The sequence below is a fragment of the Cavia porcellus genome, unplaced genomic scaffold, assembly GCF_034190915.1.
Source record: "Cavia porcellus strain 051 isolate PalLab524CR breed Dunkin Hartley unplaced genomic scaffold, mCavPor4.1 scaffold_13, whole genome shotgun sequence".
Classification (NCBI taxonomy): Eukaryota; Metazoa; Chordata; class Mammalia; order Rodentia; family Caviidae; genus Cavia; species Cavia porcellus.
In genome coordinates, this window is record NW_026947496.1 from 8,982,394 (window position 1) to 9,038,015 (window position 55,622).

The 55,622-nt window shown below is 48.1% G+C and overlaps 1 protein-coding gene and 2 pseudogenes across 1 annotated transcript; 2 read left to right on the forward strand and 1 right to left on the reverse strand.

The window, feature by feature from the left end:
* The first annotated feature begins 14,054 nt into the window (after positions 1 to 14,054).
* LOC134478466 (serpin B9-like) lies at positions 14,055 to 27,811 on the forward strand (annotated as a pseudogene).
* A 5,120-nt stretch (positions 27,812 to 32,931) lies between these two features.
* LOC134478467 (serpin B9-like) lies at positions 32,932 to 43,384 on the reverse strand. Its single transcript, XM_063259801.1, has 6 exons — positions 43,211 to 43,384; positions 39,844 to 39,981; positions 39,362 to 39,479; positions 38,422 to 38,564; positions 35,870 to 36,025; positions 32,932 to 34,512 (listed from the first exon to the last, which is right to left on the reverse strand). Exons 1-6 carry the CDS (start codon positions 43,376 to 43,378, stop codon positions 34,108 to 34,110), a joined length of 1,128 nt encoding a protein of 375 aa, XP_063115871.1. The 5' UTR covers positions 43,379 to 43,384; the 3' UTR covers positions 32,932 to 34,107.
* LOC134478582 (HIG1 domain family member 1A, mitochondrial-like) lies at positions 36,110 to 36,686 on the forward strand (annotated as a pseudogene).
* Positions 43,385 to 55,622: the final 12,238 nt, after the last annotated feature.

The window sequence follows — 55,622 nt, forward strand, 5'->3', positions numbered from 1 at the left end:
AACCTACAAAGTGAGTGTGTTGTGGTCTATCTAGAAATATACAGAAAATAGTGCTGTTATTTTTGGTGAAGGCAATTTTGCATAGTTTATTTCAATCTAAATGAAATGTGAATTTTTAAAAAAGGAACCTCCGGCTGTGTTGGAAAAGCTGCTTTTTCCGGGGCTCTGAAGTCCACACCACAGCGGAGGCAGCTGAGGACACGGGGTGCTGACCCCTCTGCTCCAGAGCAACGGAGCGGCCAGCCCTGCAGGTCAGACAGTCCTGTTAACTGGCAAAATTACGGCCTTGGTTTGGACTTCCCAGGTTTTCATCTCCAGTGTGCCCACCTCTTCCTGCTCCCCACAAATCTGTAAAACTCCAATAAATGCGGTTATCGGGAAGCGTTCCTATCTTACTCCCACAGAGGCTTTGCTCCTGAGAGAGTTTTGTCCTGCCTGGACTCCCCAGGAGCTGAATTGTTTGTCTCTTTAAGAATCTACTGCACACTCATATTAGGATGCTCGGGGCCTGATCAGTTGACAGCTTTTCAGTGATGCCTTCTTACCCACAAGAGCAAGCGCCCTCTCCCTCTCTGTGAGCCTTTCCCAGCAGCTCTCACTCCGCAGACCGCACCCCTTTTCCATCTTCCCCAGATGCACCTTTGCTGCCTTCTCTGTGCGGCTTTTCCAGTTCATTGGTGGACACCAGCAGCCTGGAAAGAAGCCGCTGGGCCACCCCACCTAGGAACAGCACGTTGGTCCCAGCTGATCTCTCCCAGGGGCAGCGTGCCCTCCTCTGACAGGAGGAGCGGGCATCTCAGCCCCGAAGGAGCCTAGGTGTCTCTGATTTTGGTTTCAGCGTAATACTTTCTTGCAGGAATGATTTTGAAAGTATTGCTTCCCTTCATTTTATCAAAGAGTTTCAGCATGAGTGACATTAGTTCTGCTCCAAGTTTCTTGTAGAATTCAACAGGGCTTTTCTTTGTTGGTAAGTTTTTAATAATGTTTTCAGTTTCATTGACTGATGTCAGGTTATTTAGCATTTTTATATCCTCGATTACGTTTTGGCAATCCTTCTGCGTCTAGGAATCGGTTCATTTCTTCTGTTTTTTCCATCTTATTTGCATCCAGGTTCTCCGAGTAGGGACTGATGATCTTCATCAGTGTCCAGCACCAGTGGCTGGGAGGGAAATCAAGGTGCCTGTCCCTGTTGTCTTCTGGTCTCACAATTGTCAAAAAACGTTTTTTCTCATGTACTTCATAAAATAATCCTTAGGAAGGAAGTTGTTGTTGTTGTTGTGGGTTTGTTTCGGGTTTTTTATTTTTCTGAGCAAGGATCTGGCTAAGTAGCCAGGCTGGACTCAAACTCCTGCTGATGCTCCTGCCCCACCTCCTGAGTGCTGGGGTTGCAGGCATGCACCTCTACACTCAGCTTAGTTGAGTAGTGCATCTGGCAGAGGTGCTGCTTTTGCCTGTGTGCAAAGATCAGAGAAGGACAGGAAACGGGGCAGACAAAGGTGTGGGCCCTGCTGCCCACTTAAGATTCCAGGGGAGTGATGGGAAGGGCCAGAGAGGCTCAGCATGCAGCTGATGTAAAGCCCTGCATCTCCTGTGGGAAGGAATCCACCAGAAACTGAAGAAAACCCACTGCAAAATTTATTTCAAAAAGCAGAGATTTGGAGCTGGGGATTTAGCTCAGTGGCGTAAGCACTTGCCTGGCAAGCATGAGGTCGTGAGTTTGATCCCCTGTACCAAAGAGAGAGAGACAGAGACAGAGAGAGAGAGAGACAGAGAGAGAGAGAGAGAGAGAGACAGAGAGAGAGAGAGAGACAGAGAGAGAGACAGAGAGAGAGACAGAGAGAGAGAGACAGAGAGAGAGAGAGAGAGACAGAGAGAGAGAGAGAGACAGAGAGAGAGAGACAGAGAGAGAGAGACAGAGAGAGAGAGACAGAGAGAGAGAGACAGAGAGAGAGAGACAGAGAGAGAGACAGAGAGAGAGAGACAGAGAGAGATTTGGCTAAAGCACTAAAAAGTAAATAAGGCTGTGAAAGCAGCAACGGTAATGCCCGCTCCATCTCCTGTGTAATCAGGACCAGTGCCAAAGGCAGATGTCTGTTAGTACCTGGATCAGTCAACAGTTTGTTAGGTTTCAATCATACACCTGCTGTGGATGCTTCCTGTGCTGCGCACAAGCTTCCTTTCACTCCCTAAATGTAAGATATTTTGTAATGCTGCACAGGAAATTTTGAGACTCTACAGTAAGTGATTTTTTTCTTTTCTTTGAAGATTCACAAAACACTTATTCAATCGCGTAGCTGTCAGCCGCTCCGCCCTTTAGACCATACACATTCCATTACAATGAGTTGTGCACTTTTTTTTTTTTTTTTTTGTCTTTTTCGTTTTTACCGGTACCAGGGATCGAACTCACGACTGCCTGCTTGCAAGGCAGGTGCTTATGCCGCTGAGCTAAATCCCCAGCCCCCGAGTTGTGCACTTTTGCACATTTTTAAAATGTTATTAACTGTTGAGGAATTTTATTTGAATACTGAACCCATATATGTATGTTAAAAATTTGTGTTAAAAAGAAAGTTAGAGTCCCCGGGAATTTTCAAGACTGTACAAATAAGGCAATTAATTTTTCAGTAGCAATTTTCGGTGGCAGACTCTGTGCTTTATCAATTTGTTGTTGAAAGAATAGATTTTTTTAAACTGCAGTGTTGGTTCATTCCTTCATAGTGCTAGAGTTGAGAACTGAGGCTTCAATGCATGTCTTAAATATTATCATATATGTGATATGCCCAGACGGCATATGACTTTAAGCAGAGTACAGCTACTGTTGTAAAGCTAGTGTGAAGAAGAAGGAGAAGAAGAAGAAGAAGAGGAAGAGGAAGAAGATGAAGAGGAGGATGAGGCGGAAGGGAAAGAGGAAGAAATGTGATTAACAGACGCATACACACACAAATACAGGCATACACACACATAAATGCACACACATACTGGAATACACACGCACACACATACACATACACACAACCATATACACATTCACAGATAAACATGTGCATACATGCATACACGCATACACACATACACAAACACATACACACACATGCATACATATACGCACATACACATACACACATACACGCACACACACACATGCATACACATACACATAGCATACACACACATGCACACACGCACATACACACACACGCACCCAAAAATGCCTACACAAACGCATACACGCACACCAGCATACACATACACAGGCATACACGCATACACATGCACAAACAGGCATACACGCATACACATAAATGAACATATGCATGCACACATACACAGGAATACATGCACACATTCACACATACACACACACATACGCACACCCACATACACACAAATGTGCAGACACGTATACATGTATACACATACATACGTGCATACACACATACACAAGCATACTCACGTGCTTACACGCATACACACATACACTCATACATGCACAAACATGCACATATGCACATACACATGTGTATACACACATGCATACACACCTACACACATAAACACATACACACATATAAGCATACACATACACACATACACATGTGCATACACACATACACACACGCATACACATTATACATTTCTTTTGTTGTCTGTTTCTGCTTGGACTGGCTGTGATTTCAGCAGAAGCCCCCACAAGATGGACATTGTACTCAGAGGCCAAAAGCTGGTGGTCAGTGAAGCTTTGTCCCAGTACACTGGTGCTCGGCAAGCTCCAGAGGTGCCCAACTGAGCGCCACCGCAGTAAAGTGTTGATTGAGGGATTATGCAATACTTGGTGCAGTTATTTTTGGTACAGGGGTAAGTTTGCATTGGGTGCTTCATTTAAAATGGATTTTTTTAAGGCTTCAAGTCTTGGACACAAAAAAATAGCCACACACAGTAAGCAAAACTGAAAACAGACGGTGGGAGATTCTTCTAAGATGCCTGCCAGAGTCATCTAGAGTGACTGGGCCCCACGAGAAAGCATTACGTATTCTGTGTAGTGAGTGGTGTGTGTCACATGTCAGTACTAGTCTGCACTGTGTCACCAGCCAAAGAAGTGTCACTCAACTTGGTTAAACTGAAAGCAAAGAGTTTCCTGAAGAGAAATCAAAGAAACTTCCCCGGTGTTTTAATTTTTGCAACTATATTTCTAAAACAAACCCACCCGTTGCCAGCTTTCAAATCCCAGTGTGCATAGCAAAACAGGGCAAGCCCCTGTGTGATGGGGATTTTGTCAAACTGGGAGTAATTCCCTTTTTCAAGATTTCCCAAATAGGGATAAAATTACGCAGTGCCTCGCTGAGATGCCATGTAGCAGAAATATTGTTAAAGTCCTGCTCATGGCACTTGATGGTAGCAGCTCAGCACTGCCCTGCAGAAGGAGGCCTGTTACTCTGCATGCCTGGCTGAGAGCACAGATCTAAGTAACCATATAAGCCTGGCAGGGATTCCGTGTTTCACTGTTCGTGACATGATGAGAGAAGAGCTGGTGAAACTGGCATCACTGCCTGCAAGATCCCAGCATAGACATATGCAGTCGTGTGATGGAGGGTTTTTTGTCACAAAACAAAAGACCAGAAAAATTGGCCTCAATGACTGGTTCTTTGTTAAAGAAGCAAAACCTCCAGTCAGCCTGTTTCACTGTCTTATACCCCAAGAGGCACCAAGAGAGCAGCAAAACACTAGACGGCATCCCAAGAGAGTCACAAAACTGGGGAATCATACGGCTCCTGCTCTTAACTTTTGACAGTTTTAAGCACTTTTTGCTGAGGTTTGGCTCAGTGCTGTGCCTATACACATAATATCTGGTGGCTGAGCAGAGCGTGAGTCCTGGAGAGAGATGCAGCCTGTCTGGTTGAAATTAGGCTCTTGGTAAGTCACTGACACAGCCTGGCTGAACACCTGCGTGTCTTCTGTGGATTTCCCACTATACGTCAGTGTGCCGAACTAGAACTACAAGGGGTGGGGGAAACAGCAGTTTTCAAAATGAGCAGCTGAGGTATTTTTCTAATCTAAAAATGCATTTAGAATATTCTACAACATTCACAGGCGATCTCATAGGTAATAAAGAAATCTATGTGGCATTAAGCATTGCAGCAGCTATAAACGAGAATTTCAATATCAGATTTTAATGGTTCCATCATGGGGACCACCCTGGGTTTATCTCCAGATAAAACCAGATTTGAAGGAGAAGTTGATCTTTCCTGCCTACACTGGTTAGATTTTGGAAATCTGGAAATGCAGTCATGGGAATCTCAAGAAACCGTTTCTGGAAAAATATACTCTATGAGCTGTGTGAGAAGGCAGAGTATGAACGGGCGACAGAGGACAGCACAGCTGGTAGCTTCCAAAATGAAATCTGTGAAGTGTGGAATCCTCTGCCAGATGACGTGAAGCCAATGAAAGCCTTTGGGGTTCTCCCACTTGGTTTGGATCATCTTATTCGTGTGAACCGCTGTTTTCTGGTTTGAATGATACCAAATCTGATGTAAGAAATAGACTAACAGATGACCTCAAGCTAATGAAAGATGGGCAGAGTTTGACCCGTTATCAGCACGCAAACTACAGCAAAGGTCACGTGAATTGTGCAAAAGCACGCCAAATGCGAACTTTTGCATTTTAGTAAAAAGCACTTTGTATCACTGAAAGCTGTCGCTTTTCTTTTAAGACAAAAGATGTTAATGTGTACGTGGTTTTTACTGAAACAAACCCAATTTAGGTTTAACTGCAGGGTTGGCACTTTACAATAAATAAGTGGGTTTTGGGTTAGTTTGAACACTTGACTCTAAGAAGTTCACCATAGCTGACTTGATGAATGGTTGGTCAGTGAGGGGCCGGTGCCAAAGGCCGCTGGAGTGAGTGGAGTCTCTAACTATCCAGCTTCAGGGTTCTCACCAATCTCTCCTCACTCAGCCCTAAGGGGGAAGCCCAGCATCTCTGTTTCAGGCCTGCAGCAGGAAGAGCTCAGAAGAGCTCCTCGGTGAGCAATGCATCATCCCCTGCTGCGGCCCGTCAGGCTGTTCAGTTGGGTTCTGTTCCACTCACTTACACTTAGCTGCCTGCTGAGTCCCGTGCAAGTCTTCCCTCAGCATCTGACTTCAAGAAAAGACACAGTGACCCAAATAATGTTTCTCCATCTTGTATAAAATGGCGCTTTTTCTTTGTAGTACCAGTGGTTGAACCCAGAGCCTTTGCACTGAGGGAGAGCCAGAGCTCTTGTATTTATTTATTATTATTTAACTTTGAGACAAGTTCTCCCTAAGTTGCAAAGTTGCCCAGGCTGGGCTCCACATTGTGAGCCTCCTGTCTCAGCCTCCCAGATTGTTTTGGATTGAAGGCCTATAGCACCAAGCCCTGCTAATAGTTTTCTTTTAAAAGAAATCAAAAACCATTCTACCATGAATGTATATTCTTGAATAAAGTATTAATTAAAGCTATAGAGAAAATAAGGCTTTCTCACAGAACTAGGTATCATGGAATTATAAGAGGGGTAAGATTAAGTAGTCTATTCTTTCTCTAAATCATTAAATTTGAGCCAGACTGGGTGAGGTAGTGCACACCTGTGATTGTAGCAGTTTAGTAGGTCGAAACAGGAGGATCATATATGTGAGTCTCACCAGGGCAACTTCATGAGATCTTACCTCAACACAAAAAATGACAAGGGTAGAGGCATAACTCAGAGGGGAACACATTTTATAGCCAAAAAGTGAAGCCACAGGCTCAAGCTCAAGGACTTAACTGCTCTTGCCATGGGCCCCACTATGCAGAAGAGGCTGGGTTGACAGAAATGTGGAATGATGCTTTGGGAAACAGCTACTTGGCAATGCCTTATGGGGCTGGGGTAAGGCTCTCTAAGAGGCTGTATATGCTTTGAATCAGCCTCCATTCTATGGCACTGAGGCTCCTTTAGCCAGGATTCACGGGCTCAGGAGTCGAGGGGTGGAAGCAAGAATGGTGCTGCTCATTGTAACGTGCAGTGACCCAGGAGCAAAATCGTGGCTTCCTGTTGCTGAGACCTGAGGCTCTGCTGGTTCAGAAGTCTCACTTCCAGAGTGGGGAAGGCTACACCAGGAAGCACTGCAAAGATACCATTCCACTGGAGGCTAAGACTCCCACCGCCCAGTCATTCTGGTCTCCTCGTGCCTCTGAGGAGTATCTCAGCTAGGAGTCCATCTTCCCAGAGAGTGGACACAGAGGCCTGTCCTGCCTTAGGACCCCATTCCAGAGGAATCACTTTCCAATCCTGGAAAACACACTCCCAGGCTCTCAGAGACCAACACTCTACATAGCTCCAGGTACAGAAGGAGGATTTGCCACGGTAAGTTCATTCTAAAACATCTGCAAGGGGACGATCTTGGTGGGACAAGCACTGTAGCCTGGAACCAACAGTAAATTCTCCCGGACGCCTTGGGATTTCTCAGGCAGTGACTTCAAGTGACATCCTAGAAGCACAGCCTGCAGCTCTGGATACCACGTTAGCACTCCAGTCTTTCAGTGTGGAATGAGGGGCTGGGGGGGCCCTGTGTGAGAGAGCGCACATTCACAGGCCAGGCTGAGGCCCAGGGCAGGCAGACGCTGAGAAGAGCCCGGCTGTGCAGGCTCAGGAGAGTTTCTCTCTGACCTGTGGCCTCTCAACTCCCAGTGAGTCCTTGCCTGAGATTTCCCAATTCCTTCACTCCAGACTGCAGGCCATGGGGACCCGAGGCTGGGATACCTGGGATTTCCGTCATCTGGGGAGAGGAGGGGACACTTGGGTTCCCTCTGGGCTGAGATGCCTGCTCCTTTTGTCAGAGGAGGGCTCGCTGCCCCTGGGAGAGGCCAGCTGGGACTGAGGAGCGTGTTCCCAGGTGGGGAGGCCCAGGGGATTCTATCCAGGCTGCTGGTGTCCACAGCAATGAACTGGAGAAGCCGCACACAGCAGGCAGCAAAGGTGCCTCTGAGGAAGACAGAAAAGGGGTGCGGTCTGCAGAGTGAGAGGTGCCTGGCAAGAGGCTCAGGGAAAGGGAGAGGGGGCTTCCTCCTGTGTGTAAAGAAGGCATTGGAAAAAGCTATCAGACTCTCTCTTGGCATCACGCCTTTTTACACCCTCCTGTCAGGAAGCTCAGGTGTCTTCTGTGACATGCAAGTGAAGCATACACAGCAGCATTCTGATTGGTTGTGTCCACATGAAAATGAAAGCTTGAAATGGCGTCTTCTGATTGGTCCAGAGAGCACGATTTTGATTGGCTCTGTGATAGGTGATGCTGAGGACTGCACTGTGTTGTGTGTGTCTCTCCCCTGGAAAATGTCCCTCTCCCTGCTCCCCTGTCTCATAAGGATCCGTCCTTGACCTTCAGTGGGCATCCATACTTTACAGTCAACAACCAACTGGCCATTAGACAACCATGGCCACTTCATAAGCTCCTGGCCCCTCCTTCCTGGAGAGTTTCAGCAAGCTTTGCTGGCCCTGAGAAGCCATGGGGTGGGGGACACACACACTTGTGTCTGGTGAGTCATCCCAGGAGACACCACATACTGCACCATCTCCCTCTGGCGCCGAACTCACCCCCAGGGTCCCATCAACTCCCAGCTGAAGCTGGAACACAGTCACCTTTGGGGACAGCTCTGACCCAATCTGAAGCATCAGCCTCCCTCACAACCACTGGAGGCCTCTTGGGGAAGGACAGAGCCCTGCGCTTGTTGAGCTGGCTCTGTCCACTGCTCGGGGGTGGAGCAGGTAGGGACCACCCTCTGGATCTTGGTCTCACTGTCAATATAAGTTGGTGACCCTGGAGGAGGACACATTGAGGTTTCTAGCAGGTGAGCCAACAAGCCTGGCCACAGGGATTCCCAGCCCACTACAGGGAAGCTTTCCAAAAATCAGAGAAAGAGGGTGGATCCCACAACAGGCCTGTGGAGGTAGGGATCTTGACAATAGATGCCCAATGAGCAGCCGCACTTGGGATCACTGGTAAGGCTGGATACCTGCAAAGATCCCAACCTCGTGGAGTCTGGGGCCTGACTCATCAGGCTCAGCATCCTTTTGGAAAAGAAAAGATCCACACCCTACATGGAGAGGCTCAGGAGAGCTTCTCCAAGGAAGCATTGTCTGAGCTGAGGTTCACAGAGAAGCCAGGGTGCCAGGTGCCTGTGGGGCAGGTGGGGAGGGCTACACACAGCTTCTGGGCTCTAAAGGAAAAAAGACACAGACAGCATATTTCAAGGCTCACCCCTCCTGGAGAGTTCAGGCTGGTGTGATGCAAGGATGCAGTGCAGGCCGCAGGGAAGCTAGGTGGGCAAGTGAGGTGGGGAGCGCTGACGCAGGCTTCGCAGTGGCAAGCAGGCTGGCAGGGGTGGAGGGGAGCAAGGACGAGATGATTACACAGCATGGGGTGGGCAGGATGAGGTGGGCAGGATGAGGTGGGCGTGTGGGCACTGGGTGGCTAAAGTAACAGGATTCTGGAGCAGCCATCCAAAGCAGTGACAATGACACTGGACTTCAAAAGGAGACAACAGGGAATCAACAAAGGCCACAGCCTCAGAAGGAGATCCCTCTAGAGGCTACCCTGGGTATTGTTATCCTCTGAACAGATGAGCAGACAGTGGGCTTTAGACCTGCAGAGGCACTAAACACTAGGAGCCTTAAGCTGTGTTTTAGCTCATCAGCTGTCATCACAGCCTGTGTGTCTCTGGCTCAGCTGGTCACTTGTATGGGTGGGGAGCTGGCTCTTTCTGTCTCCCTGCCTGCATGACAGAAGGGGCTGGCTCTGGTTCTTCCCCCAGCAGCCCACCATGGTGCCGACTCACAGGAGGTCTTAGCTTCTTGGTGACTTCTTGCTCTCCTCCCCCACAGCCCACAAAGGGCACAGACTCCCAGGAGAGGGCTGGTATATGACTCTGTCCTTGTCAGCCTGGACACAATGCCCTGGTGTCATACTTTAAATATTAGTTACCTGGTATTTAACATGGAAATGTAATTGTACACAAACACTCTCTGTAAACTGGGTTTTCTGTAGCCTATGACGGTGTGCAAGTGAAAGAGGAATAAACATAAGGGGAACTTCTGTCTTCTGGCCCTTTTAGAGGAAACAAAGTATCTGATTTCTCCAAAATGGGTTACATATGAAATCATATACAAATGAGGTAGCGGTTTAGGCCTCCGGGAAAGGGTCTTTAACTTTTCAAGTGTCTGGGCTTCTTTAATGCCCTAGTGGAAGTATACTAGAAAACCTGAACACACAGGTCACATTCTGAACGGAATATCTGGGGTGTGTGGGCAGTCTCCTAGGTCCTCCTGGGACCCCAATTGGAATTTGTTCCTTCTTGGAAGAGGAAGACTGTGTGTCTGGACTGGGTTGGAGACAGGAACTTCTTTGTTACTCTGCCATGACAATTAAATCATCCGCCAGTCTGAGAACTAACCGTAACCCTAACCCTAACCCTAACCCTAACCCTAACCCTAACCCTAACCCCCTCATGCAGTCATGGGGCGGGCTTCTAGAGTTTCCATTGACTCAGGTCCAGTGCTGAGCTCACAGGCCCTCGGGTGACCACATGCATGTGACACAAGGGACAGAAAGAGGCTTCTCCCCGCGCTCCTCCCTCTTTGCTCTTGTTCCTTTGCTGTCTTCCGTCTCCATGAACTGCTGTCCTCTGCCATGATAGCCTGCCTCGGAGCCAGCAAGAAACTGGCTGAGACCTCCACAAACTGTGAGCTAAACAAACCTGTCCTTCCTTCATTTTGGGTGTTGGGTATTTTGTCTCAGCAAAGAGAGAAAAATAACCAAGACGGCTATGAATTTAATTTTTCTCAAGGAAGCACTTTCAAGTTTCCAGTTTCATCATTTTATTGTATTTAAATCATTGATTTCATCTCTGATCATTATTAATTATTTTTCCCTGCTTACTTTGGGTTTAATATTTCCAATCCTGGTTATCATGTGGTGCTATTTCAATGCTAAGGTCATTCTTGCTAATTAACTGTCTCAAGAGGGCTTTACATGTCAAAGCCTCCATGAGGAGATGAGGGAAAGAATTGCTGAGTCACTTAAGAGCAAACAACCTCTCATTCTCTGCTCTCATCTGTTAGCCAAACTTAGAACTTTTCCAGCAGGATGGTACCCTTTTGCCCCCTGAAACTTATGTGGAAATGTAATTCCCATGGCAAGATACTGAGAAACAAGCCTTTCAGAGATTGTTAGTGCTCTGCTCTCAGGAACTGAGCCACTAAACTGGAGATCACCTTGAGTTAACTGAGCTTTGCAAGTGGACCTGACATCAAAGTTGATCCTGCTGGATTTCTGTGGAGTTCCCTATTTCTTGCAGGAGCTGCTTTGCACCACACAGGGTTCTGTCTGCAGGAGAGTGTGTCTAGATGCCACCCCTGCACCTCTGCCAGAGGAGTAAGCCCAGGGAATGATCTTCCTTTATAGTCACCAGGTTGTGGGTCACTAGCAAAAGAGGAGGACGATGTTGGGTACGGGGGTCACCAGTGCAGAGGCCACTAAGCAGACATCAGATGAGCACTGGCCCAGAGCCAAGGTTGAAATATGGAAATCTTGGGATCAGAAGGAAGTTCAGCCCCACGCAGCCTGAGAGATGGTCTGCAATCCACCCCCAGGTCTGGACTCACCAGCATAATCAGGGGAGCGAGAGCAGAGATACCAAAAAGCAATAGAAGGAAAATCCCCTTATTATGTGAATATGGCGGGGTTTGGGGCACCACTTGGTCTGAGATGAGGTGACCCAACAGCGTGACTGCAGGGAGATCCCTCTGTCTGATCCAGGGGAACAAAATTCTCCACCTACTTTATGTCCAGAAAGAGTTTGTGCTCTCTAAAATTGAAGAATGAATTTTAGAAACAGTGGAGGTTAACAGCAGAAATATTTATTGAGAGAAAGAAAGATTCTGTCTGAGAGAGAAACAGCAGGGGTCCCAAGTCAGTTACCGAAGATTCTGTGTTTTCTCAGTATTTTTATAAGTAAAATCATGAGGTGAGGCGGGTCTCAAGTTGGGGAAAGCCGCGAAGTCCCGTGGTAGATGGCAAGAGGTGGGACAGAGCCATGTCAACCAGTAAGTTTAATTGCTCAGGTAAAGTTGACCAAGTCAGCAAGCGAGTATTCTTTAGGGATCAGTGACTCTTCCAATAGGTGTTGGGGTGGTGACTCCTGGCTTCTCAAGGTGATCCATAGCTAATCCCTAAGGGTTATACTAAGGCTGTGGTTGCATTTGTTTTGTCTTCTACCTTGGGGTCTGGCCCACAGCAAGAGGTGTGTGTCTCCTCCAAGCTCACAACACATCTGGTCCTCTGGGCCAGACTAGCCCTGTCTGACTGCCTATAATATTTCTAATGAGCTCAGTTGCCTGTAACGTGTCCACCTATCTCTTCTCACCTGTCTCTGCTGGCATGTTACATAACCCGTTACTTCAATCCTGGGATTGAACTCGTCATAGAGATGCGAAAGCAAATCTTGACCCCCCCACAGTTAAAAGTGTCATGCATAGCTCAGCAGTGAATAACCTGATACACAACTGCAAAGCAAGGGAAGGTACTTGCATAGGCCTTTTCAGAAGGTCAGCAAGCACAGGAAGTGTGCTGGGTTTCACCTCTCCAGTGATGAGCAGCTCAAAACCACGTGGAGACCACACATGACAGCCAGCAGGTGGACTGGAAAAGAAAGGCGACAGAGAGCGGGGTGGAGATAGAGGGTCACTTTTAAATTTACAAGAAAAACTGACTATGGTAAAAGACACAATGCCAAGAATGGTGGCACCACGTGCTCTCTGAGAGTGGAAGTGTTTTGCAAATTTTGAAGGGGATCAAAAGCAATGTATCTTTCACTGTAATACATGTTTAATTTAAAGATTTGTCACACTTTGTCATCTGCCCATGACATTCTGGGCAGGAACCTAACCTAATGTTATACAGTATTGTACAGTTGCCAAATACTCAGATACATCTTCAAAAAGTTAAATATGGAGTTACCATGTGGCCCAGAAATTCCATTTGAAGGTTTACACCCAAGATAAGTGGAAGGAAGCAAGTTGACTTACAGAATCATACATAGATAACTCACAGCAGCATTAGTCACAAAGGACCAAAGATAGAAACCCTCCAAATGTGGATGACCCATAAATAAACAAAATGAATGTGTGCACACAATATTATTGTGAATATTCTTCCTTCATAAAAATCAACAGTGGATAAATGCCACCTTGACCCAGCAAGGAGGAAACCTGAAAGCCTTGGGTGAGCAAAAAAAAGCAGTCCCTGAAGACAGCCATGGGTCGAGCCCGTTTATGGGAGGGGCTCTCCCTAAACAAACAGCCACACAGCATGGCCTGGTGTCTGGCAGGCCTGGGCAGTGAAGGCAGGGGCCGAGCAGGGCACCCACTCCTGATGCCCTCATCCCTGTCAGAAGGGATGGAGTGTTCTAGAGTTAGGTCATGGGACAAGTGCTCAGCTGTGTGAATACAGCAAAAGCCACTGAGTCACCTCCTTTAAAGGGATGGACGTCATTAAGTCAGAGTGTGCACACCAACATTCTCTGAAATAAGTGCGTTCACTAAACTCTTACATAAAAGGACAGGCCTTGGGTAAATTCACTAAGCCACCTACACCTAGCCATGGGGCATCTGGAAAAATGTCATCCTTACCCCCACCCCTTTTTAAAATTGGTGGTGGTGGTTTCTTGAGACAAAGCCCACGGTGATGCTCCTGCCTCAGTCTCCAGAGCGCCGGGATCACAGGTCCACAGCACCCAGCTGGTAAAATGTGCTCTGGGTCTAAGGAATTTCTGAATGAAAATCAGGAGAGGAAAAGCCATAAATGACTTACACTGATGCACACTGGTCAGAGGTGAGGGTGAGGGCAAGGGGACACCAGCCCAGTCCTGGGTGGTCCACGAGGGGGTTTGCTGGTTGGTTTCACCAGCTGGAAGGAGATGCAGCCCCATGGTCACCCCTCCTCAGTGAGGGAAGGAGCAGGAAAGGATTTTCTGTCCAGTGTCCCCTGCCCCGCCAGCCCCCATCCCCGCTCCCCCCCACTTTGTTGGTTTAGCTTGAAGCTGTCAGTTAATGGAAACTCTATCTTTTCCTTCTCCTCTTCCTGCCAGTAACCTAAATCTGGAATTTGAGGATTTTCTCTTGTCAGTATTATGCTGGGTATGTTCTGTTTTAAGAAAGCTGTTTGTAGGGTCCAGGGATTTAGCTGTGCCTACCTGTCAAACACTAGGTCTTAAGTGCCATCCTTGGTACCAAAAACAAAGGTGTGTTTTGTTTTGCTCTGTTTTCCTAAGTGAGGAAAAAGTTAAGGATCTCTGGCTGGGGGAGGGGGTGTCATCCCAAAACAGGGCCTGCACCCAAAGGGTTCTGTTGGAAGACCCCAGCTGACCTCACCTCAAGTCAGGCCTCAGAGGACCCCAGGACTGACCAGATGTGGGTTCCTGGGCAAACCCTGGGAATTCATCCCCAGGGTGCCCCGGTGTGAAGCTGACACCTCCCCAGGGTTGTCCCAGCTTCCCAGGCTCCTTTGCCTCCTAGAATTTGGAAATCCTGGCTTCCTGGGTGCCTTCCCTCCTCTGGTTTCTGTTCCTTCTTAGGTTTTTGGCAGGGGCTGTAGTGGGTGTTGAACCCAGGCCCTGTCTACATCCCCAGCCGGCCCTCCTCTATTTTTTTTTTGAGCTAGTTCCTCCCTAAGTGGCTCCTGCTGCCTCCCCGCCCCCTTCCCCCCTCCCAGGCCGGTAACCCACCCTCCCAAGCTCAGGTCTGGTCCAGCAGAGTCCCTGGGACCCTGCTTTCACTTTCCCTTTCAGGGCAGCTGCTTTCCTTCTAGAACTGCACAGTTGCAGAGTTGCAGGGAGGACGCCTGCGCCACCTCTGCACCGCGGTGGTCTCCATGGCCCAAAGTGACAAGAGCAGGGACAGAAGAGCCAGACAAGTTGGGACAGCCCCCACCCCTGCGACCCGAAACTCCCCCACCTCCAGGGCCACAAAGCCCTTGCTTCCCCGCCTCAAGGCACAGCTGTCAGCGCTCCTGTGATCCTCTGATCCTGATCCTCCAGTGGGGACCTGGCTCCAGCTGAACTGAGCCAGGTGGGCAGGCATGACCGGGCTGGGCGGGGCAGGGACAGACCTGGCTCTGGCCCTGGGGATGGAGCTGAGACCCGAGCAGCAGACCCACTGCTTCCGAAGCCACAGCTCCTGGACTGGAGGGGACAGGCGGGTGGCCTCTAGGGGAACCTTCCTGTCCACATCTGCACTTGTTGCAGTGTCCCCTGCAGCAGCCCCGCCTGGGCCCTCTTCTGTGCTGTGCAACCTGGCTCCAGTGCACACGCAGTGCCCTTGGGCATCACAGATTCCCTGCCACTCACCCCGGAACACTGAAGCCTTTTCTCTCCTGAACTCGCGTCCTCTGAGGGAGTGGATCCTTGTTCCCCGTGGCCTCCAGGCTGCGCCCAGGTCACTGACAGGGGCTGTATCACAGCTGTTAGTGTGTCTGTGGTGGGTAGTGGGAGAGAGGCGACCTGGGAGGCCCCAGAATGCTGGGGGAGGCCAGGGAGCAGGAACATTTTTAGTGAAAGGGAAGGGAAGAGGAAGGAGGTCAGTGTTGAAGGAGAGCAGCTCTGGGGCTCTAACAAGCACAGTTACTGGGCGTCCAGGAGTTCGGGATCTCTGGGTGAGTTTCTTGCCTCTGGTCTCTGCCTTCAGAGTTGCAACATGGATGCACTGTCCAAAGCCAATGGCGCCTTTGCCGTCCACCACCTAAGGCTCCTGGGTCAGGAAGACCTTGAGTACAATGTCTTCTGCTCTCCTGTGAGCATCTCCTCGGCCCTGGCCATGGTCCTGCTGGGAGCCAAGGGCAGCACAGCGGCCCAGATGGTCCAGGTAGGCTGATGTCTCCCAGTCTCCTTCCGGGATGGGGCTCCTTCTTGTTTGTCTCTGTGGTCTTTTGTGGTGGTGGCAGGACAGGGAGAGTTTCACTAAGTAACAGCTCAAGGAAGACGCAAGATTTTGCCTGGCACTGAATTAAGAAAATGATCCAAGCCCCACTGGCTTTGTGGTGGACAGCAGGCCTTGGGTTCCATCACCACGCCTGGCTTGGGAAAGGGTGGCAGTAATGACTCAGCACCGTCATTTCTGCGGTTCCCGTACATTATTCATCTTGTTATTGGTGTCTGGATTACTACACTGATGTCAGAGACTAAAATCTGTAGGGTGTTTTTTGCACTAGGGATTTCATGCACAATCTTCATACCTAGCTGTATCTTTAGCCTTTCTTTATTTTAAGATAAGATCCTACTGAGTCCCCAAATAGACCAGGCTGAGCAAGAGCTTCAGATCTCCCTGCCTTGGCCTATCAGAGTGCTAGAATTAGAGGTGTGTTCTACAGTGCCTGACTGTAATTTCTGTATTACAGTCAATTGAAAGTTTTTATGTACCTTAATATGTATGTTTTTGAAATATTAATGTAACACTTAAAATACACATATAGTCTATGTAGGATACAATTTTAAGAACTCTGTTCTCATTCTGTTAACCATGTTGCATCTTTTATACCTTTATTTCCGTTTAAGATTGCCACCATGGTTACAGTTGTGCACATTTTTCTTACATTTTTAGTGCTTTTAAATGTTACTTTTCTCTTGTTGCTGAGCAAAATACCTGACACTCAAAACAAAGGAAGGAAAGTTTTATTTACCTCACAGTTCGTTGAGATTTAAGTGTGTAATCAGCTGACTGCAAAGCAGGATGGGATGGCACAGAAGGGAACACTTCAGGCAGCAAAAGACAGTTTAAGCAGCAAAAGCAAAGTGGTGGGGGAGAGCAAGCCTCTTTACACTCTTATCTTATAAGCAGTGTACTGGACCCAACGGTGGGTGTGATGCTGGCATCATTTCTTCTTGGTGCAGGATGATAACGTTTATAATGTGCGGACTGTGGTCCCCTGCTGAGTCATTTACTTCTAGACTTCTCAAGTTGACACAGTGTATCAACCATTACACTCTTCTTTTTAAATGAAAATTCTGTTTCTGGTGTATTGCTGGCCAGCAGGAGATGCAGGACTTTTATATCAGCTACATTCTGAGCCTCTCTGGCCCTTTTCAATTTGCATTTTCCCCTGAAGTCAAGAGCAGGCAGAAGAGCCACACCTTTGGCTGCCCTGTTTCCTGTCCCTCTCTGATCTCTGCACCCCTCCTCCCCAGCAACACCTCTGTAGTGTGCACTACTCAGTTAATGTAAAGCTGCCTAGCGGGTGAGGTGGTGCTTGCCTGCAACCCCAGCACTCAGCATTTGGAGCAGGAGTTGGAGTCCAGTCTGCTTACTTAGCTACATCTTTGCTCAGAAAAATAAAAATCCAAAACAAATACACAACAACAATACCAAGAACAAGTAGTTCCTTTCCAAGGATCATTCCAAGGATACTTGAAAAAAAAACATTTTTTTAGTGACCTCTTTGTGAGACCAGAGGACCAGTCTGACGGTGCCCATCACTTCCTTCCCAGGCGCTGGAGCTGAGCTCAGTGGAGGACCGTCACGGAGGCTTCCAATCGCTTCTCGCCCAGGTGCACAAGCCTGGCGCTCCGTACTCCCTCAGCATCGCCAACAGGCTCTTTGGAGAAGAGAGCTGCGAATTCCTGCAAGTGAGTTGAGTCTACCAACAGGAAGAGTTGATGTAAAATACCTGGTGGACTAGAACTCAACAGAGGAACCATAGAGAGCTTGGGGACCAGACAGGCAACCTCCTGTCTTCAGATGACTATGCCTCCTGAAGGCTTCCCTTTGCGATGTCCCTGTTTGACTGGACCAAGAGCTCCTCCATTCACATCTGCTTATCCCAGACTCCGCACACCCCCACCTAGAAACTGGTATCCCACATCCCAGAGCCTCCAGTGAGGTCTCCTCAGCCCCTCTCAAGGTTTCAGAGAACCAGGGAGCGCTCAGCAGGCTTGGCAGCCCCCAGCCTTTCCTGCAGCTCCCTGGCTCACCCGCCCTGTCTCTGTCCCCAGTCCTTTCAGGAGTCCTGTCTGCGCTTCTACCAGGCCAAGCTGGAGCCGCTGTCCTTCGCCAAAGCCCCAGAGAGGTCCAGGAACCACATCAATGCCTGGGTGTCCAGGAAGACTGAAGGTCAGCAGGCAGGGTCCCTTCTGCAGCTCCCTCTCCCCACCTCTCCTCATGCCCAATCATCCCTGTTTTGGGCTGAACCATCTGCACCTGTTCGTAGCCTTCCTATTTCTGCTCACAAAGGAGACAGCAGCAAAGCCAGGCAGTTTTCTGTTTATGGCTCAGCACTTATTTCCCCATGTCCTCCTGGAATCTTTCCCACTCTTGTCCTCTGGAAGCAATGATAAGCAAGGATGCTGTCAGCTCAGGAGAAGGCAGCCCTGGATGTCCACGGGCAGAGGAGGGAATCCACTGGCCCACACTGCCAGCTAGCTCTCCAGGCTCCAACAGTAATCTCTCCCTCCTACCCTGGCTCCCAGGAGCCCCTCCAGTGCCCATCAGCCACCTGCCTGCCTTGCACCCCTTTCTGCCTGCCTGTGTCGCCCTGCCTCAGCACTGCCCAAGGTGAGCACTGGGTGTCAGCCCAGAGCCGTAGATCACATGCTCTATGGGACCCCCAAGAGACCGCAGTGACTACCCTGCGCATCTCTCATGTCCTGCCTGGCCTGGCCTCCAGCCTGTCCCTTCCCATCTCTGCTCTCCTTGGGTGACTCATCAGTCCTTCACCTTACTGCACTGGATGGACACTTCCCAAGTGTCCCCACGCATGAGTGCCATGCCTAGGGGCTGTTTTCTACTTTTCAATCCGTAAGGACCCTAAGTCAGTGAATGTGAAAACGTGCTGTTTAAATCTGCCGGACGTTCTCCTAGAGTTTGTTCATCTTGTGTTTAAAAGGCGCCACTTAATGGAGTCTGCTCTTCTCAAAAGGCAAAATTCCAGAGCTGTTGGCAAAGAACTCCATTGATGAGGAGAGCAGGCTGGTTCTCATTAACGCTGTACTTTAAAGGAAAGTGAGACAAGCAGTTTAACAAGTCCTACACGAGGAAAATGCCTTTTAAGATAAACCAAGTACGGAGCTTTAAACAGCATCATTTGATAAAGAAACTGAATAGGTGCCAGGGATTTAGCTAGCGGCATAAGCACCTGCCTGGCAATTGTGAGGTTGTGAATTTGACCCCCGGTATTAAAAAAAAAAAAAAAAAAAACTGAATAGCAAAATTTAAATTTGCAAAGGAATAAGTAGTCCTTTGTAGCGGTATATTTATGGTTGGATTTTGAATCGCTTAAAAATGTATAGGAGTAAGAATATTTTATGGCGGTGATTTTTTTCATCATATTACTGTTCTTTCTGTCTTGGTGATTTCTCCTACATCTACTGTTAAGCTCTGTGGGAACCAAAGTGTTTCCTATAGGTCTGGGTTGCATAGATAGAAGCAATTCAAACCAGGTTGTAAGGTATCCTGACATAAGTTTAGGATGCTGGGTAGGGGACAAGGAAAAAACTCATGAAAACATTTGCTTTTATGACCTAATGTGGAAATTAATTCATTTGAATCATAGATCTTTAATTTAACATTTATGAATTTTCCCCTTGCCATTTTCTAAAATGAACAGCATGTGGAGAAGACCCTGTTCTTGACCCTTTTAACTTCACTTAAAGCAGAAGTTATAGTAGTTTAGCAAAATGCTCTCATTCTTAAAAAACAGAAAGCATCACAAAGAACTAAGTAGGAAAGGTAAAATTAGGAAGTTTATACATGCTAAGGCATCATTCCATTTTAAATAAACATGCAATTTATGTAACGATTCAATTATTTTTGGTGAGAGGTTCGGTGGCATCCCACAGCCAAGCAATAGCATGTGGAAAACTCACAGCAGCCCATTCTATTTTGCTCGCCAGAACACTGCCCAAGGACCCTCCTGAGTCTGTGCACGGTCCTCAGCTTTACACTCTGTGGGAGGTGCACGGTGAGGGGTTGCGCCTCCCACAGAAGGGTGCCAGGGGTGACCCTGGCACAGACACATTTCCCACTGTGGGGTTGGGGCACACGGGCAGCTGCTTGGGGCAGGTGTGCTGCTCCTGGAGAAGCCGCTGACCACATTCCCCTTTGCTTGCCCCCAGGAGGAGCAATGGCAGATGATGTTCCAGGGAGGCAAGTTTCCCTGGGCCCACGTGAGTGAGGTACAGGCCCAGGTGCTGGAGCTGCCCTATGTGGGCCAGGAGCTCAGCATGGTCATTGTGCTCCCAGATGAAGGCGTGGACCTCAGCACGGTGAGACAGGAGTCTGGGCCTCTGTGTCTGCTGTCCTGCCCAAAGCCTCTGGTGACATCCCTGTGTCCTTTCCACCAGGGCACATGGGCACACAGTCCTGCCCTGGCCATCCCTCTGTCCTCTCCCCTCCTGGGATGCTTTTCTCCCCAAGTCACTCAGAGTCCTGCCATGTGTGTCCAGCACTGAGAACATCAGGGACGAGAGGCATCCTGGGCTGCTAAGCTCAGCACACTGAAGAGCTGGGGACAGAGCTCTGGTCAGGAAGACACTTCATTTGTCAGGAGGAAATGGCAGAAGATAGAGAGCTGCCCCAGACAGGGCCGGGGGCCTGGAGAGCTTTGACCCTCATGGGCCTTTCTCCCTGGGTCCCCTTGGTGTTTTGGGACGCTCAACTCCTGGACCTTGTCATAATTTGCTTGGCTCCCTGGGCTGTCCTGCAATTAGATGGGCACCACTGCCTATGTGGACATTCCTCTTCATGGGCTTCTTGTGGCTTCTTTCTGCCCTTTGTCCATCCAGGGCCTTGTGTCTGGGGGCAGCAGGTGATTGGTTGGGAGGGGTGTTCTACAAGTCAGTTTAGTGTCAGTGGGCCTTGTGTGGGTAAGCAATGGTACCACAGTGACCCTGCAGTGAGGAAAACAGCTGAGCACGTGCACAGGTGTGGGTGCCCACTGTGAGCCCCGAAGCGAGCTGTCCCTACAGGGGTCCCGGCCACCCCTGCCCCCTGTGTGGTGGCAGGGACACCATCCCAGCTCACTGTGCCTGATTTCTGGTCTCTGCCATCTGCCTTCTCTCTGATGTAAGTCCCCCTGCCGCTCATGCTCTCCATGTCTTTCTCTATCCAGTTTCTCTTTTTCTCTCATTCCCTGTCCTTATGGTTCTTTCCAGGGATTCTTTCCTGCAGGCAGCTGAACTCTTTCACCCAGGTTTAGCTAGAATCCTCATGAGGCCCCCACTCTGAGCTTTCCCTGCAGACACACCTGGTCTCCTGCAGCCTCAGGCTTCTGCACTGAGTGGCTCAGAGCCACAGCCCTGTGTCCCTTGCTTACCAGCAGTGGTTTGTCCCCTTCAAAACTAAGCCTTGTGCACAAAACCAAAGACTCAGAAAGCCCTAATCCCTCCCGAACTCCTGAGGCACAGCCCCTGGCACAGATGTGGTTCGGGGTGGTGGGGATGGGGCGCCTCTTTCACTTCAGGAAGCTAGACCTGATGGCATCTCAGCAGCCCGTGCAGGACAAGCCCGAGTCCCCACAAGCTTCCTGATGGCTGCGGGGCTCAGTCCATGGTAGTCAGTACTACCCGCTTGCCAGAGGAGGTCCGGTGCCCCTGGAGGGAGAGCTATGAGTGCAACAGAGGTCTGAATGCTAAAGTCTAATCCTTTCTTTCAGGTGGAAAAGAGCCTCACTTTTGAGAAACTGCAAACTTGGACCAGGCCAGGGCAGATGGAGAGGACTGAAGTGGAAGTTTTCCTGCCGAGGTTCAAGCTGGGGGAGAACTACAACATGGTCCCGGTGATGCAGGCTCTGGGCGTAGTGGATGCCTTTCAGCAGGGCAAAGCCGACCTGTCAGGGATGGTGGTGGACAGTGAGCTGTGTCTGTCCAAGTTCGTGCACAGGAGTGTGGTGGAGGTCAACGAGGTGGGCACAGAGGCCGTGGTGGTGACAGCAGTAATGGTGATTCCCGGGTGCTGTGAGAAATCTCTGCGCATGTTCTGTGCTGACCACCCCTTCCTGTTCTTCATCAGACACAGTGCGACCCACAGCCTGCTGTTCTGTGGCAGGTTCGCATCTCCGTGGGGGGTGCACCCATGTGCATGCAAGCAGTTCCCTCTGGGTCTCCAAATCCCAGCCCAAACTCCTGGAAGCTGTAGAATCTAAGTGTGGTCTGGGGACCGAATGGCACCTGTCTGAAGCATGGGTCAGCACTGTCACACAGCACACAAGCTGGTCTCTCCCGGCACTGACCACTCACTTGTGCCACTCCACCAAGATCTTGGGACTGCAGACCTTGGTGCTGAAGGTGGGCTGCAGAGCACCCCAGAGCGGAGCCCTGGGTTATCTCTGTGACAGGCTCAGGTGCAGAGGACTGATGAATTCAAATTTAAGCATGCTATTGTTGGGAGTGAAGGTGTGATGGGAGGTCACAGCTGTGGGGAGGGACATCTCACCCTGTTTTGGGGGCCGGCTGTGGCACATCAGGGGAAGTGGCAGGGTGACCCAGTGCGTCTCCAGGAAGCCCTGCTGCTTCACAGCAGCCAACTGGGGTTGCTGGAGGCTGCAGATGTCAACAAGGCCAGGCTCCCTCCCTTCCTGACCTCAGCTGCAGCAGGGGTCCCCTCTCCCCATCTTTAGGCCACAGCAGCAAGTCCACAGGCAGGAGCAGGGCAGGCCGCCAAAGCCAGCAGAGGAACCACAGGAGAGAGCCAAGGTGCTCACCCAGGCAAGGTGTCCCCTCTGCAGGGAGGGCAGTGGGGCAAAGGGGACTAAGGACACAGGATGCCATGCCCCTGGGCACTCAGGGAAAGGGCCGGGTGAGGGCTTCTGAGTGTCCCAGCCTCCTGATTCAGTCCTTAGAACCTAAAGTCTGGCTGGACCAGGTGGCCTGGAATTTGCTCCTCTGGCTCTCTTCTGGTTGCACGAAACCCTTCCACACACACACAGCCTCTGTTCAGTGCTCCTGAGCCACTAGACTGGGAATGCTGGCTGGGGTAAAGGGAGGCCTTCAGAGGGAAGTGCTGGCTAGTGGCCTTGAGGTTGGCATGGAGACCCTGGGTCATGTGACTCCGCCTGGAGGGGCCACCCTGACCTCCCCTGGCTGGCAGAGGAGCCTGAGCAGCACAGAGCCCACCTCAATGAGGTAGCACATTGAACATTGTTCTGAAAACACAGCCAAAATTTTCATGTTCAGCGTGTGACCCTGGACACACACGAGCTCACACACACACTCACACCATGCTGAATACATAACATGTCCCAACTAGGACAGCTGGAAATTGAAAACACTGCTTCACTGTGAAATTTATTTGTTTGTTGCACACACAGCTCACAGCACCATATTGTGCCCCTGAAAACAGCTAAGAGAGTCGCCTTTACCTGCTGTCAGCAGACAGAGGAGCTATGCGGGCTGGTGTGTGTCTTTCTGGGCTTGACCTAGCCATTCCCCATGTGAAGTTGTATCACAGCCCAACTGAGGCCCAACAAATACCACAATCTGGACTTGTCTGTGAAAACAGGAGCTAGTGGGGAATCCTGGTGATTTGCTGTTAATTCAACTGGAGCTGTGTCTTCCATCTGGTCTACTCCTGAAGCATGTAACTAAAGCAGGCTTAAGAAGAACCCTTCTCAAAATATTCTTGAAAAATATATTTTTCTCCAAAAGATTAAATATATTATGTCTGTTTTAAAAAAAACTTAAAAAAACACTGATGATCCTTTAAGTATTAAGAATTAAGCAAGGTAATTATTTGCTGTAACTGAATTATGCAACCCATAGCAGTGAATTCGCACATTAAAAAAGCAGAATGACTGCAAATAAGTAGTCTAATATGGAATCTCAAGCTTCTACCAAAAGTAGAGCGAGTTAAAGGAAGAGCAAGATTAACCCGAGACCCATGTCTCCCACCGTGCACTAAACGGAAACTGGAACAGGTCAGAGATACACTGTCAAAGAGAAGCACAGTGAGCTGGAGGACAGAATAGGTAAAAGAAGGCAAGAAAATGATAAAGATCACAGCAGGATTTCATCTATCTGAGACTAACAAAACCATGCAGAGAACCAGTGAATCAAAGAATTGTTCTTTGGAAGGTTAAATAAAATAGATAAATGCCAGACCAAACTAATTTAAAAAAGGAAGAAAAAACTCAATTTCATGCAATTAAGAATGAAAAAGATGCTGGAGATTGCTCAGCAGTGAAGCACCAGACTGGCAAGCACGAGGTCGTGAGTTTGACCCCCGGTACAAACAAACAAACAAAGAATGAAAACAGTGAAATCAGAATTCCAGATCATCAATACTGATTTGAGAATCTGTGCTCCAATAGGATGGAAAATCCAGCAGAAATGTACAGATTTCTATATATGAATAATTACCAAAGCTGGTTTAAGAAGATATAAAAATTCTATATAACTCGATATCAGTTAATAAAATCGAAGAGGTAATTTTTAAAAACTGCCAGCAAAGAAAAGCACAGGTCATGATGGATTTCCTGTTGAATTCTTTAAGAACTTTACAGAAGGTCAAATGTCACCATTCCTCAAACTGTGTAATGAAATTGAGAGAGAAGCAGTATTCCAAAATGCATTCCTGGAAGCAAACATAACCCTGGTTCCAAAGAGAATAATGCAAACAAAAAAGAGAGCAACACACCAATCTCCTTAGTGATGCACAAATTCTCAGTCAGATACTAGCTAAGAGAATACAGGAAATCCTCAAGATTATGTAACGAGACCCAAGAGGAGTCATCCCAAGAATGCAGGGATGGTTCAACATACACACATCAATAAATGTAATACAGAGCACTAACAGAATGAAGAACTAAACCACAACACCATCTCACTAGATTCAGAAAAACATTTAACAAAATTCAACATCCATTCATAATTTTAAAAAAATCCTTCAGAAAATCGTAACAGAAGTTCTTTATCTCAATCTGATAAAAGCTATCTATGAGAAACCAACAGCCACAATATTATATAGTCAAAACTGAAAGCTTTTACTCTAAAATCAGAAGCAAGACAAGCATGCCAACTATCAACATTCCTATTTAACACAGTTCTGGAAATATTGACAGAGCAATTAAATGAGAGAGAGAAATAAAAGGAATAAGGGTAGGAAAGGAAGAAGTTAAATTAGCACTATTCCCAGATGGCATGAGACTCTACATGGAAGACCCCAAAACTCCACCAAAAGACTCATAGTATTAATATCCAAATTCTGAAGTGTATCAGGATAGAAAGTCAACATTCAAAAATCAATAGCATTCATGTACACAAACACCAAACTCACTGAGAGAGAAATTAAGGAAACCACAAATTTCACAGCAGTGTCAAGAAATGAAACACTTAGGAAGCAGCCTAAAGAAGCAAGTAAAAGAGCTTTATATTGAAAACTATGACAGACTGAAAAAGCAATTGAAGAAGATATCAGAAAATGGAAAGATATTCCTTATTCTTGCATAAATAGAATCAATATAGTGAGAATAGGTATATTTCGTAAACTGTTATCCAGATTTAATGCAATCCCAATCCAAATATCATTAGCATATCTCACAGAACTAGAGAAAAGAATCCTAATATTCATTTAAAACCAGAAGAAACCTCCAATAGCAAAAACAATTCTGGATAGAAGAGGACATCCCAATCTCTGACTATTATACTATGAAGCTACCATGATAAAAACAGCAAGTTACTCGCAAAAACACACATGAGGATCAATGGAACAGAAATTACTCCAAGCACACTCAGCATCCTTATCTTTGACAAAGCGGCCAAATATCTTAACTGGAGGAAAGCCAGTCTCTTAGTAAATGGTGCTGGGAAAACTGGCTTTCCACTTGCCAAAGACTAAAACTAGACCCATGTCACCCACCGTGCACTAAACCAAAACTGAAGCAGGTCAAAGATATAAATGTCAAAGGGAAACACGTTCAGCTGGAGGACAGAATAGGTAAATCCCTTGAAAACATAGAGGCTGGCAAAGACTTTATGAACAAAGCTCCAGCACACAGGGAATTTCCCAGAAAATCGACCAGCAGGGTGACATCATATTAAAAAGCTTCTGCTCAGCAAAAGAACCACCAAGAGAGTGAGGAGAGAACCCACAGAATGAGAAAAAGTCTTGCTAGCTGTTCCTCAGAGAAAGGACCTTCTAGAATATGTAAAAACCTGAAAAAATCAGACTCTCAACTTTAACACACCCAAAACTGGGCATCTGAAAGGAGTAGACACTGCTCAGATGGAGAAGCACAAACAGCAAGTACATATACGAAAAAAACGTTCACCGTCCCCGGTCCTGCGAGACATGCAAAGGAAAACTACTCTGATATCCCCTCTCCCTGCAGAAAGAGTGACTGTCATTAAGAAACCGACCAATAACAGAAGCTGGCAGGTTGGGGAGAAAAAGGAGCCCTTCTCAGTGTTTGCAGGATTGCAAATTGATACAGCGAATATGGAAATCAATATGGGATTCAGCAGAACCTAAAGCTAGAGGTTCCACCTGAGCCAGCTGTTTCCCTTGTAGGTAGCTTCTCAGGAGACTTAAAAGCATCAGGCCACAGACCCACACACACCTTTGTAGCCGCACAGTTTGCAATAGTTAAATCTTCAAAACAGCCCAGACCCCCATCAATGGGCGAACCCATATGGGAAGGTAAATGTGGTTTTTACATACAGTACAGTGCTGCTTTGCCCGCAAGGAGGACAAATTTCAGACAGTTTTAGGCAAATAGACATAACTGGAGACCATATATTTAAGTGAAATAAATATGACAGTCAGGTTTAAATATTGCATTGTTTCTCTTATGTAGAAAACCAAAGAAAAATAAGCAATAAAATGAGTGATAGATATAGAGAAGTTACATAAAATAGTTCAAATGGAAAGGAGAAAAACGGAAGGTGGGGGCTGAAGGGAGGGGGAGGGAATAGGAACAAGAAAAGAACAGAAGGAAGAAAAACAGCCGCAGAATTAAATCTCGGCCATCATGAAGCTCACCATATTTTCTTTGCTTTGTTCCTGCTGTTTCTGTAGGGAAAATGTTTTTTTGGGAAATTTTTCTGACTTCTTGTTTGCAAACCTTGTTTTTGATGATTTTAAGCAACTAAAATCTTCCATACTGAAATGGTAAGTGCTTTCCGGTGAATCTTTAGGTGAAGTATTTCCAGCTGATTTTGCATAATATGCACCCAAAGTTTAGATAATTCATTTAAAAGGGTTAGCGTCACTGTGGGAGAGGCAGGCTGATGTAACATGGCTCATCCCTATGAGGATGGCACCACGAAGGAAGAGCACCCCTGCCGGCCTTTCTCTCTCTTTTGCTCATCATCAACTTCACCACAAATATTTTGTAGCAGCGATAATCTATAGAATGTTTGTATGATTTGACAGCTCCAGATGCTATTTTGCTTGGAAGGGTGGTGCAGCTCCGTAAGTGGGACCCAAAACTGTGTGCAAGTCACAGACAAGGCCAAGGCCATTTCCACTCGGGGGCCGAGCTGTCTCTGCAGTGATCTGCCCGGGCACACTGCGGCTATGTTTGTAACAGCATCCAATGCCAGCACATGCTAAGGTGCATCTGTGCCAGAGGGAACTGCTGGAAGCTGATCTTGATTCCTCCTGTGAAGTAGATGGACAGCTTAAGCTGCTTTAGTTTGAAGTATCTGATGGAGGCGATGTGAACCAAATGTAAAGTTTTCTCCTGCTTCTCCTTCAGGCAGCGCTTCTGCACCCTGCTTTTCTTTTTGAAAGCAAAATAAAATATTTACAATTTCATTGAATCAGGTCAAAAGTCTGGCTCATAAATAAAAATTATAATATGTGTTACATATTAGATATACTTTTTGTGTGTTTATGTGGATCTGGGTTCAAACACACACCGCCTCGCATGTTAGGCAAGTGCTCTACAACTGAGCTACACCCCTAACTCTCAAATTCATATAGAAATGTACTCTCTACAGCCCTAGTTCCTGGACTGATATTTTTAAAACAGAATTTCCTTAAAATACTACTTCGGAGCTGGATGTGTAGCTAAGTTATACAGAATGAGCTTAATATGTACCAGGTCCTAACTTCAGTCCCAGTACCAATGCCCAACTTCAACAAAACAAACACTACGCAGGTTAGAAGATATTGGTTTTTCATACTTAATATCTTGTGGTTTTACATAGTCAGGGGTTAACACGATGGTCTCAATGGTAGGTGATAAACAGCGTCATTTTTTTCCATAGTAAACATCCTATTTTTGAGATGTAAAAATTCAGTACATAAATTTTTGTGCTCATTGTTTGCTAGAAGCACGAATTGAAATATTTTAAAAAGTCTAACCCCACAATAAAAGACCACAGGTCTCACTATATGATGACTCAGCCCCTGGAGCACAGAGACTCAGGTCTTGTCCCACATAGCTGCTCAGCCTCTACTCCTCCCGAAACCATTTATGCCCATCTCAGCCTACACTTTTCTGTGTTTCCATCTACCCTGTCAGATGTTGGCTTCTCCTCCACAGTCCAGACCACAAGCCATATCTCCACCTAGTGTGGATCAGGTAACTGGCCTCTCAGGACCGGAGTCCAGAGGACATCTCTGTGTCCACCCACTTGGGGGCCAAGCACACTTAGTTCCTTCTGAGCTGTCCTGGAAGCAGGAGGCCACTGGATGGCGCAGATGGGGAAAGAGTGACATGTTGCCTTTCATTTTACGGCACAGCTTGAAACTAGGAATTGGCACGGTTGTGTCAGTTACTAGTTTCTTGTCTCCCAGCTCTGAACCCACCTTCTGTGGTCCTGCCTGGAAGCCTGGAGCTGGAGCTCAGTGCCACTTTACCAGCAAGTGCAATGTAGGGCGTGGTCCATAGAGGGCGCTCCCAGACCCTGCGAAGGGACAGGCACTTCCCTTGCAGGTTCCCCAGGGACCATCTCCAGCCTTGTGCTCAGGTTGTCCCAGGCACTGTGCACTGCTGCAGTCTCAATGGCCACAGCCTTAGGTGACTGTGATTGACATGCTGTTCCTGCAGACTGGTTCCTGCAGACTGGTTCCACCCAACTCACCCACGATGGCCACTGCAATGCAGCAGCCCCTTCTGTGTGCCAGCTGCCTGCTGGCAAGTCTTGGCAGCCAGCCTCTTGCTCCTAAGGTGGTGACTACTGTGGATCTGGGCAGCGGTGCAATGGCATGCGCCCATCACCATGGTGTCTTTCAGAACAGTGTCACTGCCCGGGACATCTCTTCACTCTTCCCCACCGCACACTCCTGGAAACCATGGCACTTCCAATGTCTCTGGAGTTCTCCTTGAGGTCTTTTCCTGGCTGAAGGGCTCATTCCCTTTGCAGTGGCATCATAATCCATTATATATATGATTTCCCACCAAAATGTGAACCTCCTAAGACCTTCAGCTCCCTGCATGAAGATCACCCAGGTCATGGAAGATAATCTCTTCTTGTAATTCTCACCATGAGTAATAACACTGTTCTGTTGGTATATAGACTGGTGCTTTGCCAAATATCTGGGTAAAATGACACAGTCAGGTCATCACAAAATGAGTCATCTCAGAGGATGTCTTGTCTGTTGGGGTCTAATGATCATAAGGTATTTGTTTTGAAGGGTTGGCTCCTGGCTACATTATGAGGGTTATCTCTCAAAAAAACATGGTTCAGGGTCACAAAGCAGACTTCGGTCAAGGCAGGAGGAGCACGGAGCTGTCATTGCCCAGGGGACCACAGTTATCTGATTTACTCCAGGGCCTCACTCAGTTTCGGTTTTACCTCATCATCAACTGACTGTTGGGCTGATCTTTGTCAAAGAGGAAACCGAGGCCAGACAAGGATACAGCACTGCAGGAGTGAGGGCTGAGCAGCATGAACCGCACTCTAGGGGAAAGCTTGGGCGTTTTACAGGTAGAACGAGGGAAACAGAAAGTGACCAGGGGAGCTGGGACTCACGGAGGCCTAGGTGTGTGAGCAGCCCTCTTAGGAGGGTCGATCCCTCCAGAGACTGGGACACAGAGGCCTCCTCGTTCCTGATGATCCCGTTCCAAAGGAATGACTTTCCGGTGCTTCAGAACAACATCCCCGGGCCATAAGCACTGCATACTTTACATATCTCAAGGTTACAAGGACGATTTCCAATGGAGGTTTGTTCTAGAGAAGGTTCTACAGTAGAGAGATGAGGGCCCTGTGAGCAGTGGGGGCCAGAACCAACTGTGAGTTTGCCTGGAAGCCTTCGGTTTTCCCAAGGGGTGGTTTCACGATGGACCAAGGTTGTCCTGGGGACACAGCCTGCAGCTCTGGACACCACGTTAGCACTCCAGTCTTTCAGTGTGGAATGAAGGGCTTGGGGGACTCTCTGTGAGAGAGCGCAAGTTTACAGGCCAGGCTGAGGCCCAGGGCAGACAGGCCCAGAGCAGCCTGCCTACCGTGGCTCAGGAGAGTTTCTCCCTGACCTGTGGCCTCTCGACTCCCAGTCAGGCCTAGCCTGAGATTTCCCAGTTCCTTCACTCCAGACTGCAGGCCATGGGGACCCCGAGGTGGGTTACCTCGGATTTCCAGTCATCTGGGGACAAGAGCAAGACACCTGGGGTCCCTCGGGGCTGAGATGCCCGCTCCTCCTGTCAGAGGCTGGATGAGGTGGGTGAGAGTGTCCTGGATGATTTTGGATTGTTCAGTGTTAGAACCGAGGAAGGGGCTCTGTCCAGATCACCTGTAGGATGGAGACAATTGTGGAGATGGGCTAGGGTTAGGGTTAGGATTAGGTCTTCCAGATATGCACAGCACAGTGTGTGGCCTAGTCAGGGGGATGTGTGAGAAAGGTCACAGGGCAAGACAGGACAGAGCAGAGCCAGCCTTGCCTTTTCCTGATGACCCTGGTGAGAAGCAACTTGCTCTGTGAGACCAGCATGAATTCCTTCCAGGGCCCGTGCCTGTGCCATGGCCTTCATTTTTACATGCTGCAAAGAAAACCCTGGAACATTCTAAGTATGCAGGCAAAGATTTCTGTAGACCACACACCCAGGAATGAAAATGCATGTTCAAGGAGAAGGTTGGTTTAACACTGAAAGGTTGTTTGATTCCTTTCAGGTTGGCCTCCTGCACAAAGTGAGTAAGGTCCCCATTTCCTCACACGGTCACTAATACTGGACATTATCAACCTCTACATTAACACAAACAGCGCTGCAAGGATTCCCACTGCACCCTGCCTCGGAGTGTCTGGGTGATGCAAAAAGGGTGAGACAAAACAGAAAGCAAATAAGCACACAGCAAACTCAGCAAGAGTGATGGAAACAGCAGCAGAACGTGTGCCTCTAATTCATACATGCAGCCTTACACTCACCTGCTGTACAGTCACAAAGTAGAAACCTGTGGGACCCCCGACTGCATCTCCTGTTGCAGGCACTTTGCTTTTCCTTAGTAAACCCTGGCATAATCACTACAGAAGTGCAGGCAGTGCTACCCGCACAGAGACACATTGCATTTTAATTAGCCTAGAGAATGCAACTGGAGTCCAGCTAAGGTGCTGGGATGCAGAGGCACCCCCAATCCTATTAAGGGCCACCTCTGATGTCAGCTAAGCAGCTAATGAAGGGACATGACTGAGCCAAGGACCTTCTTAATACGGAATCATTAAGACTCAGAACAAAGTCTTTTTCTCAGCAGGAAAAAGTTTCTCTCAGCAAGGTATTGATACAGGGGCATAAAACTCCCGAACTACTGGATGTCAGCTGAGTTTGTGCTCTCTAAAATCTAAGAAGGAATTTTAGGAACAGTGGAGGTTAAGAGCAGAATATATTTGTTGAGAGAAAGAAAGCTTCTGACTGAGAGAGACAAAAGGGTCCTGAATGGGTTGCCAAAAGCTATGTCTTTTCCAGGGACATTCATAGAGCAAAACCACAGTGAGGCAAGTCTAAAGAAGGGGAAACATGGGAACTTGCAAGGGGCAAGACGTGGGACAGAGCTATGGTCAATTAATAAGTCTTTAATTGTTCAGGTAAAATTGAGCAAGTCTGAGACAAATGAGGAACCGAGTGATGTATCAAGCAGCCATGCTTAAAGAGCAGGGACTCCTACAGTAGAGGATTGGGATGGTGACTTCCACACCTATTTGGAATATCAACCCCTGATGTTTAGGGTTAGGGCATGGTTGCACATTTGTTTTGTGTTTGCCTTGAGGTCGGGCCTCAGCAGAGGTGTCTGTCATCTTCAACTTTTCAAGATACCAAGTTTCCTATACTGGCTCCTGTCTGACTGCCTGTAATATTTCTAACTAACCAAGCTGCCTGGAAGGATACTAAGCTACCCATTAAGCAGATATGGAAAAGCTGATGGTTTTAGCCTGACAAACGAATGCCTTATTCCTCTTTTATGAGCTGGTCTGCAGAAGTGAGGGTTCCTGAACTTCTAACCCTGAACCCCTATCGACACTGCACTCCTGTCTCTGCTCCTTGTGCATTTGATAAGAGCCAGCAGAGAGTTGCAGTCACTGCAGATCAGCAAATCAAGACCACCACGGGCTATCACTGCCCCACTCCCCATTGGGCGGGTCAGCATTTAAAATGGAACCAAAATACACAGGAAGTTGGAGTCTCATACCTTCCTGGTGGGAATGGTACATGGTCAGCCACTGTGGGAAACAGTTTGGCATTTCCCTGCAAGGCTATGTTAATTACCAAAGGACCCAGTAATTCCTTTCCTTTGTACTTGAGCACCTATGCGAAAGAATGAACAGGCACCCAAACAAACACGTGGGCATGCAGATAAACAGCACCAGTGTTCACATGTCACTGAGCAAGCGAAAAAATCAGATGGATGAGTCAAAACATCGTAGTACATTTCTGCAATGGACGATTATACTGCCATAAAGGGACAAAGAACAGATACATGCTACACTGATGTCTAGAAAATACTATATTAAAAGAAGAAGTCACACACAACAGGCCATGTATATGATTCCATTTATTATGACATGTTCAGAGTACGTAAGTTCAGAGACAGAAAGCAGATTGGTGATCTCTAGGGCTTCGGGGAGGAACAGATGAGAAGGCATGGCTTAGTGGAGACGATTTTCTTTTGGGGCAATGAAAGCTTCTTGGAAGTGGAAAAGGTGGTGGTCACATAACACGATGAACACACTGTTTAAGATGGTTAACTTTATTATGTAACTGTCACAAACAATGAAACCCTAAAAAGTTGGTGATATCTGAACATTAAAAAGTTAGAGGTTGGCTATGACCATGACTTATTATTTTAGTCTCAAAGACACAGAGATGGGAGAGATGGAATTTCAGTCTCTGCGACTGCAAGGCTGGGTGAGGACGACCTCAGAGTACAGAGGGTTAATAAATAAAGCGACTGCCACAAAGAGCTGCACTGTGAGTTCAAAGATGTCCACCAGGTTCTGGGCAAAAGGGAAAGTTTCTTGAAGATAATGTATGAAATGAATTTAACGTGCTGCATGGAATTTAACTGTTAGCGTTGAAAATGGAGAAAAAAACCCCTTGAATAAAGGTGTCATCCCTACAGGACTGAGATCTCAAATACTGCCACCTGAGTGTCACCAAAACAACATAAGTTGGGCACAGAGATAAAGGGCAGCTGCTGAGGAAACCAGCTGTGTGCCTGGGCCCAACGCAGAGTGGTTTTGGTTTTGCGCACAGCCCGGTGAATGGTACATGTCAAATAAAATAAAATTAAAATGTGCACATCTTTAATTAAAGCCCAAGCACCAGGACAACTGTCACAGGAACCCTACCATCTACAGCATGGATTACCACTTAGAAAGTCAGCTTAAGGCAAGTGTGGGACAGGGCTTGAGGCACGAGGAAGCACCCGTAACTGCTGTCAGCAGCACGTGGGACTAGTGCCAGAGACATTGGCCACCGTCTAGGAAACCTGCAGTCTGGCTATGTGGTCTGCTCTGCACCCTGGGTTCTGCACCAAGCTCTGCTGTCCCAAGATCTTAGTGAAGAGGCAAAAGTGAGTGGTCAGCGCAGGGACAGCTGAGCTGGGCGCTGTGTGACAGTGCTGACCCACGCTTCAGACGAGAGCCAGTCAGCCCCACTTGCGTTTTCTAATGAGTCAGCTTCTAAGAGTTCAGACACAGGGGTGCACCCCTCATGGAGACGCGAACCTGCCACAGAACAGCAGGCTGTGGGTCGCGTTGTGTCTGATGAAGAACAGGAAGGGGTGGTCAGCACAGAACTCGGGCAATTTTATTGTACCACGCAATGCAATGACGGTAGCTGTGGCCGCCACGGCCTCTGTGCCCTCCTCGTTGACCTCCACTATACTCCTGTGCACGAACTTGGACAGACACAGCTCACTGTCCACCACCATCCCAGACAGGTCAGCCTTGCCCTCCTGAAAGGCGTCCACCATGCCCAGGGCCTGCAGCACGGTACCCATGTCATAGTCCTCCTGCAGCTTAAACCTTGGCAGGAAAACTCTCACTTTGGTCCTCTTCATCTGCTCTGGACTGGTCCAGGTTTGCAGTTTCTCAAAAGTGAGGCTCTTTTCAACCTGCAACACAGAATTAGACTTTAGTGTCACCCACAGGTGTCCCTCCACGGGCACCTGACCTCCTCTGGCGGGCACGTAGTACTGACTACCATAGACTGAGCCCTGCAGGGACCTGGAAGCTTGTGGGGTCTCGGGCTTGTCCTGCACGGGCTGCTCAGATGCCACCAGGTCCAACTTCCTAAGGTGAGGGAGGCGCCCCATCCCCACCAGCCCAAACCACATCTGTGCCAGGGGTTGTGCCTCAGGTGTTGGGAGGGGATTAGGGCTCTCTGAGTCTTTGGTTTTGTGCACAAGGCTTAGTTTTGAAGGGGACAAAGCTCTGCTGGTAAGCAAGGACACAGGGCTGTGGCCCTGAGCCACCCCGGGCAGGGGCCTGAGGCTGCAGGGGACTGGGTCTGTCTGCAGGGAAAGCACAGAGTGGGGGCCTCATGAGGATTCTAGCTAAGCCTGACTGGACAGGTTCAGGGGCATGCAGGAAGGAGTCCCGGGAAAGAACCACAAGGACAGGGAATGAGAGAAAAAGAAACTGGACAGAGAGACACAGAGAGCATGAGCGGCAGGGGGACTTACACCAGAGGGAAGGCAGATGGCACAGAACAGAGACCTGGCACACTGAGCTGGGATGGTGTCCCTGCCACCACACAGGGTGCAGGAGTGGCCAGGACCACTGCAGGGACAGCTCCCCCCAGGGCTCACAGTAGCACCCACAGTTGTGCACGTGCTCAGCTGTTTTCATCCCTGCAGAGTCACTGTGGTACCACTGCTGACACACCTAACACTAAACTGACTTGTAGAACGCCCCTCCCAACCAATCACAAGTTGCTCCCAGAGACAAGACCCTGCAGGGACAGAGGGCAGAAAGAAGTCACAGGAAGCCCAGGAAGAGGAATGTCCACATACGCAGTGGTGCCCATCGAATCCCAGGACAGTCCACAGGGCCAAGCAAATTATGACAAGGTCCAGGGGTTGAGGGTCCCAAAACACTATAAAGGGAGCCAGGGAGAAAGGCCCATGGGCATGAAGCTCTGCAGGCCCCTGCCCTGTCTGGGGCAGCTCTCTATCTTCAGCCATTTCCACCTGACAAATGAGGTGTCCTCCTGTCCCGAGCTCTGTCCCCAGCTCATCAGTGGTGCTGAGCTTAGCATTCCAGGCTGCTGCTCATCTCAGGGTGCTTAGCACTGGACAAACAGGGCAGGACTCTGAGTGACTAAGGGAGAAATGCATCCTAGGAGGGAAGAGGACAGAGGGATGGCCAGGGCAGGACTGTGTGCCCACGTGCCCTGGTGGAAAGGACACAGGGATGTCACCAGAGGGTTTGGCAGGACAGCAGACACACAGGCCTAGACCCCCGTCTCACCATGATGAGGTCCACGTCTTCGTCTGGCAGCAAGAGGATCATGCTGAGCTCCTGGCCCACATAGGGCATCTCCAGCACCTGGGCCTGCACCTCCCTCACGTGGGCCCAGGGAAACTTGCCTTTCCGGAACATCATCTGCACCGGCCGCTGCTCCTTCTGGTGACCAGCAGAGAGGAGTGTGGTCAGTGGTTCCTCCAGTAGTAGCAGGACACCTGCCTGAATCATCTGTGTGAGCAGCCCATGCCAACCTTGGGAATGTGTCTGTGCCTGGGTCACCCATCGAAGCCTCAACGAGCACCTCTCATGGCGTGGAAAGCCATGGAGAATGCACAGGCAGGAGCAGCCTGGGGAGTGTTCCACCCAGCAAAACAGAATGGGCTGCTATAAATTTTCCACATGATATTTCCTGGCTCTGAGATGCCCCTGGATCCTTCGGAAAAAAAAATGAACCATTCTATGAAGTGCCTGATAATTTAAAATAGACGATGGGGCAAGGCTAGGTTCTAGAGAGGTAAAGAAAGACTCTTCAGTCCCTGTGTCAAGCAACACTGATGTTTCTTTTTCATCCCAGGATGAAGATTAGGGATCGAAACTTATCCTAAAAACTAAGGAGGTGCCATTTGTCCTTATTGGAATGGCAGGCTTTGCAGCAACTGTCCCGTGTGGATTACACAAAAGAAAGAGCAGGGGAAAATCTAAAATGTCCATGCACCTGATCCACAGGCGTGCAGCAGCCCGAGGCTCTGTGGAGGGCACAGTGACCCTTGGGGCAGGCTATTCCCCACATGGGGAGCTCTGGGTGCAGCCTAAACCTTAGAAGAGATACTGTGTTGGGCTTTTTGAAGGCTCTCGCTTCAGTTAGACATCTCTCATTGAGGTTACGTATTTGTGTCAAAAATAAATCATGTGAGTTGGTTGAGACCATATTGCAATGTTTTGAATAATATTTCCTTCCTCACCTAATTGAGCACCAAAATTATCGGTGATGACTGCATAACTGCGTGGTTCGAGGAGACAACACCCGGTCACCTGTGTGCACTTGAATGTTTAAAAAGTCCGCTCTCCCTAATCCTCAGGACAAGATCAGTTCTAAGGCAGGCTGCCCCTGAGGTGCTCCTGTCTGCTGCCTCGAATTTGTGTAGGCATCTTGCTGGCTCTCGGTTATTTCCGGTTTATTTGTCTGCCTTGCAGACTGTTGTGAAGACTTCAGTTTTTAGGATTGGCTGTCTCAGGTTTTAGGATTGGCTGGCTCTTAAGTAGGCTTTCAAAACAGGCATGAGACACAACCTATAAACTCTCCCACAAATGACGTGTGTGTGTGTGTGTGTGTGTGTGTGTGTGTGTGTGTGTGTGTGTGTGTGTGTCTGTGTTTGCCAACCTACAAAACTCACATCAGAGCTGCAGCGAAGTAGTATTTATCTCAAAATCACACTTGAAATGCAAAAGTGGCTTTAATATGGTCTTCAGTTTAAATGTTTTATGATTATAGAAGCATACATTTATGGCTGTTGCATGAGGAAAATTTTTAATTTTCATCTTGTACTTAAGTACGAGAGCGTAGATAACCACTTCTCTCTCTCTCTCTCTCTCTCTCTCTCTCTCTCTCTCTCTCTCTCTCTCTCTCTCTCTCTGTGGTACCAAGGACTGAACTCACAACATTGCACTTGCCAGGAAGGCTGTTGCTGCTGAGCTGAATTGCCAGGCCTAGGACTACTTTTTAAATGTGAAAAAAAAATTTACAAAGTAAAATGGATTTATATGGAACATGTATAATCATTTTAAATGTTTTATTTATTTATAATTTGTTTTCTGATTTTTAAGGGATTATATGACTTGACAAATTATTTTAAATCTACTGAAAGTTAAAAATTACGATCACTTATCTGTCTCTTGGCTAAGCTCAAGTGAAGTTAAAAATGTCAAACTGGCTGTGCACTCCCATAATCCTAGCACTCAGGAGGCTGAGGCAGGAGGATCATCATGAGTTTAAAATCAGCCTGGGCTACAAAGTGAGCTCAAAGCCAGCCTGAACTATATAGAGACACCCTGTCTCAAAAAGGCAAAAAATAAAATAAAAAAGTTTAAAAAAGGAAATTAAAAATGTCTGGACCATAGTCTTTAACATTTGGTTTTAATATAAGGAATTTGCAAATATTGAATTAGTAACTTTTAAATTCACTAACAACGATGCAAATGATTACTCATTTTAATTTTAAAATTGCTTGGCCCCTCCCCGTGACCCATACATATGTAAATATCTCTTAACACACTTGTTTTATTGCTTCTACTTAGGCAACTTGCACTTAGAGGAAAATCTTCCCACTGAGGTTGCAGTCATGGATGCAGAAGAAATTATCAGAGAGGAAGACAGTGGCTTGTGCAAAAATTATCAGCAGCAAATATTCTTTACTCCAACCATTTTTTCTACTGAGTTAAAAACAAATTCTGAAATATTTTGTTTTTAAGAATTTTTAACCATTTATGCCCTTACAGCGTTAAACTTTTCTAAACTGTTTCTTTATTAAATGACTTTGTTTAAAGCTTCTGCGTACCTGGTTGATTTTGAAAGGCATTTCCTTTGTGTTCGACTCCTGAAAAAGCTTATTCCATTTTCCTTTAAAGTACACAGCGTTAATGAGAACCAGCTTGTTCCCAGCATCAATGGAGTTCTTTGCCAACAGCTCTGGAATTTTGCCTTTGGAGAAAAGCAAAGCCTACACTCAGTGGCGCCCTTCAAACATGAGATGAACAAACTCCAGGAGAACAACCGGCAGATTTGAACACCACGTTTTCCAATTTGCGAGTAAGTGTCCTTACAGATGGAAAAGTGGGAAGCAGCCCCTAGATGTGGCGTTCATGCATGTGGACACTTGGGGAGCATCCACCTGATATAGGAAGGTGAGGGGCTGCTGAGTCACCCGAGGAGAGCCCAGATGAGAAGGCACAGGCTGGAGACCAGGCCAGACAGGACATGAGAGATGCACAGTGCGGGCACTGAGGTCCCCTTAGGTGTCCCAGGGACATGTGGCCAAAGGCTCCATGCTGACACCCAGAGCTCACCTTGGGCAGTGATGAGGCTGACAGAGGCAGCCAGAAGCTGACAGAAGCAGGTGGCTGATGCCCATGGGAGGGGCTCCTGGGAGCCAGGGGAGGGGGAGCCTGGAGACCTAGCAGCAGGCATCCCCAGGAACGCAATGTGAGCAAGCAGACTAGCTCCTCTGCCTCTGGACCTCCAGGGCTGCCTTCTCCTGAGCTGACAGCATCCTTGCTTATCATTGCTTCCAGAGGGCAAGAGTGGGAACGATTCCAGGAGGACATGGGGGAATAAGTGCTGAGCCTTAAGGGAAAACGGCCTGGCTTTGCTGCTGTCTCCTTTGTGAGCAGAAATAGGAAGGCTACGAGCAGGTGCAGATGGTTTACCCCAAAACAGGGAGGATTTGGCTGGAGGAGAGGTGGGGAGAGGGAGCTGCAGAAGGGACCCTGCCTGCTGACCTTCAGTCTTCCTGGACACCCAGGCATTGATGTGGTTCCTGGACCTCTCTGGGGCTTTGGCGAAGGACAGCGGCTCCATCTTGGCCTTGTAGAATCGCAGACAGGACTCCTGAAAGGACTGGGGACAGAGACAGGGCGGGTGAGCCAGGGAGCTGCAGGAAAGGCTGGGAGCTGCCAAGCCTGCTGAGCGCTCCCTGGTTCTCTGAAACCCTGAGAAGGGCTGATGAGAGGTCACTGGGAGGCTCTGGAATGTGGGATACCAGTTTCTATGTGGGGGTGTTCTGAGTCTGGGAAAAGCAGATGTGAATGAGGAGCTCTTGGTCCAGTCCACTGGGGCTTCTCAAAGGGAACCCTTCAGGAGGCATCGTCATCTCAAGACAGGAGGTTGCCTGTCTGGTCCCCAAGCTCTCTAGGGTCCTTCTGCTGGGTGGGGGCCACCAGGTATTTTACAGCAACTCTTTCTGTTGTTAGACTCAACTCACGGGCAGGAATTGGCAGCTCTCTTCTCCAAAGAGCCTGTTGGCGATGCTGAGACAGTACGGAGCACCAGGCTTGTGCACCTGGGCGAGAAGCGACTGGAAGCCTCCATGAGGGTCCTCCACTGAGCTCAGCCCCAGCGCCTGGGAAGGAAGTGATGGGCACTGTCAGACTGGTCTTCTGGTCTCACAAAGAGGTTACCAAAAAAATGCTGTCCCATAAAATGTGCTTTTGAAAGAACCTTCTTTCTTTCTATCTTTTTGGAGTCACAATCTTGATATTGACTCAAATCCAGGAGGGTCCTGGTGCCTCAGCCTCCAGAGTGCTGGGTATATTTTGAGATTAGTGCACCCGACAGAGCTGCTGCTGGGGGCCAGGAGCAGAGATCAGAGAGGGACAGGACACAGGGCAGTCAAATGTGGGGCTCTTCTGCCCACTCCGGATTCCAGGGGAGGATGGAAGGGCCAGAGAAGCTCAGCTGATGTAAAGCCCTGCATTCCCTGCTGGCCAGGAATACACCAGAAACAGAATAAAAAACTACCTGCAAAATTTGTGTCAATAAAAAGAGATTTGGTTAAAACACTAAACAGGTAAGGAAACTGTGCAGGAATAAAACCACAAAGGCGATCTTAAAAGGAAACAAGTGTATAAAAGAAGCAATGTGATTAGCAGGACTCAAACAGTGTTCTTAAAACTGTATGCTAGAGAGATTTTATTACATATATTTTAAGCATCACTTCAAAATTTTAAAAATCTGTAGTAGGTGATAAGAAAATTCTCAAATGATTGCAAAATATAAACAGAGCTTACAGTTCAGCATGGTGTAGTACACGTGGGTCATCCCAGCAATCTGGGAGGCTGAGGCAGGAGGAATGCAAGTTCCACTCAGTGTGGGAAACTCAGGGACTGAGCATGATGATCTCAAAATAAAAAGGGCTGAGGATGTTACTCAGGGTGAGGGCTTTGGGTTCTACCCGGAGTACAGGAAAAAGAAATTATACAGAAATGAGGCTCTTACATTCACATATTGTTTTAAAACTACAAATGAAATACCAATGACATGGAAACGTCACTCCTGTGTAACTAATGAAAACACACTTTTTATGCCTGGAAGGGTGGCGGGCACCTCTGTTCTCAGCACTCTGAAAGGTGAGGCAGGATGATCTAAAGTTCAAGTCCAGCCTGGCCCCCAGGTAACTTAGGAAGACTCTCAAACAACTGTTCAAGGGCTGGAATAAAAATTTTTTTAATGGGGCTGGCTCATTGTGAAGGCCTTATATTCATTTTATAGAAGTTATAGAAAAACCCTCTCTTCTAAGTAAATACCTGCAGTGTGCAGATCACAGTGCTGCTATATTCTATAAAAGTAACGCTTCTAAGTGCACAAGTATACTTACCCGAATTCCAACATTACACAGTAAACAGGCATAAAAACATTATTCCACAAACACATGCAGTTCTTACAATTTTACGTAGTAGGTAAAATGTATTTAAAAAAATTTTAAACCTTATAAAAGAGATTGTGACTTTACCCATCACAATGAAGAAACAAGAAAACTTACAGAGAACTATTTCTGGAAAGAATTAGGTGGTCTTTAAAAGAAATTTTCTTAATAGTCAATAATTTTATTCTTCATGACACTGGTCTATACAGGAAAAGATAAAACCTACAAAAATTCATTTTGTAACACAGATTATGGAAAAGAAAATGTCAAAAATTGAATAAAAGGCATCTTAGACGGATTTCACATAGGATGCGGCCTGCTGTTACTGTGAGCAGCTCGCTCCTGACCAGCACTTGCTTTGTGGGAATGGTTCTGCCAGATGCTGGCAAGAATTGGAGAACATTTGCAGAAGTAAGGTCACAGCTCACAATCAAAGCAGCAAATCTCAAACCAAATCAAGTTCACAGGACTGCAGGAAAATTCTTTCGGTCCTCAGATGTTTGTCAAGGCAGAACGCGCCCATAGGAAATTTGGCTTCCTCTGCTGGCATCATGCAAGCCTTTGACCACACAGCCACACAAATAACCCCAGGCTGTGCTCAGCTACTCAGTGCCTAGGTGCACTGAGCTGGGCAGAGGGAGCCCACCTGGCTCACACAGCTGCCAGGCAACAGGCAGAGGCCCCAACAGGGTCCTCAGGGAGCTCAGAGCCTGCAGGACCAGGAGATCCACAGAAGGGACTTCCCCTTTGGGCCTCACCCTCCAATAGAGAGTCAGGGACAGGGGACCAAGAGCTGTCACCACTGAAAGGGTCCTCAAGTGTTGGAGACCACTAAGTAGAGGCCAGAGCAGCTTCTAAATGAACCGATTGGCTCTCTGTGTTTCCCTGTGTGTCTGTCCCAGGCCTATGCCCCTTATCTGGAGGTGGCAGCCGATCCATAGTAAATGACCTCTACGGCCACAGCTGAGGACGCCTGGCTCCCACCCCAATTAACTGGAAACTATACGCCCTCTCACTCCAGTGGTCAAGGGCTCCCAAATTGGCATAAGATAGTTCTTCCAAATTGGCATAATTCATTACTTGGAGTAGCCCTTGAGCTGAATCCACAGGTCCTGCTCGGTTTCCAAAACTTTTAATTCTAAACCCTTCCTTTGTTTGAAAACCAACTGAATATGGATGCTCAGAGTTCTCTGTTGCAGCCCCTGAAACTTGAATTCTGCCAAAGGGCTTTGACCCTCCTGGAGCCCTAAAATCACATCACTTGTCTCTTTGATTTAAGGCTTTGCTGCAGTCCACACTTATGGAGGCTGCAGTCCACGGAACTCAAGGTAAAGCTGGTCACAGAGACCAGCAACATCACACAGCATGGCCTGTGCAGGGCACAGGATGCAAACAACTGGCCTTAGGGGTTTCCCCTCAGGCGCTTGGCCACTGCCCACCCTGTGAACTCCTCGTAACAGGAACGGGTTCTGTGCCATTTCAGAGGGGACGTGAGCATGCCACACTAGAGCTTCCAGGGTCCCTGCCTGGATCGAGGCCTTCTGTCTGGTCTGGCCTTGTCATGTTCTGTTTGTCACTGCGACCTCAAGGCGCCGATGAGTGATCGATCACAGCTCTAAAGGCTGGTGCTGCACAGGAGAGACAGATCTCCGCGCCTTCTGATTCAGACCACTCCAGCAGGCCCTCCTTTACCCCTCTGTGGAGCTGGGGATCAAACCCCAGGCAAGCCCTTACACACAGCCACCCCGGCCTCCACTTATTTTCTAAACTCAGTGCCAGGCAAAATCTTGAGTCTTCCTTGAGGTGGTACTTAGTGAAACACTCTCTGTCCTGCCACCACCACAAAAGACCACAGAGACAAAAAAAAAAAAAAAAAAAAAAAAAAAGGAGCCCCATTCTGGAAAGAGAGTGGGAGATGCCAGCCTACCTGGACCATCTGGGCCGCTGTGCTGCCCTTGGCTCCCAGCAGGACCATGGCCAGGGCCGAAGAGATGCTCACAGGAGAGCAGAACACATTGTGCTCAGGGTTGTCCTGGCCCAGGAGCTTTAGGAGTTGGATTGCAAAGGCACCGTTGGCTTTAGACAGCGCATCCATGCTGCAGGTCTGGAGGGAGGGACAAACGTGTTACAGGCAGCTAAGTTAGAAATATTACAGGCAGTCACACAGGGCTGGGCCCTGGAAGAATCCAGCACAGAGGAGCAGATGTCTGGGGACCTTGGAGGAAACACACACCTCTTGCTGTTGGCCAGATCTCAAAATAGAGGCCAAAACAAATACAACCACAGCCTTAAAAATAATCCTTCGGGACTAAGTATGGATCACCTTGAGCAGCCAGGAGTCGCCGACCCAGCCCTATAGGAAGGGTCACTGCTGTGTGAAGAACCCTGGCTTGCTACCTGCCTGCTCCCCCATTGGCCCTGAGTCGGTCAATTTTACCTGGACAACCAAACTTATTCCTGACCACAGCGCATGCCTCGCTTATTCTCACATGTGTGTCTGAGAGTCACTGGGTGATTTCTGATGGACACCAGGCTGCGAATACACAGGAGCTGCTGCCAGAGGCAGCTGTGTCAGCCGCTGTGAGGCCAGAGCCTTCTCTACAGGGAGGGATCTGGGACCAGGGCCAGCACAGGGCGCCAGGCTGCTGTCTCTCCTGCCCTGCAGCCTGAGGAGCCTAGGGTGGGCTGCCAGCCTGGCTGACCTCTCTGCTCAGCCTGCATCCTGTTCAGAGTTCCACCTCCATCCTGCCCTGCTCCGGAAGTCACGTGGCCGAAACCCTGGACTGGGAGAGGACCCTGCACCCTGTTCTCCTGCTTGCTTTCTCAGACCCAATCAACTGCACTTTCCCTAAGGACCTGTAGGGTCCTCTCCTCCCTGGTCCCAGCTCACCTGCTGGACCTCCCTGACCCCTCTCATCTGCCCTCCCCGCCTTTCCGGAGACCCCTCTTCTGCCCAGGACCCTCCAGCTCTTGCCACCACCCACTGGAGACCGCGACTGCTCTACTCCACACTGCCTTCTCTACAGAGTCCCTGCTGTCCCTCTACCATGGTCCCTTCTGTCACCTGCCTGTCCTCACCACCATGCAAATCAAACACAGCTCCCCACACCCCACTTTTAATTGGTGCTGACCTGTGCTCCTTCCCTGCTCTGCAGCCACCTCTGCCCATCACGGTCCCCTTCACAGTGGGCTGTGGGCCGCTTGGACACTCTTTCCACTAAGAAGGTCCCTGTGCCCTGGTCTCCCCCAGGATCTCAGGGCAGCTGAGATGGCTTCCTGTCCTACCTCTCAGCCACAGCCACCCTCTCTGATGTGATGCAGCCCAAGTCAGTGACCTGGGGCCAACCTGGATGCTGTGGGGACAAGGACCGGGTCCCTCAGAGGCCGCGGGCTCAGGACAGGGAAGGCTTTCGTCTCCTGGGGTGAGTGGCAGGGATTCCAAGATACTTGGGGGCCCTGCATGTGCACAGGAGCCTGGGTTGTACAAGACAGAAGAGGACCTGGGCGGGGCTGCTGCAGGGGACACCGCGCCATGGCAGGTTCCGCACCGCGCCGGGATGGTTCCAATCCAGGAGCCCTGCCTGTCCCCTCCAGTCCAGGAGCTGTGTCTGCAGAACCAGCGGGCCAGGCTGCCCGGGTCTCTGCTCCATCCCCAGGGTCTGAGCCAGGTCTGTCCCCTGCTCTGCCCAGCCCGGCCTCGCCTTCCCACCTGGCTTTGTTCCACTGGAGCTGAGACCTCACCTGAGGATTGCAGGAGCGCTGGCAGCTCTGCCTGGTGGAGGAGGACGCAGGGGCTTTATGGCCCTGGAGATGCGGGAGTTTTCCAGTCCCAGGGGCAGGGGCTGTCCCAACTTGTATGGACCTCCTGTCCCTGCCTGTGGTCACTTTGGGCCGCAGATACCACAGAGGTGCAGGGTGATGCGGGCATACTTGCTACAACTGCTCAGCTCTGGAAGGAATGCAGCCTCCATGAAAGAGAAAGTGAAAGCAGACCCCAGGGACTTAGTTGGACTAGAACCTGGACCTGGCAACTTGGGTCCCAGCCTGTGGGAGGCCGGGCAGCCCAGCAGGAGCCACTTAGGGAGAATCCCTCTTTAAAAAAGAAAGAAAAAAAATATATATATATTATAAATAGGTATAATATATATATGTATATATAGACTGGGTGGGGGCTGGGGATGTATACAGGTCCTAGGTTCCACCCCCACTACAGCCCCTACCAAAAACCTAAGAAGGAACAGGAACCAGAGGAGGGGAGGCACCCAGGAAGCCAGGCTTTCCAAATTCTAGGAGGCAAAGGAGCCTGGGAAGCTCACACCGCCCCCTCCCCCAGCTTCACACCAGGGCACCCTGGGGATGAATTCCCAGGGTTTGCCCAGGAACCCACATCTGGTCAGTCCTGGGATCCTCTGAGGCCTGACTTTAGGTGAGGTCAGCTGGGGTCTTCTAACAGAACCCTTTGGGTGCAGGCCCTGTTTTGGGATGACATCCCCTCCCTCATCCAGAGATCCTTAACTTTTTCCTCACTTAGCAACAAAACAAAACACATCTTTCTTTTTGGTACCAAGGATAGAACTTAAGACCTAGTGTTTGACAGATAGGCACAGCTAAATCCCTGGACCTCACAAACACCCTTCTTAAAACGGAACATACCCAGCATAATACTGACAAGAGAAGAATCCTGAAATTCCAGAGTTAGGTTACTGGCAGGAAGAGGAAGAGGAAAAGACAGAGTTTCTATTAACTGACAGCTTCAAGCTAAACCAACAAGGGGGGTGGGGAGCGGGGGATGGGAGCTGGGGGTGGGGACACTGGACAGAAAAACCTTTCCTGCTCCTTCCCTCACTAAGGAGGGTGACCATGGGCCTCATCTCCTTGCAGATGGTGAAACCAATCAGCAAACTCCCATGTGGACCACCCGGGACTGGGCTGGTGTCCCTTTGCCCTTGCCCTCACCTCTGACCAGTGTGGGTAGGTGTAAGTCATTTATGGCTTTTCCTCTCCTGATTTTCATTCAGAAATTCCTTAGATTCAGAGCACATTTTACAAGCTGGGTGCAGTGGACCTGTGAGCACTCTGGAGGCTGAGGCAGGAGCATCACCACGGGTCTAGGGCAGGCTCTGCTCCATGATGAGTTCAAAGCCAGCCTAGAACACATGGGAAGACTTTGTTTCAAGAAACTACCACCAACGATTTGTTTCTTTATGGATGGCCCACATTTGGAGGGTTTCCATCTTTGGTCCTTTGTGACTAACGCTGCTGTGAGTTATCCGTGTACAATTCTGTAGGTCAACTTGCTTCCTTCCACTTATCTTGGGTGTAAACTTTCAAATGGAATTTCTGGGCTACATATTAACTCCATATTTAACTTTTTGAAGATGTATCTGAATATTTGGCAACTGCACAATACTGTGTAACATTAGGTTCCTGCCCAGAATGTAGTGGGCAGATGACAAACTGTGACAAATCTTTAAATTAAACATGTATTACAGTGAAAGATACATTGCTTTTGATCCCCTTCAAAATGTGCAAAACACTTCCCGCCTCAGAGAGCACGTGGTGCCACCATTCTTGGCCTTGTGTCTTTTACCATAGTCAGTTTTCTTGTAAATTTAAAGGTGACCATCTGTTTCACCCCCTCTCTGCCGCCTTTCTTTTCCAGTCCCTCTGCTGGCTGTCATGTGTGGTCTCCACGTGGTTTTGAGCTGCTCATCTCTGGTGAGCTGACACCCAGCACGTTTCCTGTGCTTGCTGACATTCTGAAGGTCTTTCCCTGAGAAAGGTCTATGTAAATACCTTCCCTTGCTTTACAGTTGTGTAACTGGTTTATTTACTGCTGAGCTTTGCATGAGACTTTTAAGTGTGGGGGTCACAATTTGCTTTTTCATCTCTATGATGAGTTCAGGATCCTCCCAAGATTGAAGTTCTGGGTTATGTAACATGCCAGCAGACCGTCAGCACTGTGAGAACAGGTAGGTGGACATGTTACAGGCAGCTGAGCTAGTTAAAAATGCTATAGGCAGTCAGACAGGGCTAGGCTGGCCCAGAGGACCAGATGTGTTGTGAGCTTGGAGGAGACACATACCTCTTGCTGTGGGCCAGACCCCAAGGTAGAAGACAAAACAAATGCAACCACGGCCTAAGTATAACCCTTAGGGATTAGGTATGGATCACCTTGAGAAGCCAGGAGTCACCACCCAACCCCTATTGGAACAGTCACTGATCGCTAAAAAATACTAGCTTGCTGATTTGGTCCATTTTACCTGAGCAATTAAACTTATTGGTTGACATGGTTCTGTCCCTCCTCTTGCCATCTACCTCAAGAGTTCCCAGTTTTCCGCAACTTGAGACCCGCCTCACCTCATGTTTTTACTTATGAAATCCTGAGAAAATACACTATATTTTGTAACCAACTTGGGACCCCTGCTGTCTCTCTCTCAGACAGAAGCTTTCTTTCTCTAAATAAATATTTCTGCTGTGAACCTCCACTGTTTCTAAAATTCATTCTTCGATTTTAGAGAACAGGATCTCTTTCTGGACATAAAGTAGGTGGAGAATTTTGTTCCCCTGGATCAGACCGACGGATCTCCCTGCAGTCAGGCCGTTGGGTCACCTCATCTCAGACCAAGTGGTGCCCCAAACCCCGCCATATTCACATAGTAAGGGGATTTTCCTTCTACTGCTTTTTGGTGTCTCTGCTATCGCTCCCCTGAGTCCAGACCTGATGGTGGACTGCAGACCATCTCTCAGGCTGCGTGGGGCTGAACTTCCTTCTGACCCAGAGATTTGCACATCTAACCTGGGCTATAGGCCAGTGCTGATCTGATGTTGGAACAGCTCAGTGGCCTCTACCCTGGTGACCTCTGTACTCTGCCTCTTCCTTCTCTCTTGCTAGTGACCCATCACCACAGGCTGGTGAGTATAAAGGAAGAGCATTCCCTGGGCTCACTCCTCTGGCAGAGGTGCAGGGGCCACATCTAGAAGTACTCTACTGTAGACAGAGAGAGCCCTGTGTGGTGCAAAGCAGCTCCTGACAACAGACAGGGAACTCTTCAGAGGCCCGGCAGGATCCATTTTATGCCAGGTCCACTGGCAAAGCTCAGTTAACCCAGGATGACCTCGGGTTTAGTGGCTCAGTTCCTAAGAGCAGAGCACTAATAACCTCTGAAGGGCCCCAGTCTTCCTTGTTTTTTAGTATCTTGCCATGGGAATTACATTTCCACATGAGTTTCAGAGGGCGAAAGGGTACCATATCACTGGGAAAGTTCTAAGTTTGGCTAACAGATGAGAGCAGAGCATGACAGGTTGTTTGTCCTTAAGTGACTCAGCACTTGTTTCCCTTGTCTCCTCATGGAGGCTTTAACACTGAAAGCCCTCTTGAGGCAGTTAATTAGCAAGTGTTATGGATTAAGAACTGGAGGGCAACTTAATGCCATCTAGATTACATCAGCATAGCATGGAGCAAAGATGCTCCATCTGAGGAAAGTTGCCAGGATAAATAGGTGGAGGAGAAGGAGGCTTGAGGGTTGAGGTGTTAAGGAGGCATTGTGGGCTCTCCTGGAGAAGCCTTGGTCCTCACATCGAGCATTGCTTCCTGGCTCCGGAGGGAAAGACATATGCTGCTTGGTCTCCAGGATGAGCTCGTCACGCTGGCTTCCTGGCATGTACCCGGCTGTGCTTGTCTTCCGAGGAGCTCGGGGCCTCCGTGTCACTGAGAATGGCTGTGTTGCCTTTCAGGATAGCCCTGCTCTTTGCTGTGAGTGTGACTTCTCGGCTCCAGTGTAGAACCCTCATCCCACTAGCACAGCTCCTTCATTCTGCTGGCATGGACTTTCTGGCTTCCACCGCTGACCCCTGGGTCTTCCGGCTCACATCCATAAAAGAGACTGGCATGAGTCCTTCTTGTGGGCTCTGGGCCTCCAATTGGACTCATGGGAGGCATTGTCCTGAGCTCTGGATTTTTATGTGGACTCATGTGGTACATTGCTGTGGGTTTTAGCTCTTGACTAAATAATCTATGTATTTGGTGTTGTGGATAGTTTTCCTGCATTTTTCTGTGTTAACTTCCGGTGACCATTATAAAAATATTATCTACTCTGTGACCTGAATCTAATTGTACTCTGTGTACAGCCCCTAACTACAATAGCAAGGATGCCCTTAGTTCACTGAAGTGACACCACTTGATATGAGAATTGGAAATATTAAACCCAAAATAAGCAGGGAAAAAGAAGTAATAATGATCAGAGCAGAAATCAATGATTTGAATACAATAAAATGATGAAACTGGAAACTTGAAAGTGCTTCCTTGAGAAAAATTAAATTCATAGCTGTCTTGGTTACTTTTCTCTCATTGCTGAGACCAAATACCCAACACCCAAAATGAAGGAAGGAGAGGTTTGTTTAGCTCACAGTTTGTGGAGGTCTCAGCCAGTTTCTTGCTGGCTCCGAGGCAGGCTATCATGGCAGAGGACAGCAGTTCATGGAGACAGAAGACAGCAAAGGAACAAGAGCAAAGAGGGAGGAGCGCGGGGAGAAGCCTCTTTCTGTCCCTTTTATCACATGCAGGTGGTCACCGAGGGCCTGTGAGCTCAGCACTGGACCTGAGTCAATGGAAACTCTAGGAGCCCGCCCCATGACTGCATGAGGGGGAGGAATTACCAGCATTAGGAATAAAAGTGATTGTGTCACACCAGAATTTATAGATATTAAAAGGATGATAAAGGAATAGTATGTACAACTTTATGCCAATCTGTTTAACAAATTAGATAGAATGAGCACATATTTAAAAACCAAAGGTTGCCAAACCTCACTCAAGAATAGATATGATAAAGAGTCCTGAGTTTATTAAAACACTGGATTTGAAGTTCAAATCCCACAAGAACACGCTGGTTTCCATGACTTCACTCGTGAAGCTCATAAAATAGTAATGTGTGAAAGAATGTAAATTCTCTAAAATTTCTACTTAATTCATTCTATGAGGCTAGAATTACCATGATATCTAAACAAGGCAAAGAGATGACACCCAAGGAAAACTAGAATCAGTACCCTTCATGAACATAGATGAAGATTCTGAATCGTACATTGAATCCAATAACACAGAAAATGGCATGAAGGAATGGGTTTATCCTAGTAATGAAAGGCTGGTTAACATCAGACAATTAAGTGATAGAATACATTACATGAACAATCTGAGAGAAAACATGGTTATCTCAGAGATGGGGAAACAGCATAGAACAAAGCTGTGTATCTGTTCCTGCTTCAAAACTTAGCAGACTACAATTGGACATGAAGTCCTTCAACCTGATAAAGACCATCTATAAAAAACCTACAGCAAAACCATACGTGCTAAGGAAAAGCTACTTGCAAAGGTGTAGATTCTATGGACTGCAAGAAAGCCAGAAACAGAAGAAAGGTATCTAAATAGAAATGAAGACACAATCATCTTTATTAACTGGAAATAAGATAATTCACTGGAGACAAGGTAGTCTATTAAAAAGGCTACTAATGAGTAATTTAATGAATTTGCAAGGCTAAAACACAAATCAATTATATTTATAATCTAAATTCACGGGAAATATAAAGATCCAAAGCCTGCTAAAAGCATTGGAAAATAAGAATAGGAGTCATGCTGTCTTACAACTTGTGCTTAAGTGACAGTAGTCAAGAGTGTGCTATTGGCAAGCAGAGGTCGTGAGTTTAAGCTCTGATACCATAAAAAACAGAACAAATATATATATATATATGTATATATATATGCACACACACCCTTATTGGAACTAAGCAAGCAGTATTAAAAAGTAAAATGAAGTAAAATAAAATAAATGTTGATATATATATTTATATTTATTATTATTATTTGTTGTTGTTGTTTCTTGGTACCTCGGGTTTAACTCGTGACCTTGTGCTTGCCAGACAGGCATTTATGTTGCTCAGCTAAATCCCCAACAAAGTTGAGATATTTAAACGACAGTTCACCAGGGTAGCAGTTTACAGACAAGCAGACTAAGTGTTGAACACCATTAGTGCTTACACAGTGAAGCTCACCGTCTCAAGGACACTGTCATGAAACTGTGAAAATACATTTTAAAAATAGAAGAGAAATGATACTCACTTTACAGCTCTAGGGATTCATTTTTTTCTTGCTTTCCTTTTTGTCTTTAAAACAAATCCCACTTTGCAAAATGGATTCCTTAAAATGAATGTGGTCTAAAAGAGAATACACTTTTCCTTGGTAATTTTTAAGCCAAAGCTGTGCTGTGACAAAGGACTCATGTAACCAGCCGAGGCATGGGGATGCAAGAGAAGAACCAGGAGCAGAACTGTTCAGCCCAAGTCTAAAATACCAAGCGGGGCAGAAATAGTGGTGTAAGTTAACGACCCTCAGCCCAACACCTTAGAGAGCGATTTGGAAGAAGCCTCCAAGTACACTTATCTACAGTCTCCAAATTTCTGCCATAACACATATTCTCTTCCAATAAAAAATGTGGCATAAGGAGGACCTTCCTTAAGCAAAGGCTGAGCTTCAGCCATCTCTCAGTGTCTCTGATCTCCATAGAGGCCCTGGTCCCCGGGAGGGGTTGAGTGGTCCCTTTTGCAATCTGTATGTGCATCACAGGGTGTCTGTTTAGCATCAGATTCAGAGAGGTACCCCTGGCCCCTCTGGAAGCTCAGGGCCACAGGCCCACCCTGGAGCTGGGGCTGATGGAAGAAGGAGATGGCCAACCTGTTTCCATGAGGGACCCTGTGTCATGTGGGATGTGCAGGGTTGTGTGACCTGTCACGAGGCCTGGGTGGCTGTGGGTGAGCCTTGCAGACTCTCTGGCTCACCAAGGCTGGGCTGGCATCTCTCTTGGGGAGCCTGATGGCAAAGGGCCGCAGCCTGGAGACATCTCCAGGACACAGGATGCATAAGGTGTGCTGTCCAGGACTCACCGAAAAGCTCCTGAACACATCCACAAGTGTGGCCCAGCCTGGGGGGCTGTGGAGGCTGTCACAGGGCGTGCTGGCCAGGACAGAGCAGCCTTCCAGCCTCCAGCATGGCTGATGGAGCTTAGGTGCTCCCTGGGGCTGCAGAGCTCCCTAGAGCTGACACTTCATTTCCCCAAACTCCTGCGTCAGTTGCATCCTAGCTTTCTGTCTGTATTTTGAGCTGAAGTCTTGCTATATAGCTGAGGCTGGCTTCAAGCTCAACCTTCTCCTTCCTCACCCTCCAGAGAGCTGGGTTTATAGGTCTGCACCGCAAAGCCGGCTGACCCTACAAACTCTAAAGGAAGGCGAGGTAGTCAGAGGGACAGGGGTCATGAAGGGCGGCCGGCCACGCCTCTTACAAGCAAGCAGCCCATCCAGGACGAGGTGCTGCTGGCCTGCTCATCTGGTGGCACTCAGTGATGCAAGGCAGGGCTGGGCCACACCAGATCTTGTCCTGTCCCGCAGTCCCCGCCCTCCGCATGTGGGTCCCTGCCAGACTGGACATCAGCCTCCCCACTGCCTCTGCAAAGCACTTGTGTGTAACCTTAGAAATGGCCATTCCTAGCCGGATTCCAGAGCAAGCAGCCCCCAAAGCTCCCAGCCTTCTTCAAGGCAAAGAAAGAGCTCCTCTTGCCTTCGCCCAGCAAGGAAAATCCCAAGCGCACTTAGTCAAATTCGCTGAAATTCACCAGGCTGAAAACGTCTCACAGGTATGTATTTTTCCTGCCTGGAAAAGACAGTCACATCTAAAAATGCAGAAGCCAATTCCACCCCACTTCTCCGCACAGGCCCCTCCTCCCACCAGGCTCCCAGGCCACCACACAGCCAGGCCCACTGCCATCTAAGGCTACCTGGAGCTATCCCCAAGTTCTACCTGCCCCTTTCTGTCTTGTGGGCACCAAGTGAAACAGCTGGGAAACTGATACAAACAAGAGGTTTTAAGACTCTGTCCCAGGCTGATTTCAGATTTGATTGCAGGAATTTTCGTAACCAGTTGTTTATATCAGGATTTGCGTGATGCACATTCCTGTGAGCCAGGGAGAAGTTTGGCAAAAGACAGGCAAAGCCAGGGCCCAGCATGCTGCCTGCAGAGGAGAGGAGACAGCAGTCCCCACATGGAAGGCAGTGTGTTTCTTCGAGGAAGGAGCAAGCCAAATGGGGCATTCAGAGGGCTCATGGCTTTCAACACCCCTGTCTCTCCTCATCCATCAGGCTCCTGGGCTGCCCTGGGGCCAGTTCCCAGTCCTCTGCGAGCCATCACGTACTGATATTAGTCACAAGGAGGAAGGGAAGGAGGGACCACAGCGTCCCATCTTCCCCTTCTCTAACCACGGAGGCTCTCACATGTGCGCGCTACAGAGCAGCTCCGGGTTACCTGTGTTGCTGGACTCTGCCCATCCTTTTAAGTAGCCAGGGAAAATCTATCACCTGGCTGTACAGGGAGGTGAGCGGAGCTGGACCTGCCAGCAGCCAGTATGACATTCGAAATCTCAGGAGCTGAGTCACCGTGCTGGAAGCCCATACCCCGTGATAACCCTCATCAGGGTCCATCTGGCTTCACCCAGAGAGCAGGTTGGCCAGGAGTTGTGTTTTGGGATTTTGTTTCTCCCTGTCTTAAAGAAACTTCATAGAGAAGCACACCCATGGATCTCAGCTTTTGGTTTTCTGTTGCTTTATCTTTTACAGACAGAGAGAGAGAGAGAGAGAGAGAGAGAGAGAGAGAGAGAGAGAGAGAGAAGGAGAGACGGAGAGAGGAAGAGAGGGAGAGAGAGAGGGGGAGAGGGAGAGGGAGAGGGAGAAGGAGAGAGAGAGAGAGAGAGAGAGAGAGAGAGAGAGAGAGACAGACAGAGAGAGACAGAGAGAGTCTATGTAGTTCAGGCTGCCCTTGAAAACAAGCCCAGATTGGCAAGGAATTTGTGCTGAACCTCCTGCCTCATCCTCCCAAGTGCTGGGATTATTACAGGCCTGTACCACCTCACCCAGCTAGAGCTTAAATTCCTTCCCCAAGTTAAAAGGAACATGAAGTGATATTAGAACTACAGCTTTGAATAGAAATTACACTCCGAAGGCGATGAGTCCTCTTAGATAACTGGTCTCAGGCTTTGCTGCTCTTGCAGAGGAGAATGAGGCATGGTGCACGGGACAGCCCCTGGTAAGGCTCCCTTCAGATGATGTGTGTATATTTATTTAGGTGAGTGTCTCACTGCACTGCCCTGGTGTCCACACTAATGCAGGACAAGATGGCACAGAGTGCATCAGGCCACGAAAGTGCGGGAGGTCCATCTCCTGGGAAGTCTGACACAGGAGGACGGCTTGAGCTCACAGGCTGAAGACCAGCCTGGGAAAATCATGAGACTCTCACTCAAAAAATTATAATATTGCGGGTGTCGGTGCTCCAAGTTCTAGCAGCAACTTCCCTTTAATCCAAATAATATGACCAGTAACTGAGACAGATTTGTTTAAAGATAAATTAAATGAAAACAAAAACTGTAGTTATAAAAAAGTCCCCTTTCCCCCAATAAAGATATGTAAGAGGCATAAATCCAAACAGAAACAGAGAATTCAGAGATTTTGAAGTAAATTATCATTCCCATTCAGAAATCTTCCCTACCCCTCTATTTTTAAGAAGGTCACAGTGTATATAAAAAATGCTTCCCTGTGGGTTGATTTCAAGGAACTCCCAGATGGAATATAAGCAAGTCCTCAGAGAGGACACATTTTGGGGGGATTTCTCAGCATTGCTAAGTGGAATCAGATGCTAACACTAGTCCAAACCACTTTTCAAAGATTATTCCATCAGGTCAAAAAGTTCAAGAGCAATAACGGAGCTGTGTCACTGCCTTGACAGCTTTTGAAAACTCCTCACAGGCATCCAGGAACAGTCACCACAGCTCCACAGTCCTGGAGGGCAAACCCAGCCGCACAAGTCTGTTCCCGATATTGCTGACTCTCTTTCCTGTGACATTGCCATGTGTGCTTCTGGACTGTTCTGAATCTTTGGCAAAAGACAGCTTGCCGAGCTCTGCCTGACAAGATTCCATAAATGACTTCAAAAGAAAAAAGTATTGAATTTGGTCACTTTCTCCAAAGGATTCCACATCTCTGACAATGTGTTCCTCCTCCTAATATGTATTTCCTATAAATGACTAGATACAGGTCATGCAGCATGCTAGGATTCATTTATTCAGTTGATAAAAAAATAACTGAACATTTACACAGTGCTTGGTGCCATGGTAAGATTTGTCACTGTCATCATCCAGCGTGGGTCCTTGTGTCAGTGACGATGGAAATGAAAACAGAGACAAATTTCCAGACTAAAAGTTTCATTGAAGGTTTATTACAGGAAAGGGAGAAAGCTGGGAGGCCCATAG

Excerpts from the sequence above, each read along its gene's own strand:
- LOC134478467 (XM_063259801.1), bottom strand. The coding sequence starts at position 43,378 with ATGGATGCGCTGTCTAAAGCCAACGGTGCCTTTGCAATCCAACTCCTA. Across the intron at positions 36,026-38,421 it reads TGCCTTTCAAAATCAACCAG|AAGGAGCAGCGGCCGGTGCA; the intron begins GTACGCAGAAGC and ends GCTGGTCACCAG. Across the intron at positions 34,513-35,869 it reads AAGACGTGGACCTCATCATG|GTTGAAAAGAGCCTCACTTT; the intron begins GTGAGACGGGGG and ends TCTGTGTTGCAG.